The sequence below is a fragment of the Triturus cristatus genome, chromosome 10, assembly GCF_964204655.1.
Source record: "Triturus cristatus chromosome 10, aTriCri1.1, whole genome shotgun sequence".
In the NCBI taxonomy this organism is placed as follows: Eukaryota; Metazoa; Chordata; class Amphibia; order Caudata; family Salamandridae; genus Triturus; species Triturus cristatus.
The window spans coordinates 90,754,356-90,826,444 of record NC_140593.1 but is presented as its reverse complement, the minus strand read 5'-3'; positions in this window follow the sequence as shown (position 1 = coordinate 90,826,444).

The following is a 72,089-nucleotide window of genomic DNA, read 5'->3' as shown; positions in this document are numbered from 1 at the left end:
AAGGAGCTCGCTAGAAGAATGGCTACCCCCGCCGTCTTGTTCGCTGCCGAGGAGAAGAACTGGGTAGGGAACTTAGCAGAGCGCAGCCTATGGCAATCCCGGGACAATAAGTGGGTCTCCTGCAAGAGGCAAATGTCCGCCTGCGTCCCCTCCAGCAAAGATAAGATCGCTCTGCACTTCACAGGGTTATTCAGACCCTGAACATTAAGGGTCACTACCTTTAGGGCCGACATTCCTCTCGGGGATCAGGAACGCCGTGCAATGAGCAGGGGATCAGCGGGTGGAGCGCGCGGGGCAGATGCGCGGGACAAGCCAAAACAGACCAAGCGTGGGCATGGACGACATAGGACGGAACCTCCCCAACCCCAGAACAACCCCTACACCCACCCAAAACCCAACCCTGGCAACTAGCCAAACGCAAACTCAAACACCCCATTGTCCCAGCCAAGCCCCAAAACGGGCAAGTCCGTAGAAAAAACGAAGTGGACGTCCAGCCACTCACCTCCATCCGCTCCCCCCCGACCCCCCCGCCCCATACCCAGCATTTAAAGAAGCTAGAGGCATCTCCCCCCGGAGTGAGTGTTAGGCCGTCAAGGCCACGCCGGTGGAGCCGGCCGAGTCCCTGGCCGCCGCCCTCAGAGCGGCGGCCATGTCCGCCCTGATGGTAGGGGAATCAGGACGCCCTGCGCTGGCCGCCGATCGTCGCCTCGTCGACCTCCGCCGGCTCCGTCTCTCCGAGGGCCTCCACGACGGTGTAGCCCCTTCCTCCTCCGCCGCCGTAAGCCCCAGGACCCCACAGATGTCCTGCAAGGAGCGTAGCTGATGTAGCACCCCATTCCACCGGCAGATCAGGCGGAAGTTATGTCCCCAAGAGTACGGCGTCTCGTGTTCGCGCAAAAAGTCAGTGGCTATCCTGAAGGACCTGCGTTTCTGCAGCGTGATGGCGGAGAGGTCCTGATAAAGCGCCACCGGCCGCTCCCGGAAAGTCAGGGGCTGTTTCCTGCGGGCCTCAGTCATGATGCGTTCCTTCAGCGGGAAGTCGAGCAGGAAAGCCAAAATATCCGGTGGAGGTGCCGATGACTGGCGCTGCCGGCCAACCCTATGTGCCCTATCAATGCGAATAGGGAAGTCCGCAGCTTCCCCCAGGATCTCTCGGAACAGGTCCCGCAGGGAGCCCCCCAGATCGGACCCCTCGTCTGCAGACGGCACACCACGCACTCGAATGTTGTTCCTCCGTGACCTGTTCTCAAGGTCCTCAGAGTGGGCCTGGAGCTCAACACACTGCTCCCGGAGGCGGAGAACGTCCTGTTGAAGATGGACTATCTCCTCATCCCGGCGTTTGGCCTCCGTCTCCACCGTTTCAACGCGCTCGCCAAGGCCCTCCACTTCCCTGCGCACTTCCCGGACCTCGCTGGCCTCTTCCCGCTTCAGTGTCTGGAAGTCCTCTTTGAGGGAGCTAAACAGTTCTTCCATAAAGGACCTCGTGACCGGTGGCTCCCCCCCAGTCACATCCGCCGAGGCCCGGGAGGACCCCGGCGAGGGCTGTGTTCTGTCCCGCAGTTGCTGGGCCCTGCCAAGCATGTCCGGCAGGGTGCGGTCCCCCTTCTTCGAGCTGCCTCTCCCAGTCATCGCAAACACTGCGGTCGACGGGTGGGCACAGGTCCAGCCGCCCCAGGGATGCCCAGCCGCTGGCAAGCGCTCGACGTGGGGGTCCCCCCGCAAGCAGAATCGCTGCGTCACAGGCGACAAGATGGCGGTCCAGTCCGGTCACCGCCAGCCGCGGGTGCCCATCCAAGACAGCAATGGAAGCTACAGTGGGGGGCTCCTCATCAGCACGTCCCTCAGGGAGTCAGCCCGGCAGCAGCGACGGTCACATACCTCCACCAGCAAGGGCTCCGGTGAAGGCCAACACCACTGATCCCTCGGGGACAAAATGGCGGCAGGGCGGGGCAGGGCAGAACGACCAGGCCCGGCGACACCACCGGGGCCCCCTAGACGCACAGCAATCAGATAGGTTCCACCGCCGGTTTCAGTCTGTCACACGCCAGGGCCCAGATGGTCCGACCCCAACAGAGAGTCCGCCGTACTTCGGCCAAGGGACAGGGGCCCACACAGTGCGAAGTGTCGCCGACACAAGTCTGAGTGCCAAAGCACCCGTCCTAAGTCTTCCGCACCGCCGGTTCCCAGCCCGCAGAGCTCCTTCACCCTCCGTCGAGCGACGGGTCAGACTTCCTCCAGATCGCAGCTTTCAGCACCAGGCCCAGCCGAGGCGCCCGGACAGCACTCCGATGCGCTCCGCCTCCCAGGCCCTCCGTCGCTCCTCGAACTCGATCGGACTTTTGGGGGACTTCCCTCGAGGCGATCCGAACCAAAGCGACAACAACGTGCGCGCCAGGTGCTCCGCCGCACTCCTCTCACACGCTGAGCCTCAGCGGGGGGAGAAAAGCGTAAGAAAAGGGCTCAAGCTTGGCCGGGCCGGAGGAGCTACGGGAGGAAGTGTCTGCTCACCCCGCCATCTTGGCCACGCCCCCTCTTCAGCTCTTTTTAAATCTTTTTTTGGGTGGGTGGGAGTAGTTGGAGCATTGTTGTTTTTTTTTTTATTTATGGACAATTTCGTTTTTGAATGCTGAGTCTTGTACACTACTTGGACATTGGTAGGGGTTAGGGAGAGGGGTGGCCCAGTTGTAGGGTTGGAAGTTTATATTTGTTCAGGGAATACAGTTTTCATACTTTTACATTACGAATGATCAAAAAAAGTTTTTGTGGGGTTATTGTTTTACTTCGCACTGCTATAATGCACAAAATCCCTCTTGACCTATATTTCTTTATATCCAAAATGATGTGGGCTCACATATACCAAAAAAAGAACACCCCTATATCAACATGATCGTTGTGTCAGTTTATAGATTTATTAATTTTTTCATTTTAGCATGTAAGTGCAATTTTTTTCAATTTTTCCAAATGTAAAAGAGAAAACATCCCAAAATTATTCTATTTATACATAATCCACATTTTACACCACTATGATAATTGTTACATATATATACACATTTAGAGAACCAAAACTGTGGTCAGGATCATTCTACATAAATGAACATACAGAATCAAAAAAGACAATAATCAAAAATTCCAATGAGTTATCTAAAAAATTATTTTTCAACAAACTCCCCATACCAAATATACCTCTCCACTCTTCACATTTGTTTCACTGACATCCATCACATACATCCTACACACCCCAGAACTGGGCCGCATGCACGGATACAGGCTGGCAGGGGTGAGAAACTCAACCCTCTGATGTAGTGCTGAGCGCTGGGGTGTGTCATACACACTGGTCGACGCGCGTTTCGATGGCTTATTCCTCTTTTGATACCATCTTCTTCAAGACCTGTTACTTGATAATTCGGTAATGGGCAAGTCGGTGGGGGATAATATTTCTATAAAGATAAAAAATGTTTGTTAAGTCGGGTGTATGGTCATGCCACATTCATGCTAGAGTACCTCAGAGCTGGAGTTATCCCATCAGGCCTACGAGTACGAAATGTTCCCACATTATTTGTGGAACTACGTAAATTTCTAGAAAGATGGTCTCATATAAGCAACAGATGCTCAAGAGACTGGATGATCTTGATCATCGAGACAGCAAGAGAATTAGTAGCAGCCTTAAATATAGAGATCCAGGAGCTAGAGGAAAAACTAAAAACTAGCACAGCCCTAGACGAGGCCAAACTTAAACTAGACAGCTTGAATGTGGAACTACATGATTTTGAAGAATATATAATTAAGAAAAAGACAGAGAAACTAAAGAAGGACATTAAATGGTTCACTCAGGAAAAAGCTTATCCATACCTGAGAAGCAACTACTACCAGGAATGGCAAAGTGAAAACGAGACACAAACATATGGGTATAACAACAAGAGAAAAGTAGTAACTTTCTCGGATACCAATTCATCAGAATCAGAGGGGGATGCCCCCAACATGTACGAGGATACATTCCAGGGACAACGACCCTATAGAGGTAGAGGGAGAGGCTATCAATCTCATTACCAAACATCACCATCTCCTTTTTTAGGGAGAGGCCGGGGTCAGAACAGAACCCGCTACACCAAGCTAGACAGGAGAGGGTACCAACAGATGGACCCTCCACCTCCCTAAATGTATATGAGGACCAGGAACCAACAGTACTGGAAGAACTGACAAAGAGGCCCAGAACAGATACCATGCCCATTTTTAACATCTCCACACATAGGCTAAGTACAGAAGAAACAGCTGTTCTGAGCAAAGGGTTATCCTTTGTACCCAACACATATTGCAATAAGTTTAAGCAATGCAAGACATTTTTTCCTTTTTTAGGAAAATTCGCCTCAAAAAATTCTTTACAGGATGTGAGGAAGGAGACACAGAGGAAAACCTCTCAGGATGCAAACCAAAATCAACCTTTACCCCTACTCTAGAAATGGTAGGCCCAGAGGTGTCCATTTTTGAGAAATCTGTCTTAAACGACATTAACAAGCTGACCAGATATAATTACAATAGCAAGCCAAATCTGTCAATTGCAGAAAAAAATGCCCTTCAAAAACTACAAAACACTGCCACTTTGACCATAAAACCTTGTGACAAAGGTGGGGGTATAGTCCTTATGGACACTGAAAAATATGAGGAAAAAATATACAGAATGCTGGCCTGGACTGAACACTACAAACCTATCTCTTCGGGGGCGACAACCAATTTAAAAGAACTAATTGGCCACGTTACCACCAAAGCATATGAAGAAAATACTATTTGTGAAAAAGAATATGGGTTCCTTAATAAAAACAATACAGTAATACCAGCATTATACGGTGTGCCTAAAACACACAAAGATACTGGAGACCCACCCCTACGCCCAATAGTATCTTCTATCAACTCCCCCACTGAACCCCTGTCCAAATATGTGGATGCGTTCCTATGTCCACTGACTACCAAGTACAAATCTTACATCAAAGATACTGGAGATATCATCAATAAATTAGAACATGCACCATTTGACCCAAACTGTGAAATCCTAGTCACACTAGATATCGAAGCTTTGTACACCAACATACCACAACAACAAGCAATAGAAGCAGTTAGGAGCCTCCTAGCAAGAACACCAGGAGAGAGGCCTGACGCCTTCATAGTGGAATGTTTGGAAATAGTACTAAAAAACAACTACTTCGAGTTCAGAGGGAACCTATACCATCAGGTCAAAGGGACCAGCATGGGGGCATCGTGTGCCCCTAGTGTTGCCAACATCTACATGGGGGAATACGAATTAAAACATATTTTCAACGAAATGGCGCCGTTCTATGAAAATGTCCACCGATGGCATAGATTTATTGATGATATTTTTTTCATCTGGCGTGGTGATGAAGCAACACTGACAACGTTCATAGACTGGCTCAATGCTAGTGATGACAATTTGAAATTCACCTGCCACAAAAGCACTACATCGGTGGAATTTTTAGACATCATTATTCAAGCAGATGAGGGTGAGATCTCTGTCAAATTTTTCAGAAAGCCTACATCTAAAAACACCATCCTATCCCATTCCAGTTACCATCCTAAGTGCCAAAAGGATTCTATCCCCTTTGGCAAATTTTTGCGAATTAGACGCAACTGCTCCAACATCAGAGATTATGATACCAATGGGGAAGAACTCAAACAGAGACTATTAGCACGTGGATACCCAAAACGTCTAATTAGATCTGCTTATAAGAGAGCACGCTATTACAATCGCGATGCCCTATTAGCAGGGAGTACACGCCCCAGTGATGACAGAATGGTATGTGTTATAAATCACTCCACTCTGAATTTTAAGATCAGGAAGATCTTGGACAAAAACTGGCATATCTTGAAAACGAACGAAGAACAGGAGGCCATTCAGAAACCCATCCTAGCCTTCCGCAGAAACAGGAACCTCAAAGACAGTTTGGTACACACCAGACCAAACCCTAAAATATCTGCCAGACAAACCACCTTGGTAGGACCCCCTATCATGGGGAATCACAAATGTGGCACATGCATAGCATGCGACAGTGCCATTGTAACTGAAACCTGGAACTATCTTGGTAAAAAAGTGACACTACGTGACTTCACCAACTGTAGAAGCCAGAATCTTGTCTACCTAATCCTATGCCCATGTACCTTGGGATATGTGGGAGAGACAGGCCGTGAGTTTAGAGTTCGCTACAGCGAACACAGGTCGGCAATTCGGACACGAAAAACATCATGTCCAATGGTACAACACTGTATTGACTCAGGACACAATGAAAACGAACTGAGGTGGCTTATTCTGGAGAAAGTAAGATATATTCCGGGCAAAGATATAAAGGATGTTCGAAAAATACGGGAAACTTATTGGACCTATACCTTGGACACAGTTAAAAATGGTCTAAATGAAGAGATAGTGTGGCATACGAGATGATACATCTTTTATTTCAAACTAAAGTAGGAAAACCAGCTAACGGCATGGCACACACTCACACCCCCACTGTACATATGTCATACTTGGTTGCAGATGTCCCATTTTTGTACATAGTGCACTCAAGTGGGAGTGACAACCTGAGCTCATGATGATTACAATTGTAATGCGAAGAATCATTCCCAAAATCCCCATCTAGGAGTCATGACTCACTTACTCATTGTACGTTTGGCAGATGGGGTTGCTAAAGGCATGTCTGCTATGAATTGCCAAATAGGTAGTTTTGTCCATCTTCTGGCTAGCCCAATCACTTTCCTCAATTGAGTCTCCTTTTGTCCATCTTATGATGGCGCTGGAAATACATCGGCGTAATAATGTATACACTCTGGGGATTATGAGTACTAAATACGAGGCGAAGATGTCGACAAACAACATTTAGGATGGTGTTGTTCTTTCCCCTTAAACTGACAAAGTAAATACTAACTTGAAAATGGATTTTTAGCCATAACTTGGCTTACCCCATACACATTCCAAGATGGCGCTTATAATAACAGAGCCAACTAGGTCCGTCCCGGCAGGGACGACGTGGATACGTTGACGTCACTACGTCAGACAGGTGTTGGGAATTAGAGAAACTCTCCGACCCTGGGTGAGATATATAAGCACGGCCAAACAAAGTACACTCTTGGATCCGCTATCATGAGAGAGATGCCGCCTGTATGAGACCCCTCATTTCCAAGAAGGTAAGACAACTGTGTTCGTTACGCAGTAAAGTGGTGCTGCTGGCCCGCTAATATACAACGCCTTTTGATAATCGACATTTCCTGTTATCTAACATACCACTCGTGCCCCCTGTTAAATTTAAGGCGGTCTAAACATTTCGGACCATCCTCGAACTATTTACAAGCCGTTACAATGTTTATTGGGTGTCCTTATTCTAAATGGGAATTAGTAGTCGTGGCGCATATATAAAGGTGTTTAACACACCGGCTGGATAAAAGGACAGCCATGCTTACATTCCAACAACATAAATTTCTTTTTTAAAAACCTTTACTATTATGTCTCCATCGCAGTCCGTTTTTATTATAATTTTCCCATGCACCATTAACAGAACTGCCCCAGATGAGAGAACCACAAACCCGGGGAAACTGAGCAAAAACGCTGGGACGAATAAAGAATAACATCACGGAGGACTAATTTTAAAAAAAGGAAGCCATTCAGAGGTACAAAAACTTGACAGTAGGGTATTTGATACATATTGAACTCCAGTTTATTACCTAAGTGCAAGATAATTAAAATAAACTTCTGGCTGGAATCATTACCAGTCTTTTATGGAGAGAATAATACAAAGCCATGTTAAGGTTTTTTGTAAATGTCATTTATTGTCCTTGCAGGCAATGATCAGACAAATTAAATCAACGATGGCACAATAGCGGAATCCGCATGAGCAAGCAGTGATATTTTCAACGCATAGGAGGTCAAACTTATCTCCTTGGGTAAGACCTAGTAGCATAATAGGTAAAATATTGCACTAATGTGGAATTTGTAAATGTCGAGCGGAAGTATCACAATGATCTTTTACTGTAGATTAGTTAGAAATATACTGCCCTTGGGAATATCTCTGACCTTTTTGTAAAATCGCACGCGCTATACTTACTTGTTGATCAAATATTGTTTACTGTGCACAGATACACTTTGGAGCACCGAGAAAAGCGTACGAAATTAAAAAGGAAAAACAAGTGCTGCCTACACAACAATATCAATACAGGTGTGAACCAGTACTATGTAATCTTGCCCTTTCATCACTATTTACATCGGTGTGTGTTAGGCAAATACAGGAAGAAACGAAGTAAGATCAAAATAGCAAAATCTCCCAGGCATAACATTGGGCTATCTTGTGGATTTATGATTTCTAACTATCTGGTCTTTTAGCAATCACAAATTACTTTTCTTTTTCCTGTCTTTTTTGATGCTTTCTCACGGATGTGGGTCTATCCCCTTTGGACGTAGAACACTGCCAAGTGGCACACCTGCTACTTGCATGGTTGGAATATAAATCTTAGTTCGCTCTTTCTGGAGAAGAAGTAATATGTCTCCCGTGGGTCTCGAAGGAATACCCTACCATACACCCGACCTAACAAACATTTTTTATCTTTATAGAAATATTATCCCCCACCGACTTGCCCGTTACCGAATTATCAAGTAACAGGTCTTGAAGAAGATGGTATCAAAAGAGGAATAAGCCATCGAAACGCGCGTCGACCAGTGTGTATGACACACCCCAGTGCTCAGCACTACATCAGAGGGTTGAGTTTCTCACCCCTGCCAGCCTGTATCTGTGCATGCGGCCCAGTTCTGGGGTGTGTAGGATGTATGTGATGGATGTCAGTGAAACGAATGTGAAGAGTGGAGAGGTATATTTGGTATGGGGAGTTTGTTGCAAAAGAATTTTTTAGATAACTCATTGGAATTTTTGATTATTGTCTTTTTTGATTCTGTATGTTCATTTATGTAGAATGATCCTGACCACAGTTTTGGTTCTCTAAATGTGTATATATATGTTACAATTATCATAGTGGTGTAAAATGTGGATTATGTATAAATAGAATAATTTTGGGATGTTTTCTCTTTTACATTTGGAAAAATTGAAAAAAATTGCACTTACATGCTAAAATGAAAAAATTAATAAATCTATAAACTGACACAACGATCATGTTGATATAGGGGTGTTCTTTTTTTGGTATATGTGAGCCCACATCATTTTGGATATAAAGAAATATAGGTCAAGAGGGATTTTGTGCATTATAGTTTTCTGTCCTTTCCCCCTGTTCCCTGACCTTTGAATTAATTGTGTAGGGGGTTGCCTTTCTTACATTTACTTCGCACTGCTGCCTTTGCCGCCGCCAGTTTTAAAAATCTGCTGATAGTGTAAACAACAAAATAGTTATGCGGTACCCTCCCTTGTCCTACTGCTCTCTCCTCCTAGTCTCTGGAGTCTACTCTGCTACAATTTATTATTATTAACCTCCTAAGGACTCGGAGGGGTGGGGGTGAATTTCCATTGTACAGAATGATTGCTGTTCAACAATGAATCAATCAACCACAGTTCCCTTCTCTTACCTGATTAGATGAAGTGACGGCTGCATGGTTTCCCAAGGTGCCATGGTGGTGGTAGTAGTAGCAGCATGCATTGCTAGTGTTTTAACATTGAAGGCAAAGTCATCAGAACTGGAGTGAGGTCCCACTCCCTCCGAGTCCTAGGCGAACTCGAACTGTAGGATAATAAGACTATTCATCGCAGGGAAGGTAACAAATTGAAATGTAAAAAAACTAGTTAATGCTGTTATTATATGTAAGTTTGGGAAAAAAATGACAGCCACAAGAGAATAGACTACTAAAATAGACACAGACACAAGAAGAGAGACAATAGAAATATGATACGCAATGAAAAATTGAATTAATCAGAACAATGTTAAGCTAGTAAAAGTTACAAAATGAAGTCGACTCAAGCTACCATGAACTGTATGAAGTGGACAAGCTTAACCTTAGACACAGTTAAGGTTTTTTGTAAATGTCATTTATTGTCCTTGCAGGCAATGATCAGACAAATTAAATCAACGATGGCACAATAGCGGAATCCGCATGAGCAAGCAGTGATATTTTCAACGCATAGGAGGTCAAACTTATCTCCTTGGGTAAGACCTAGTAGCATAATAGGTAAAATATTGCACTAATGTGGAATTTGTAAATGTCGAGCGGAAGTATCACAATGATCTTTTACTGTAGATTAGTTAGAAATATACTGCCCTTGGGAATATCTCTGACCTTTTTGTAAAATCGCACGCGCTATACTTACTTGTTGATCAAATATTGTTTACTGTGCACAGATACACTTTGGAGCACCGAGAAAAGCGTACGAAATTAAAAAGGAAAAACAAGTGCTGCCTACACAACAATATCAATACAGGTGTGAACCAGTACTATGTAATCTTGCCCTTTCATCACTATTTACATCGGTGTGTGTTAGGCAAATACAGGAAGAAACGAAGTAAGATCAAAATAGCAAAATCTCCCAGGCATAACATTGGGCTATCTTGTGGATTTATGATTTCTAACTATCTGGTCTTTTAGCAATCACAAATTACTTTTCTTTTTCCTGTCTTCTTTGATGCTTTCTCACGGATGTGGGTCTATCCCCTTTGGACGTAGAACACTGCCAAGTGGCACACCTGCTACTTGCATGGTTGGAATATAAATCTTAGTTCGCTCTTTCTGGAGAAGAAGTAATATGTCTCCCGTGGGTCTCGAAGGAATACCCTACCATACACCCGACTTAACAAACATTTTTTATCTTTATAGAAATATTATCCCCCACCGACTTGCCCGTTACCGAATTATCAAGTAACAGGTCTTGAAGAAGATGGTATCAAAAGAGGAATAAGCCATCGAAACGCGCGTCGACCAGTGTGTATGACACACCCCAGTGCTCAGCACTACATCAGAGGGTTGAGTTTCTCACCCCTGCCAGCCTGTATCTGTGCATGCGGCCCAGTTCTGGGGTGTGTAGGATGTATGTGATGGATGTCAGTGAAACGAATGTGAAGAGTGGAGAGGTATATTTGGTATGGGGAGTTTGTTGAAAAAGAATTTTTTAGATAACTCATTGGAATTTTTGATTATTGTCTTTTTTGATTCTGTATGTTCATTTATGTAGAATGATCCTGACCACAGTTTTGGTTCTCTAAATGTGTATATATATGTAACAATTATCATAGTGGTGTAAAATGTGGATTATGTATACATAGAATAATTTTGGGATGTTTTCTCTTTTACATTTGGAAAAATTGAAAAAAATTGCACTTACATGCTAAAGTGAAAAAATTAATAAATCTATAAACTGACACAACGATCATGTTGATATAGGGGTGTTCTTTTTTTGGTATATGTGAGCCCACATCATTTTGGATATAAATAAAGATAGGTCAAGAGGGATTTTGTGCATTATAGTTTTCTGTCCTTTCCCCCTGTTCCCTGACCTTTGAATTAATTGTGTAGGGGGTTGCCTCTCTTACATTTACTACGCACTGCTGCCTTTGCCGCCTGTGGTAAATAATTTAATTACCGGGACTTAATTTGATACAGAAACATAATAAAAATAGCTCAGTAAATAAGAGGCAGAATCCGTGGTATTAGAGGTTCGGAATGGGCTTTATTCCAATGGTCGATTCGAATCGGTTGCTCCAAGTTCCATCACCACGAAGGTTCAGGAAGTGAAGTACATACATTATTGATAATTAATCACTTTTATACAATAGGCATTACAGTGAAGCAAATGCGAGAGGCGTAACAATTGATAGTGTGGATAATACATTCATGCGTAGCAAAAATAGGCGTAACTGGGTGTGATTAAAGAACGTCATCAGATGTGATGTCATAATAGGGTGGTTCCATGAAAGAATTTCGCAATGTCAGCAGAAATACTTGGCAGAAATGCGCACGCAGCCGCATGACGTGTGATTGACGTGCAACTAGGGGGTGAAGGGGACTTGACATTTAGCTCTACATGTGGAGACAGAAGTCTGGAGGGTCAAGTCAACCTAATCCCAAATCATATCTAACATCCTATGTTTAAAGAACTATGTTATCCAAAAAAGAGGTCTTCTTAGAGTAGAATCTTATTCTATACTGACTATACTGACTGTTAGTGCGTGTACAAGCGTCTAAGTGTCTACACTAGATGCGAGGGTAGAAATCTTCCATAATAATAGGGCTATGAATTACTTGCAGAAAGACAGAGAAGCCGGGCCTTTGCTCGGTAGCTGGAAGAATGTTTACTTAAACTACTAGACAGGAATGCATTGGGCAGGGAGCGAAGCAGATAAATTCGAAGGTGAAATACAGTTTTTGGCAGGCAACAGGCTGATGTCAGGCTTCGTGAGCCGCGCAGGGAATGAGACAAAGTTCATGGTCACAGATGCAGGCTCAGACTGGAGCTTTCAGAGGCAGAAGGCAAGAAAAGTTTGATGACAGAATCAGGGCCTACTTGCCTGGACTGTAAAATGGCATAAGTGAACCATATAAAGCCGGTGGCCTTTCATACTTAGGAATGGAATATCCGGCCTATTCATGGCGGGTCTGAAAGAGGACATGTTGACGGTGGACGCACATGTGTTTGCGTCTTCATAACTGGAACTGGAGGGAACATACATGTACTTGTGATTCATACATGGAACCGTTGGGGTCCAAGATAGGGGACATAACTGATCAGAAAAATCCATATTTCCACATTCCCTCCTTGTCCCCTACTTGCCCGTTAAGAGATATCAATCTTCATCAATCCATTGATCTGTTCATATAGCATCATTTGTTCTTCTTTCTTCTTCCGTGATGAATGAAATCTTGGTGGTGGAATACACGATGTGGCACACAGACCACAGATCGCTGGTCCACATTGTAGACATAGACAGCAACTGAATAGTATGAGAAGGCCAATACCTAGGAAGGATAGGACCTTCCATCCAAAGGTAGATAATACACTCCAAAACCAACCGGACCAAGTCCAGGTGCCTGGATTCTGGTGTATCTGGCTTACAATCTTATGAAGGCGAGTTATGGCTTTATATACAGATGGCGAATTTTCTGGTATGAAAATGCAACAGCTTGATCCGATGACCCTACAGGCTCCGCCCCTATCGGCCAGGATGACGTCAAGGACAAGACGATTTTGAAGTACAACAATCCGCATAGCAGACTGCTCTTCTGTTAAATTGCCTAAGGCGGAAATAGTTTCGTTCACTACTGCTTCAAGGGTTCTAGTTAATCTACGTATCAGCTTACTATTAGTAACGGTACCTATATAGGGAAAGAGACCTTTATTGAAATCTGTGTATTTTTCCCATGCTGTTTCAGTGTAATCGACTATTGGGAGATCTCTCCTTTCTCTATTGTGTACTAAATGAGTATTTCTGTGATAATCAGGAGGAGCTAGGAAAACAGGTGGCAAAAGGAATCCAATGTAGCAGGTACCATCCCAGTCTAGAGGCAAACGTACATATGCCGTCTGACCACATATGAAATAGGAATGGCGGGAAGCTCTAAATGTAGACTTGCCTTGATCACTAAATTCTACTACAGTGGTGCATCTACTATGGCCCACATGTATGGAACCATTCTTTCTTACACATAATTCCCCTTTTACTGGAAATATTGACATAGCGGGCAAATTTGGAGTAGCTTCGGATTCGACATTTAGGATCATAAGATTAAGCGTAAAATTACCTAATCCATACACTTCATTTTCTAAATCAGTTCCTGTTCTCTTGGGAAGTCCCTCCTTGTTAGGGTAGCAGACTTTAAGTAAAACTAAATTCAAATTTCCCCATACCCAGTTGTCTTGATAAACTGCAGAATTCGAATCTAGGGAATTAATTAAACTAAACCATGCTCCACAGGAGCCGTTGTGTGTGAACGGGTATGGAAAGAGAGGTAGAATTCCTTTATAATTCTGATAGGGAGGGAGTCGGCCACATATCCAGCAATTTGTAGCATTGCTAACCTGATGGGAATGATGTAACATACTAATAAACGTGTTATTGCGCAGCGCAAATCTATAAGACAATTCATGTGGAGGTAATTCACTAAAAGAATGTTCAGTGGTAACATTATAAACATGTCTAGAAATAGGATAATATATGTGCAACAATATACTTGCAGTAATTATTAAAACACTTAAGAAAAACAAAATTAATAACGTCACTGTGCAATGACTACGCAGTGATTTACAGTACGCATGTCGTTTCAACATTTTTCGCGTGTGTTCTCTATTCAGGTCTAAGGGATACATGTCAGAGACAATTCAACCGCTTCACCTTGGAGAGGACTTAAACAATCAAATTGCTTGACTGATTAGACCTGAGTTTTAGTTTATAATGTTCGTGATTACTTGTTTCAACCAAAGGAAGTTTTGAGTCAATGGGTGAAGACACACGAGGTGTGGTATTTACATCCGATGGTAGTCCATGAAATTTCTTGATATGGCTTGAATGAACCCAGCCTTTCCTGCCTTCGATCTTCACGGCTGTCCTTGTGGTGAGCAAGACAAGTTGCGGTGACTTCCACCTAGGATCCAGCTGAGTCTTTCGATCAAAGTTCCTCACTAGGACCAGGTCGCCTGGAATTACGTCATGGGGTTTCACCTCAGTGTTGTCGGGAAAAGCTGCAGCTACCTGTGAACGACAAGATTGTAGTGCAGACATCAAGGAAGCCAAGTAATCTGTCAGCATATTACAGTCAATATCAGTTATTTTGCGTGGTATGGGCGTCCCCCACATATTTGGTGGTCTGCCAAAGATCACCTCATACGGCGATAGCCCTGTTCGAGAGTGTGCTACCATTCTCATGTAGAAGAGTGCAACTGGTAATGCTACTACCCAGTCGACACCTTTCTCTCTGCATATTTTGGACAATCTGATTTTCAGGATCTGATTATGTCTTTCTACGAGACCTGCTGCCTCGGGGTGTCGGACACAGTGGAATTTCCACTGATAACCTAACAAAAGTGAAACGTGTTTCATTAATTCGGATGAAAACGGCTGGCCGTTATCTGAGTAGACAACACGTGGTAAACCGTATCGTGGGAAGAATTCTCGAACCAACTGTTTGGCAGTAGTCGGGGCAGTGTAATCTGAAACCGGGTATGCCTCTGTCCAACGGGAAAGAGCACAAACAACTACGAGAACATATTTGAATCCTCGACATCGTTCCATCTGGATATAATCCATCTGGAGGACTTCAAAAGGGTGATCAGGAGGCTGAAATCCACCCTGTTCTACGGGAACGCTTTTTCCTGGGTTGAACTGACAACAGATCATACAGGTACGAACTTTTTGTTTGGCTGCTGCTCGTAAATGTTTATTGAACCAAATGTGTTGGATGCTGTCTAGCATAGCTTTTTCTCCTAGATGCGCTGGACTATGTATAGTGTTAATAATGACTTGGACCATTGAATCAGGAAGGAACCACACAGATTTTTCCTTCGTCATCCATCCTTGATCCGTTTGAATCCCTCCTAATTCAGTCCATTTCTTTATTTCGTCTGGTGTAGCATGTGTCTGTATGTCAATTACGTCAAGAGTAGGATCTTTAACCGTCATACAATGTGTTGGCGTCGGGACTATTGTCTTTGTCATGTCGAATGTTTGAGTTTGAGCAGTCTGTTTAGCTGTTCTGTCAGCTAGATCATTGCCTTGGGAAATGATATCAGTAACTTTCGTATGAGCTTTACATTTCATAATTGATATTGCAGTGGGTAGATGTATTGCATCTAATAAGGCATGAATGAGGGGTCCGTGCTGAATGTGGGCACCGTGAGAAGTTAAATAACCTCTCTCTCGCCACAGCACGCCGAAGTCATGTACAACTCCGAATGCATAACGTGAATCAGTGTATATGTTGACTTTTTTATTCGTGGCTTGAATACAGGCTTGTGTCAGAGCGATGAGCTCTGCGGCTTGAGCTGACAAGGTATTTATGCAATTTGTTTTGATGATTTCAGTGTCTGTTGTGACTGCGTAAGCGGCCACTAACTCTCCTGTACTTGTTCTCATACATGAACCATCTACATACAACGTCAGGTCTGGGTCTGACAATGGGACATCTGTCAAGTCTTGTCTGGGTTTCGTCGTGATTGTAATAACTTCAATACAATCATGAGCTAGTGGGTCTGTTCCGATTACAGGTAAAAGTGTGGCAGGATTCAATGTGTTACAACGTCTGATTTCTATATGTGGTTGAAACAATGTTAATTCATACCCTGTAAGTCGCGCTATAGTCAAGTGTTGTGTTTGCGTTCTATTTACAAGAACCTCTACTGCATGTGGTACTTGAACTGTCAATGGATGTCCTAACACTATGGCATCGCTTTGTCTGATTGCTAAAGCTGTCGCTGCCACTGATTTTAGGCATGCAGGCAAAGCCTGAGCTACGGGATCTAATGTACTAGAAAAATAAGCACATGGTTTGTGTGATCCTGCTTGTTCCTGTGTGAGTACTGACAAGGCAGTACCTTCGCGTTCAGTAACAAAGAGTGTAAACTGTTTGTTGTAACATGGTGTTGCTAAAACAGGTGCTTGACATAAAGCTTTCTTTAAGCTTTCAAAAGCTTGTGTATGTTCCTGAGTCCAAGGGAGAACAGTCGATGTGGCTGCCTCCTGTGTTGTCAATTGAATGAGTGGTTTTGCTAGAAATGCATACTGAGGGATCCACTGCCTACAATATGAAGTGAGGCCTATGAAAGCCCGCACCTCCTTTTGTGTCTTGGGTATTGGCATGTTAGCTATTAACTGAATACGGCCGGGTGTAAGCTGCCTTCCCTCCTTGGACAGCGAGTGTCCAAGATAAACAACTCGCTGGACACAGAATTGCAGCTTAGAAGGGGACACCTTGTGCCCCTTTTCGGCTAGAAATTGTAAAACTGTCAGTGATGCTTTCTCACATTCTGGTTCGCTTCTCGCGGTGATCAGCAGATCATCGACATATTGAAGCAGGGCAGTGTTTACTGGCATGTGGATACTGTCGAGTTCTCGTTTCAGTGCTTGGCTATAGATGCTGGGGCTTTCTGTAAATCCTTGAGGTGCGCGTGTGAATTTAAAGCTACGTCCATTTAAACTAAATCCGAACAAGTATTGGCTTTCCGGATCTATTGGGACGCTGAAAAAGGCATTCTTGAGATCAATTACAGTAAAGAATGTTGCTTCGGAATCAATAGCTGTCAGTAATGATGAGATATCTGGGACCACAGGGAATTGTGGCACAATGCATTTGTTCAATTCGCGCAGATCAATAACCAATCGATATACTGGCGGGGCCTTAGGATCTGTTCGTTTAAGAATCGGAATTATCGGGGAATTACATACATTGGAGTCTGTTTCCACAACCACTCCTTGGGTAATGAGCTCGTCAATGATTTGCAGTAACGCCACTACAGCATCTGGTGGTAACTTGTATTGTCGCATTCGTGGTAGTACCACTCCTGCCTTTAGTGTAACTCGATATGGCGTAATATTCATGCAACCAACATCTGTAGGGCCTTGTGCCCATAGATGTGTAGGTAAAGTCTGTAATCGGGGATCCATGTCTCTAGACACATAGTGACCTTTGAAATCACGTAAAAACAATCTTACTCCTTCCGGAGAACAACATATTATAGCTCCTAGAGCTTTCAGTGTTTTTATACCTAACAAGTTTTCTGGACATGATTTAGTAAGCAATAAATCTGTAGTTCGGGTCAGAGGTCCTATCGTAAGTGGAAGAGGCTGTGATACTTCATTAACAATAGGTTTTCCTGAAAAACCAAGGGAAATATTCTGTGAGCCTGAGAGGGGTGCCCCTGGAACTTCACTACGTTTCATGGTTGTTCGACTTGCCCCTGTATCGAGTAAAAATTTTCTATCTTGGCCTAATAATTCACTATGTACATAAGGTCCTTCTTGGTCTACAGGGACCTCGATAAGGGGTAAGTCAACTTCCCTCTCTAGGCTGGTTCATGCGTATCGTTGATAATCAGGATAGTCGTACTGTGCTGTCTGGTACAGTTGTCGTGTCGTGGTTTGTGTGGCAGCAACAGGCAGCGCTGGTACAGCTGGCACAAACTGTATAGACTGTTGCGGAGCTGGCATGGACTGTGCATGCTGCGGGGCTCCTTGTTCATTCTGATCCTGTCTAAGTGGCCGTGGTCTTTCTTTTGTAATACCTGTGGCGATATTACGCTTCAGGACTGGGCAATCGTGTATGTAATGTCCTGGCTGTTTACAATAGTTGCATGTCCCTTTTACAGGTCCTGCTGAATCACCGGAATGTGTCGTACCCTTTTTATGTCCTTCAGCTGGAACTGTCTGGGAGACTAGCATTTTCATTTTTGTGTCTTTCATGCGTCTTTGTTCATGTTCTTGTTCCTCTCTAATTCTATTGTGATGATACTGTAACATTTGTAACATTTGTGATGGGGTGTTACCTTGCCAGGTACTCTCGAATTTTAATACTCTATTCTTCACTTGAGGCAAGGAATTTTCAACTAATTTTGTCACAAACAGATGTGGGTATGATTCGCTACTTGCTTTTATGCCACTATTTATACCAAAACATTTTTCAAATCGGGCATAGAAATCACTAGTGTCTTCATCTTGCTTTTGTTTACAGGCTGAAATTGTACCCCAGTCTTCCTTTTTCGTAGTTAATAAACGTGGCAGTACCTGTACTAGTAAACCTGGTAGTGCTTTAGTTTTATCCCCAAGCCCTGCTCCTGCAGTTCGGGCCTTTTCTTCTGCTTCTAATGCTGACCAGTCTATCTTTTGGTCTCCCACCTCCCACTCTTTTTCCTTGAGTTTTTCATAAATGCCAGCAGGCATTAATACCTTTAATATTGTCATAATGTCGGGATAGGTATACTCTCCCATGAGTAACATGTCTTTAATTTCTCGGTGGAAACCCGCTGGGTCTTTGTCATGACTGGGTACCACTTTCTTCATTTGTAACAATTCTATTTTCGATATAGGCGTATATACAAATACACGTTTAAACTCATTGTCCTCGCCTTTTATTGGGTGTACTTCCCGTAAGGGATTCTGTCTGTCCATGTAATACGTGGTTCTTTCCTTGATGGGCAATGAGACATGTTCTGGGCATACAAAAAGAATGTACTGCTTTTCTTGATTCTAGTATTTCTTTAATTAACTTAGTACCTGAACCTCTCCATCTATTCGTGAGTAATTCAGTCAATATATCAGATAAGGGACCAGGATCCGAATGCTGACTCTTATATAGTATAAGGAGTTGTTGAATCATATAAATCCCAGCTAAACGCTGTTCATCTGGGGTGAGATTCAAAAATGTGTGTGCTACTGTATCATCACCATACATTCCGGGACTGTCAACCCAATGAACGGCTGACCGGGCTAATTCTTGTTCATCCATAGAATCGAGAAAATGATAACCCCTTCGTTCTCGGAGTAATTTATCAGCGGCTTGGAACGAATGCTCGGGGGACCTTATATTTATTATAGGTGTTTGGAAATTCCTGTTATTATCTGGACATATCGGACGTATCGGGTCAATAAAACATCTAGTACTATTACAAGATCTTCCTCTACCTACATATGCTATGGTTTCTGACTGTCCTGTGGGCAGTCCTGATCCTTCCTCCTCGCTTTGTTCGAACTGATCTACCGCTAATCTCTCTTCGTGTAGGCGTTCTATTTCTTTACGGATCTTTCGACACATGGCATTTATACAATTTTGCTTATCATGTCTCCCTTCTGATATATTCTGGCTCCATCTGGTAAGAATTTGCATTGCTTCCGGGTCTACCCCCGGTCGGTCTTGATTTCTGATCACACAATTTATGAGGAAACGTAACAGTTCCCCCTGTATCTCCACTTTCTGGTATTCCATAGCTCTGTTAATACATTCAGAATCTCGCCCTGTTTGGACAAAATGGTATATATTATCTAGATGTTTAGTCATTCCTGGTAGCTTCCCTAAATACACCGCGGCTCGTCTGATACGTAATGATGCCATGATCATTTCGTCCTCTTTGCCGGGCACAGGGTCATATCTACAATCTATAAGAAGTTCCTTAAGCGTGCAGGCATTTATGAGTTTGGGGGTACGTGAATGTGCTGATTCTTGAAAGGTAAGTTTATTTACTCTGGGTGGCGTAGAAAAAATATTGGTAGCACCTCCGGTAGCCCCGTCTGGGGTATCGGGCGTGAAAGGATTCGTTGAACGCGATACAGCAACTATAGGTGTGGACACAGCTATAGAAGTAGCTGTAGGAACAGATGCTGAAACAGATATGCTTGCCGGAACTTGTGTCAGGATTTGTTGCTGTAGAGATACAGATACTGGATCTTGGCGTTGAACCTCCCTGGCAGGCGGTCTATGTGGGGCGGGGTTAGCATACTCGGGAGCTGCGTCATCTAAGTATGAGGAAAGAAAAACATCTTCTGCTGTTCTAGGATGCCCCTTAGGATGCATTTTTATTGGAAACAATGGGGGTGGCAAGTCTTTTGGTATTTCCGGAGTAGCCTTAGGTAATCCCTCGGCCAGGAGGGGATACATACCATTCATAAGGGCATTTCTTTGTCTGTCTATTTGTTCTGATTTCACTCGTGTACCTTCTTCAATTAATAGATTTTCTCGGATTTTGTTTGAATTCTCTTTATTTTTCTCTTCCTGTCGGAGTGCTTTTTCTGTACGTCTATGAGATTCTTTACGCCATAACTCAACGGCGTCTTTCTGTGACTGTCTGACTTTCCTTTTCCATAACTCTTCCTCTACTTTCATGATGCACTCTGCATCCCAGGTCCCAGCTGCGGGCCACCTCTGACTTTCTGGTAATTCCTTGGTGTAGTCTACCCATAAATCAAGAAATAATATAGCGTCTAAGCCATGTTTATGATACATGAAGTACCCTGGAGTGTCCCTAGGAGGAATAGGAACAGCTTCTTCGAGTACCCCTTTTCTTGTTGTGATCTGTCTTAATTTCGAAAAGAGCGGCATATTGAGAACTGATCTGATACTTGATCTTGAACAAAACTTAATACAAATAAACACAATAATGAACAGTCATTCACACCACAATATGCAGAACGTATTTAAAACATTTAACATTTAACATTTAACTGAGCAACGCTGATGATGACGATCTAAGGAAACTGAATCACTAAACATAATACTCGACTTTATCTGAATTATTCTGAATTTATATACTTGATATACTAGATATACTGCTAAACAGTACAGATACACTGCTGAAACAGTGCAGACCGGATTTGTGTACCCAAACCCGTCTTGACCGGCACAACCTATGTGCACGTCAGAACGCCTCCCCAGTAATGGTACTCACCGGGTAGCTCGGAACGGAACTGAACTGGACCGGACCGGACTGGACTCGACTCGAAAACTTCGGACACTCTGGCCGGACTGGACTCGACTCGAAAACTTCGGACACTCTGGACACCTGGCGGGCCTCTGTATACCTCGGATCTTGCTCTCTCAGCTAGGCTCTGGTCGGGATACTTCGCACTTCTCACCGCCTCGTCTGGGTGTTGATCGCAGCCTCAGTCGCCCCCGCTTGACCGGAGGGAGATACAGGAAATCCTGCTGGTACGCGTTATTGTCCGTCCAGCTGTGGCAGGAGACCGGGCCTGCAACGCACCACCGGCGCGTGAGATGAGAAAGTGTCCCTGTTCGGGCGCCATTCATGTGGTAAATAATTTAATTACCGGGACTTAATTTGATACAGAAACATAATAAAAATAGCTCAGTAAATAAGAGGCAGAATCCGTGGTATTAGAGGTTCGGAATGGGCTTTATTCCAATGGTCGATTCGAATCGGTTGCTCCAAGTTCCATCACCACGAAGGTTCAGGAAGTGAAGTACATACATTATTGATAATTAATCACTTTTATACAATAGGCATTACAGTGAAGCAAATGCGAGAGGCGTAACAATTGATAGTGTGGATAATACATTCATGCGTAGCAAAAATAGGCGTAACTGGGTGTGATTAAAGAACGTCATCAGATGTGATGTCATAATAGGGTGGTTCCATGAAAGAATTTCGCAATGTCAGCAGAAATACTTGGCAGAAATGCGCGCGCAGCCGCATGACGTGTGATTGACGTGCAACTAGGGGGTGAAGGGGACTTGACATTTAGCTCTACATGTGGAGACAGAAGTCTGGAGGGTCAAGTCAACCTAATCCCAAATCATATCTAACATCCTATGTTTAAAGAACTATGTTATCCAAAAAAGAGGTCTTCTTAGAGTAGAATCTTATTCTATACTGACTATACTGACTGTTAGTGCGTGTACAAGCGTCTAAGTGTCTACACTAGATGCGAGGGTAGAAATCTTCCATAATAATAGGGCTATGAATTACTTGCAGAAAGACAGAGAAGCCGGGCCTTTGCTCGGTAGCTGGAAGAATGTTTACTTAAACTACTAGACAGGAATGCATTGGGCAGGGAGCGAAGCAGATAAATTCGAAGGTGAAATACAGTTTTTGGCAGGCAACAGGCTGATGTCAGGCTTCGTGAGCCGCGCAGGGAATGAGACAAAGTTCATGGTCACAGATGCAGGCTCAGACTGGAGCTTTCAGAGGCAGAAGGCAAGAAAAGTTTGATGACAGAATCAGGGCCTACTTGCCTGGACTGTAAAATGGCATAAGTGAACCATATAAAGCCGGTGGCCTTTCATACTTAGGAATGGAATATCCGGCCTATTCATGGCGGGTCTGAAAGAGGACATGTTGACGGTGGACGCACATGTGTTTGCGTCTTCATAACTGGAACTGGAGGGAACATACATGTACTTGTGATTCATACATGGAACCGTTGGGGTCCAAGATAGGGGACATAACTGATCAGAAAAATCCATATTTCCACACGCCGCCAGTTTTAAAAATCTGCTGATAGTGTAAACAACAAAATAGTTATGCGGTACCCTCCCTTGTCCTACTGCTCTCTCCTCCTAGTCTCTGGAGTCTACTCTGCTACAATTTATTATTATTAACCTCCTAAGGACTCGGAGGGGTGGGGGTGAATTTCCATTGTACAGAATGATTGCTGTTCAACAATGAATCAATCAACCACAGTTCCCTTCTCTTACCTGATTAGATGAAGTGACGGCTGCATGGTTTCCCAAGGTGCCATGGTGGTGGTAGTAGTAGCAGCATGCATTGCTAGTGTTTTAACATTGAAGGCAAAGTCATCAGAACTGGAGTGAGGTCCCACTCCCTCCGAGTCCTAGGCGAACTCGAACTGTAGGATAATAAGACTATTCATCGCACGGAAGGTAACAAATTGAAATGTAAAAAAACTAGTTAATGCTGTTATTATATGTAAGTTTGGGAAAAAAATGACAGCCACAAGAGAATAGACTACTAAAATAGACTCAGACACAAGAAGAGAGACAATAGAAATATGATACGCAATGAAAAATTGAATTAATCAGAACAATGTTAAGCTAGTAAAAGTTACAAAATGAAGTCGACTCAAGCTACCATGAACTGTATGAAGTGGACAAGCTTAACCTTAGACACAAATTAATAGAGTGCCTGAATGATGATGCTGGCAATGAGACGTTCCTCTAAAAAAAAATATCATACAGTGTGCGGGGGTGGCTAATATAATATATTGCCAGTGTGGGCTATATGAGCTGAAGAATAAGATCCACCTCACCCTGCACTGAGTTGGTGTTGCTTTCACCACATCTGCCCCACTAAGTGTGTGATCAATTAATGGTGTCAATTGTTAGGTCACACCTCAATAAATCACAAGCCAGGGGGAAGAAGGTTAGGGTTTTGATGAATGGATGGGAAAGGGAATTTGAGGAAAGGTTAGACAAAGGCAAACACTACACAAGGACAACATTCACCTTGGCAATAATGAGCAGCCGACCATCATAAATCTGTAATTGACGGAAAAGGGAAACAACCTTTACAACGCAACTATTACATCGCACTACACTTACAACGCAGGCATTACAACGGAACATCCTTTACAACGCATGACACTACAACGCATACCATTACAACGCATACCATTACAACGCAGACACTACATCGCATGTCACTACAACGCAGGCATTACAACGCATACCATTACAATGCATACCATTGGAGTTAGAATATTAATTTTTAACCCCTACACTATCCAACACTTACCCTACTGTTGCACCCCCTGGAGTTAAAATAGTAATTTTTACCCCTATACTATCCAACACTTACCCTACTGTTGCACCCCCTGGAGTTAGAATAGTAATTTTTACCCCTATACTATCCAACACTTACCCTACTGTTGCACCCCCTGGAGTTAGAATAGTAATTTTTACCCCTATACTATCCAACACTTACCCTACTGTTGCGCCCCCTGGAGTTAGAATAGTAATTTTTACCCCTATACTATCCAACACTTACCCTACTGTTGCACACCCTGGAGTTAAAATAGTAATTTTTACCCCTATACTATCCAACACTTACCCTACTGTTGCCCCCCCTGGAGTTAGAATAGTAATATTTACCCCTATACTATCCAACACTTACCCTACTGTTGCACCCCCTGGAGTTAGAATAGTAATTTTTACCCCTATACTATCCAACACTTACCCTACTGTTGCACCTCCTGGAGTTAGCATAGTAATTTTTACCCCTATACTATCCAACACTTACCCTACTGTTGCACCCCCTGGAGTTAGAATAGTAATTTTTACCCCTATACTATCCAACACTTACCCTACTGTTGCACCCCCTGGAGTAAGAATAGTAATTTTTACCCCTATACTATCCAATACTTACCTTAAATGCAATGTAACATTATGCGTTGTAATGGTATGCGTTGTAAAGGTAGTATGCGATGTAATGGAATGCGTTGTAAAGGTAGTTTTTTAAAATGCGTTGTAGTGTCATGCGATGTAATGGAATGCGTTGTAGTGGATGTAGCGTTGTAAAAATTGCGTTGTAAGTGCATGCGTTGTAAAAGTATGCGTTGTAACGTCATACATCCGACGGAAAAGGAAACAAAGGAATAAATAAGTACAGGTAGACCAAACCAAATTGTCTTTCTTCCCCCAGAGAGACTAAGTTAAATTATTATGATCTGTCTTACCGAGCTTTGAAAGATGTCGAATATATTACAAATGAAACTTTCTGTAGAATTTAAGTAAACAACACAATCACAAGCAGTTTAAATGATTACTAAATGAAAAAAATTATAATGTTTTGCCAAATTGAGACTGGGAGTTGCATCTGCATTGATTCCTCTTGCATGGTCTGTCAATCTTAGGTTTTCTGGCAGATGTGGTCCGGTAAGTTTTCCAGTTTCGCACAGGATAAGAGGGCCTGTAGATTAGAAAACAAAAATGATATTGAAAAATCAAGATCTAGGAGAAAGAAAGAAGTTTAACCAAGGATGAGAAGTGCACCGTGAAGACTCAGAGGAAGCACAAGAAGAGAAAATAATGTCCTTTAGTTTTTGCATTAATTCATTTTATGCCTGGTGTGTGAACAAATTGGTGTGGCCAATTTTACAACAATCAGCAAAAATCCAACTAAAAATGGCTGCATATAATGTAACTATCCGTATCGGGCTGATTAAACTCTCTTGATCATCATCAATCTCAAAACTGAATTATCACTGACACATTAACTGTAACAAACAAACACCTAGTCTCACACTGCTGGCCAACACATGAATCATCTCTTATCAATCTCAACAGAAATGAAGATGACACATCACAACAATCACTCAGCGTGAAATGCACACCGGCATTTACCTGTTCTTCATGTGTGCTCCCCGTGATTGATTGGTGGTACATTGCAGTATGCAGATCCTCTATTTGTTTGCAAAGCAGAGAATTGCCAGTGTAAACCGAATTATAATAATGTCACATGCGGGGCAGACTCTCTAGGGTAGGAAAGGAATGGATAGATAGTCACGGCAGTGGCCGAGGCTTGGAGGCAGACACACATTTGTTTACTCTCTGCCAAATGTCTTGCTTGAGGGAGGTGGCTTTGGAGGGTGAGTCGGGACTTCTTCACTGCACACAGTTGCGAGTCTGACTCCAATCCGGCAATAAAATGAGTCTAAGAGTAAGGCGGGGGGATAAAGTGGTCAACCAGACACATGCAAATAATAAGTAAACAATGCTCCATAGCTATATATATTTTTTGGGGTGGGGCGTCAAAGAAAGATAGCCTATTAGTCAGGGAAGTTGAGCCTGTCCTCAAACTCTGGTTTTTCGCCCAGAAGTAGGTCATCTAACACACTACTTCCACAATCTGAGTCTCCGTCATCTTCCTCCTGTGGTACTTCAGGTATCTGGTGGTAGAAAGTGTTGATTCATTTCATTTTTTAAGGCTGCCCCACAGGACTTGTGCCCTGGATCAGTGGGCCTCTAATACCCTGATGTTCTTTTTCTAGCTCACTGCCTTGCTCAGCTATCCATGTTTTGTATTTTCTAACATCCCCGTCTGAAAAAGGAATGACAGTGGACAGTAATGGTTTATACCGTGGATCAAGAATTGTGGCACAGATGTAATGTTTGGAGGACACAATGTCTTTTTGCACCCTTTTATTAGCAGACAAGCAAAGGATCAAGCTCTCCACCAAGTCATACGCATCTTTTTCCCCCCACACCTGCGTACATTGCAGACACCTTCTTAGCTGTTCCTGTAACATGTGCAACAATGGGATAGCTTGGCCCATGGTACTGTCCTCTTAGCGGACTTCCCGTGTGAACACCTAAAAAGGAAGCAGCATCTCTGTCAGGCATTTGACTAGGCCCCATTGGTCTATCTCAATGATCATGACTTTTACAGTTGCATCTCCTCTTTGCATGATATATTCATTTATAGGTCTGTACCGCTCAAACAGGTGTTCAAGCATGTAATAAGTGGAGTTTCAGCCTGTTGGCGTTCATTAACAGGCATCGTATTATCACGCTGAATGATCCTCAGCTGGTTCCGGGCTTAAAATGAATGGCTGAAATGAGAGCAGATTCTTCTGCAGGTGGACAGTAAGTTGCTCCCTTGGTCTTCTTTTTGAGAAAGTCCTTATAATGATGTTGATGCAGTGCGCCAACAAAAGGACCCTGAAATAACCACCATCAGCATGGTCTTAACTATATTACTGCCATTGTCAGTGGCAGCAAATGCAATCTTAAGCCCTCTTGGTCACAGCCATTCAAAGACCTTTTTGTTAAAGTCTTCCAAAATGTTTGCAGGTGTATGGGATTTCTCCATTGCGAACATCGCTACTGTCAGATGCTTCCGAGCCGCATTAAAAATCTCAGCAGTATCAACACCTATAGATATCTTTTCTCTAGGCCCCACAAAAGAGATCCAGTGTGCAGTGTGTCGCTTGGCAACTGGTCCACATGTCTGCTGTCAGGTGGATAGTGTGAACAGCACTCTGCTGCAAAGCTTGTCCAAAAATTCAAGCACATCGTGATGTAGCGCTGGAACAGCAACTCCGGTGAATTAGGACCATCTGGGAACCTTCCATTTTGGGCAGATGGCTGCCACAAAAGAGATCCAGTGTGCAGTGATGCACATGTAATAAGTCGCTTGGCAACTGGTCCACATGTCTGTTGTCAGGTGGATAGTGTGAACAGCACTCTGCTGCAAAGCTTTTCCAATCAATTCAAGCACATCGTGATGTAGCGCTGGACCAGCAACGCTGGTGAAATAGGACCATCTGGGAACCTTCCATTTTGGGCAGATGGCTGCCACAAATTCAAAAAAATGTACCCATCAACAAAAGAAAAAGGAAGGCAGTCCATTGCTAACATTTTAGCCAGCTTCGCGTTGTATAAACGTGCCATTGAGTGCTTGCGTTCATACTGCCCCTCTGACCTAAACTTGGCAGGAATAGCAGCCTGGATTTTTTTCTTTCCTAATGCCACTGATGCAGGTGACTTCTTGAGAGCAGGTGGTGGTAGGCTCAATGTGATTTTCAGCGGGGCAGTCACTGTCCTCTGTTTCCTTGGTGTCTCAACCTGAGTCTTGTGCCATTGCAATATTGCTGATGAGGGCGATACTACTGCACTGCTGGGGAGAGGGCTGCTTTGCGTAATGAAGATGTCTTCTTCTTCTTCACCTTCCACCGCGATCAGATCGGATTTGTATTCCCTGCTCAGCCGGCTTTTACCCCTTCACCAACAACACTTGCAGTTTTTTGGCCGCTAAGGTGTGCCTCCCAACGGATCGTATGGTGCTTTTCTCAAATGGGTTGTTTGGCCCCCGATACCATAGTTTGTGCCAAGCTTACCCTGAGTAACACTTGCTCCGCAAAGGGAGCATATGGCAATGTTTGCCTCCTTCTGGCTTACCAAAAAGAAATCCCAAACTGGGGAGCTCAGCTTTCTGACGCTGGTGCCACTGCCAATGTCAGATGAACTGGCGGTAGGTGGGCGTTTTGGCATTTGACTCTCTGCAGTACCTACCTCTACTGAGGTGGCTGTGGATTTAGGTCGCTGCCGGGACTTTGCAAATATGGCAGCTGGCAGTGGTGGTGGTTGGATCTGTGGAGCGACTGCCACACGGGAAGTTGGGATGGGGTAACGTTGGTCTCCACTGGGGCTGGGCTAACATCCATGATGACTGGCTCGTCGTCATCCTCCTCTTCTACATCTGCCTCCATAAATCTAAGGCTTTCTGGAACTTCCCTTTTCCCTAACCTCATCTTAGTCATCTCGTGGTGTGTCTCACACTCAGACTGAGGCGGCATCCAAGTGGTGTCTAGATCATCAGAAGGGGGGCTTGAAGAAGAAGATGATGCACCACTACCCCTCCTTTTTCTAGCTAGAGGTCGGGAAGACAATGGATCTTCTGGAGCAGATTGCTATACTTTCTCTTATATGGCTACAATGGTTCTGTCGGGGAAATACAATTGCTTTGGGATGTTCACAATATAAATACATTACATGTAACATATATCCATGATTCAGGAAGAGAAAAGAACAACACCCAAGCGAAAGTTTCAATCAATATTTTAAGAAGTAACCAATAAATTGGGCTACAATGGTACAATTGAAAGAATTGTGAAAGAGGGGTGACATGTAGAAGTAAATACAGACAATACACTTAGTACACTTAGTATAACAAATAAAGGAATAGTTGGGAAAGTGCGATTTTTGGTAAAGTCCATATGATTGATCGCATACGCCTCCTGTTCATATGTGAATAGGCTTTTGAACTGAGACGTTGCGTTTACTCTTAGTATGCGTCGACGTTTCGACCCTATGTAAGGCGCAAAAAATTTTAATAAGCGTCACGGCGGGTCTTCTTCGGGACGGAGGAGTGTATGTAGCCTGCGGAGTAAAAGAACTTCTTTAAGGGTGTGTGCTAATGCGAACAAGTAATTAAATCAGTGTTCAGAAAGGTAATGATGCTTACCCTGCGCAAGAGTCATTAATCACGGCGCGTGTATTATGCTTCTATTTCCAAAAAACGGGGTCGATTTATGTTTGACCTGTGGGGTAATAATATCAAATATCAATGAAGTGATAGCTATTTACAAGGACCGGACAAACTATGGGCTTTAACCAAGCTCAGACAAATAAATCAGGCTTTGTGCAAGTGCATATGTGGCTCAGTGTACAAATAAAGAAGCGCCCAAGTTGCTCCGAACATGAGGATAACATAGAGGTACTAGCACGTCTCTAAGCAATTAATTCCTTCATGCCAGTGAGGTGATTTAGCTGAAGCAAAAAAGAGAGGGATTTGAAGCCGAGCCTGTTTTGAAAGAAGGTCAAAAGCCAGGTGGTTGTCTATTTCAAAGCGAAAGTGAGGGATTTAAAGAGGAGCCTGTTTAAAAGGAAGTCAAAGGACAGCTTAATAATTGCTGTTTGTCTATTCATGCCAGTGGGGTGATTTTAAAAGTGAGGCATTTAGTAAAGAGTCCGGTGATTTACTGCAAAGAAAGTGAGGCATTTAAAAGACGAGTCTATTTTAGATTTACAGAAAGTCAGGGGCCAGGGGGTTAAGACACTTACCACGATCTGCTGAAAATGACATCTCGCCAGCGATGCGATACTGAGGCGGGAGATTGGAGCCTGTTTATGTATGCAGATGAGCGTGGCTTTGACGTGCACGTTCACACATGACAGAGGGAGCAGGGATTTCACTAGTAACACCTGTGTAGAAGCAAGGGATGTGATGTAAAGAGGGCAACTAGCTCGCTAACTCTGTTGTGGCCATGAGTCAAGGGGAGGTGTCAAAATTGACATTAGACACAGACTAAACAAGCATTTACAATGCAACGGTCTCGGCATTGTTAAAGTTAGAGCTATTGGCATTGCTCATGACAATGCCGTTTCTTTAAATGTATTAAAAACATAAACAAAAATAATGTCATGAGCAATGCCAATAGCTCTAACTTTACCAATGCCGAGACCACTGCATTGTAAATGCTTGTTCAGAATATTTCGACTGATAGGAGTGAAATGGTGTAAGGTTGATGATACACAAGTGTCTGGGGTTCGGGCGAAATAATACGTCAAGCGCTTATAAATGTCCAAATGTGTCTTTTACGTGATGGACAACGTAGGGGGGCCCTGCCGCCCATCTCTTTCCTGAACAGAAACAAATGTTCGGGGCCATAATCCCAGCCCGTAGCGCGTGGGCACTCCATGGCGCGCGGCCAAGCCTCTCTGACCTGACCTTAGGGTTAAGGGAGACTTGTGGCGTCACATCCCGTGGAATGGTGGCTGTGCAAGCCCTGCTCCGAGTCACAAATTAGACAGCCTAAGAGAGGGGGAAGGACCGGGACAGCCAGTGACCCCTGAAGGCGGATTAACCTCCAGTGGACCCTCATTAGAAGGCACTTGCTTGGATGCGGACAGACGTCAGGTGTGACCCTCGGCTCACAAAATCTCTTTATTAAAAGACGCATGAAGCACGCTCCCCTCCACCCGAGGCTTTGAAGTCAGATCAGTGCCCGAGTAAGAGGGATTTGAGGGGACAATGGACAGTCCTCCCCACCCCCCACCTCTTACTCTGGGGCTGCAAGCCCCTCCCGCGCCCACTGCCACCTCATTAATTAAGATTTACACATGAAAGTTACAGAACACTGACATTTTCACCAGCCGGGACCGGGATTAAAAACGCGTGAATCTCACCCTTTTGGGAGCTGCCAATATTTTATAATGTCACTCAAATAAGAAAATTATCATTAAATCCGGATTTTAGCGGGCAAACAAACGCCAAAGGGCTGACAAGTAATCACAAGCGTTTTTTATATCCCATATACACGAGCAGAGCCTTTAATGTAACCCTGATATTAAAAGTTCTGATTAGTGTAGTGGGTGCTAGCGACCCTCCCCCCCTCCACCTCATCACCCTCCACACACACACCCTCATTTCCCCCGCCCTAAATACAAAAGTCAAACAATTAATGACTGGTTCATTCAATGCGCTTTGAGCTGAAGCGCTTCTCCCTAGCGCCTGGTTCATTCAATGCGCTTTGTGCTGAAGCGCTTCTCCCTAGCGCCTGGTTCATTCAATACGCTTTGAGCTGAAGCGCTTCTCCCTAGCGCCTGGTTCATTCAATGCGCTTTGAGCTGAAGCGCTTCTCCCTAGCGCCTGGTTCATTCAGAGGTGGCGTCGGTGAGTGATGCTCGTTTTAGATTAAACATTGGGGAGGGTTTCCTCAGCGGCCGCCACGACAGGGAACGCTCAAAGTGGGGTATGCATATAGGGTTTATGGGGATGTATATAGGGTTAATCTAGATGCAAGGCAGGGCCGTATAGAGTCCGGGAGCTGCTGGTACCCGGGGGCTGGAGGCAGAGAGTGCGTGATAAAGGGGCAGAGGCTGGAAACAGGGCAATGGGTACATGTTCTGTGAAAGGCAAAAGGGATGGGGCAGAGTCAGTCGAAGACCAGGCTTCCGCTGACATGGTGCTTAGGGTTCACATAACCGCAATGACGTTTTAACCTTCACAAAAAGCCAATAAAAAAGTCAAACTTTAGGAAGGTGGTGAAGTTTAACGCCTTGCCCCGCCCACAAGAATGTAACCCCCGGTTTCTTATCTAACTCTACCAGCCTGGGTCTCAGCACGAGCCATACCGCACAGACAACAGTTGTTGCTTTTTGTAATGTAAAAGGCATTTCTTAAAGCGCTCTCTTACTCCAAGGAGCGTCCAGGCGCTCTGCGCCTCCAATGGGATGTAGCTGAGAAGTAACATCACACTCTTGCTTAAAACCCCATGTTTTCAGTTTCCTCGGGATCTAAGGGGAGGGGGAGGTAGACGAAATGTACCTTCACTCCAAAGGGAGTTTGTTCCAGAGTGAAGGTCCCACACATGAAAGACACCACCGCCTTTCTCCGAGGCAGAGCAGAAATGCCTCGGAGAAACGCAGTGTCCTTTTCGGATTCGGGGGCGTGTTTTGCTGTTGTCTCCTCCTTGAGACTTCTTGCAAAAAACACGCCCCCGATCCGAAAAGGACGGGGCCTAATCTGAATGACTGACCTCTTCTCCAATGGCTGGCCAGCATTCAAGAGGCCAGCCAATGGAGAACAGGGGAGAAGAGGGGCTGGTTCAAGCCCCTCTTCTCCAAGTCATTTAATCTCCGACTTCCGGTTCTGCCTTTCGGCAGACCGGACGTCCTCGACCTAAAAATGAATTACCACATTTTGAAGGTGTTCCAACAGTCCGATAACTAATTCAAATAGCGTTTAAGCACTGGGGTGCACATGCATCAACCAAACAAAAAGCGATTCCTTAATAGCGAGAAATAAGGAATCGTTATTAAGGAATCGCTTTTGGGCATGCATCAACAGATTCGGTAAATTTTAGCGATTCCCAAAAAATCGCTATTTTTACCGAATAATCAACAGTGGGGCATGCAATCTGCGATTAGCTAATAGCGAGTTCGGTAATACCGATTTAGCTAATAGCGATTTCGGTAATACCAAATTAGCTATTAGCGAATTCGGTATTAGCGAAATCGCAAATGACCACGTCGCTCCGGGAACGTGCAGATGACATCACCAACCAGGAAATACTGCAGCCCCACCCTCATTGCCTTGACAGAGGAGCAAACAGGAGCTGTGAGTGAAGACTGCCTGTGCAGAGTGAAGCCACACTGACTGAGCTATCCGCCAAACCAAAGGACCATGGAGAACGAAGCACCATCCAGCGCTGAGGCTGCATGCAAGCGCAAGCGCAAGTTCTCCGACAGGGAGCTGGAGCACCTGATAGAGGGAGTCAGCAGCAAGCACGATCGCCTTTTTGGTAAGCTGTCCCTCAAGGTGCCTGAGGGTGAGAAACGGCGCATATGGATGCGCATCCGGGAGAGGGTAAATGCTGTTGGTGTGACGCCCCGCAGCATTGACGACCTCAAGAAAAGATGGTACGACCTGCGGAAGCGTGCTAAGCAGAGGATTGCGGAGAGGCTCCGGGAGGCTACCAGAACCGGAGGCGGCCCTTCGACGGTCCAAGCCAACACTGCCCTGGAGGAGCTGGTGGAAGGGACAATCGAGCGTGAAGCCGTCGTGGGAGTGACCCAGATGGACACCTCCGGCACAGCCACAAGTGCCCAAGGTAAGATGCATGCCTGTGCCCATACCCAGCATAGCGTAAATCCATCCCCATGCCCCCAGCAGGATCTGAGTGTGCATGCAGCTTTGGCCCACACAGCTTTACTGTTAACACTAGTGCATCATGGGAGTTGTAGTCTAGTCAGCCCAGTGTGCATGTACAGGCGTAAATACAATTACGAATCACCACATAAGTTGAACATGGATAGAGACTGTTTATTTAGTGGATCACAGAGGGACATGTATGTGTACGACACTACGTAGGTGTAACAATCCCACTAACCATGCACTGTTTCACACACAGATGCATCTCCTGGGGATTCGGACGACAGCGGGCAGCTGATCATATCCGAAACACCTGTGGATTCCGACATGGAGACAGCGCAGGAAGCGCATACAACACCTCCACCTGCCACCCCACCAGCACCACCACCACCAGCCCCACCAGCACCAGCACCAGCCACACCAGCTGCAGCTACAACAGCCACTACAGCGCCGAAGCGCAGGTCCAAAGTTGCGCACTTGCAGGTGATGGGAACACCCTCCACACAATTGGGACAAAGTCTGTGCACCATCACACCGCCTGCTGCACCACCTGGACGCGGCAGACTGGCACAGCGGCGCAGGGCTCGGCAAAGTTCAGTCTCCTCAGGCGACCTTGATCTCCCACAAACTTCTGCCATCGAGGAGAGGATGCTGCATGTACAGCGCCTGAAGGGACGACACATGGCAACAATAAGCTCTAATATCGTGCGCCTTGCAAGGGAAATGCGTGCCATGACTGCGGTGGTTAGGGACATGTCCACTGTGGTGGCAGAGGGCAATGGGCACCTCAGGGAGGACATCCAGGAGCTCACCCGTGCCATGAGGGAGGGCCATGAGTGCGAGAGGAGGAGGCACCATCAGCAATTGGTGCGGTCCGCGGCCTCTACAAGGCCATCACACGTCTCAGCAACAGCACCGCAGTGTTGGCACGCCGCTCGGTGTCCTTGCAGGTGGACCTTGGCCACTTTTGCGGGGATGTTGCCAAGGCACTAGGGCAGATGACCGCTGCTGTCGAACACCTACAGAGCGGCACATTCAGTGCTGGTGCATTGGGAGGGGAAGACGGCAGTGAGGCTGCCTCGAGTGTCAGCAGTGTGTCAGTGGCAGAGGCCAGCACCAGGCGCCACAGTTCGCGGGCCTCCACGGGGACAGGCTGTGGTGAGGCATCAGAGACACCTGAGCGGAGGCTTGGTGTACGGGGCAAGCGCCACTAGATAGAATTACAGCCATACCTGACCGTGGTGGGGCAACCATGGTCCTCCCCTTCCTGAGGCTGCACAGCCGTGACTTTAACGCACATTTGTAATGACTTTTGTCATGTGGAGCATTATTTACATCGCTTGTTTGGTTGCACGTACCGCAGTGCTACTGTGCATTAAACAGTTGCACCCCCAACAAAATAGTACTGTATCATTCTCACCTGATTCAGAAATGATGTTGCATGATGTATGTCCGCCTCCTATGGCCCTCTGCTGTGTTAGGGACGTGTGCCTTTCGGTGTTGGGCGGGTGGTTGGTCATCCCGGTGGTCGTCATTCCTGTCCACCTCTATGGGTATCCCCCTTCTGGTCGCAATGTTGTGCAGCATTGCACATACAGCAATAATCCAGCAGCAGGTTTCAGGTTTGTATAGCAAGGCGCCGCCAGTCTTATGTAGGATTCTAAAGCGACTCTTCAGAATCCCAAATGTCCTCTCTATGACATTCCTAGTGCTTATGTGTGCTGCGTTGTAGCGTTGTTCGTGTGGGGTTGCTGGATTGATGTATGGGGTGAGTATATATTCACGCAGGGCGTAAGCACTGTCACCTAGAAGATAGAAGCAAAGACTTAGCAATGGTGATGTTCATACATGTGTGGTGTTCATGTGGGGAAGCGAAATTTGTACGTACCAAGCAGGAGTCCCTCTCCAAATTCTCCGTTGAGTAGACGCCTGTGGATTCCACTGTGGCGGAATATGTAGGAGTCGTGTGTGCTCCCCGGATATTGTGCCACTAGGTCCGTTATGATGTGCTTGGCATCGCACACAACCTGCACGTTGATTGAGTGGTATGACTTGCGGTTACGGAATATGTACTCATTTGCTGCGGGTGGACATATGGGGATATGCGTACAGTCGATGCATCCAATTACATGGGGGAATTGTGCCACATGGTAGAATGCCTGTTTGTTGCGGTCCAACTGCTGTGGGGTTGTGGGGAAGCTGATGTGGGTGCGTAGCATTGTCAGTATGGCATCTATGAATTTCTTGAAGAAGCGTGAGAGTGCGCTTTGCGATACGCCTCCGGCTACCGCAATTACCCCCTGGAAACTTCCTGAGGCCAGTAGGTGCAGGCTGCATAGGACCTGGACGTGCGCAGGGATTGCATTGGTCCGGTGTGTGTGGTGCTGCAGTAATGGTTCCAGGTCTGCAATGAGGCACATGATCATGGCACGATTCAGTCGATACTTCTCGTACACCTCGTCCTCATTCTGCCCGAGCAAGGTGATGCGCAGTCTGAAAACTCTCTCCTGGACCCTTCTCCTGCGCTGTCCTGCCGCCTTGATACGCATCCTCCTTGCAAGCACGTAGAGGGCTGCCATTTTGTGGTAGCCAACAGGGTCTCCTTGGCCACATTTAAGGGTTTGGTGATTGACACAATCAGTTGCACATGTTTAATTTTTTTTTTTTTGTTCACATGACTTTTTTTTTAACTTTACCTCCAGGTTCTGATTCCCCTTATTTAGCTCATGCTAAATAGCGATTTTTGGGATTTTCGGTATTTGCAACTGTTGTTGCATTGGGTTGCGATTCGTTATTTGCCATTGGCACTTGCCGGGAGCTTTTAGTGATTTCGGTGATTGCTAATTCGGTATTTAGGGATTCGGTATTTTTGCATGTTGGTTATTTGCGATTCGGTATTTTACCGGATTTCATTTAGCGATTCGTTATTTGCTCACATTTTGGGTTGATGCATTGGGATTCGGTTTATTTTACTCGCAAACGGGTACTTTTAGCGATTCGGTATTTTACCGACTGGATTTTGGATTGATGCATGTGCCAGTGGGTAAATAATGAGAGAGGTGACATTTAGCTCGATGCCCATATTGTAACATGTTTAAATATTAACACAAATGGAATACAGTTTATTTAAACAGTAGGTTGGTCAGCAGAATAATGCAAATTAGTTAGTCATTTGTAGTCACAAGGAAGCATATTCAGGGTATGCATAAACAAAAATCGTCACTGACTTTTTCCATAAAATTTTTTTCATTCATGAATTAAAGTACCGTAGTACAAGTTAAATATGGTCACAGAAGGGTTTTCTGGGCATGCTCATACAAAATCATATGTAATTGAAAGATTCTAAAGTCTTGTCATTTGCTTATATGCCTCCTCCTGTTCGTTTAACCCATTTTTAACTGAGTCTAGCAGGTGAATCCATCTGCATTCTTTAAAGTTGAGTGTTTGGAGTATGCTCCCGCCCCTGGGATGGAGTGTCGCCTTTTCAATTACCCACTATTGTAGGTCATCAGCTGTGTGGTTGTTTGTGATGAAGTGGTCAACCAGGGGGGCTCCCTGCACATTGCAACGGATTCTACTTTGATGTTGTAGAATCCTAGTTTTTACTTTCTGGGTTGTCTGTCCTACGTAGATTTTTTCTCAGGGGCATTTGATGGCATAGATCACATTGTGACTGTTGCAGTTACTGTGATGTCGTAGGTGATATGTTCTTCCAAGGTGTTGAAAAGTCGTACCAGTTAGTGTAGATTCACAAGCCTTACATGTGCTACACTTGAAATGTCCCATTAATGGTGGTAAGTTAAGTTGTTGTCTCAGGTCCTGTGGTTTCTCCGTTCCAAGGAAGGAACTTACTACATAGTCTTTGATGTTTTTGGCTCGTTTAAAAGCAAACATGGGTTTCTCCTGTATTCCAATTTTAGTGCTTATTAGATTCTAATATCTAAGTACGACTTTCTTTATTTCATGACTGCGTGTGTTGAAGGTGGACACACACACCAGTTTCTGAATGTCTTCCGTGTGTGGTTGGATTTCCAGCAGAGTTTCTCTGGGTCGGTACCAAGCTCTTTTACGTGAGCGATTTAGCAGGCCCTTCGGGTAGCCACGATCCCTGAGTTCTTTTATGAGAATGTCTGTTTCTTTGTAAAAGTCACTTCTTTTGGAGCAGTTCCACCGTAATCTTAAGAATTGGCCATAAGGCAAATTATCCCTGAGGCATCTTGGATGATGGGAATCATATTTCAAGGTGGTGTTTTGTGCCGTTGGTTTGGTGTAGAGTGTGGTGAAAAGTCTTCCCTCCTCATTTTGTATTGTTATATCCAAGAAGTCAATGGTCTGATTATTATAGGACATGGTGAATTGTATGTCAGTGGTACGTCCATTACGTTGCACCCTGTTCAATTGTCATAATATGTCAGACAGGGATACGCTTACATACAGTGAAGATTATATAGCGAATATATATACAATGCAAAGGCATAGCCATGGGAGCTGGATTCGCTCCTAGCTTGGCCAATCTGTATAGGGATGACTATGAGGATACTTACCTATATGACCTAACCAACCCTTACCTAAATAACATCTCAATCTGGAAGCGTTATATCGATGACGTGCTTATGGTATGGACAGGCAGTGAACAAAGCCTAATGGAGTTCAAGACATGGCTTAATGGACGTACCACTGACATACAATTCACCATGTCCTATAATAATCAGACCATTGACTTCTTGGATATAACAATACGAAATGAGGAGGGAAGACTTTTCAGCACACTCTACACCAAACCAACTGCACGAAACACCACCTTGAAATATGATTCCCATCATCCAAGATGCCCTAGGGATAATTTGCCTTATGGCCAATTCTTAAGATTACGGCGGAACTGCTCCAAAAGAAGTGACTTTTACAAAGAAACAGACATTCTCATAAAAAAACTCAGGGATCGTGGCTACCCGAAGGGCCTGCTAAATCGCTCACGTAAAAGAGCTTGGTACCGACCCAGAGAAACTCTGCTGGAAATCCAACCACACACGGAAGACATTCAGAAACTGGTGTGTGTGTCCACCTTCAACACACGCAGTCATGAAATAAAGAAAGTCGTACTTAGATATTGGAATCTAATAAGCACTGAAATTGGAATACAGGAGAAACCCATGTTTGCTTTTAAACGAGCCAAAAACATCAAAGACTATGTAGTAAGTTCCTTCCTTGGAACGGAGAAACCACAGGACCTGAGACAACAACTTAACTTACCACCATTAATGGGAAATTTTTATGGAAAAAGTCAGTGACGATTTTTGTTTATACATACCCTGAATATGCTTCCTTGTGACTACATATGACTAACTAATTTGCATTATTCTGCTGACCAACCTACTGTTTAAATAAACTGTATTCCATTTGTGTTAATATTTAAACATGTTACAATATGGGCATCGAGCTAAATGTCACCTCTCTCATTATTTACCCACTGGCACATGCATCAAGCCAAAATCCAGTCCTCTTTGACTCGTGTCTCTTGTGAGGTACGTTCTAATTAACTGTGTATCATGTTCATGCTGGAAATTAATACAGCAAATATTTACCTCCGAACTAGCTCTTTGTTAAATGCCTCACTTTTAAAATCACCGAACTGGCATGAATAGACAAACAGCAATTATTATGCTGTCCTTTGACTTCCTTTTAAACAGGCTCCTCTTTAAATCCCTCACTTTCGCTTTGAAATAGACAACCACCTGGCTGTTGACCTTCTTTCCAAACAGGCTCGGCTTCAAATCCCTCTCTTTTTTGCTTCAGCTAAATCACCTCACTGGCATGAAGGAATTAATTGCTTAGAGACGTGCTAGTACCTCTATGTTATCCTTATGTTCGGAGCAACTTTTTCTGGGGCGCTTCTTTATTTGTACACTGAGCCACATATGCACTTGCACAAAGCCTGATTTATTTGTCTGAGCTTGGTTAAAGCCCATAGTTTGTCCGGTCCTTGTAAATAGCTATCACTTCATTGATATTTGATATTATTACCCCACAGGTCAAACATAAATCGACCCCGTTTTTTGGAAATAGAAGCATAATACACGCGCCGTGATTAATGACTCTTGCGCAGGGTAAGCATCATTACCTTTCTGAACACTGATTTAATTACTTGTTCGCATTAGCACACACCCTTAAAGAAGTTCTTTTACTCCGCAGGCTACATACACTCCTCCGTCCCAAAGAAGACCCGCCGTGACGCTTATTAAAAATTTTTGCGCGTCACATAGGGTCGAAACGTCGACGCATACTAAGAGTCTACGCAACGTCTCAGTTCAAAAGCCTATTCACATATGAACAGGAGGCGTATGCGATCAATCATATGGACTTTACCAAAAATCGCACTTTCCCAACTATTCCTTTATTTGTTATACTAAGTGTACTACGTGTATTGTCTGTATTTACTTCTACATGTCACCCCTCTTTCACAATTCTTTCAATTGTACCATTGTAGCCCAATTTATTTGTTACTTCTTAAAATATTGATTGAAACTTTCGCTTGGGTGTTGTTCTTTTCTCTTCCTGAATCATGGATACATGTTACATGTAATGTATTTATATTATGAACATCCCAAAGCAATTGTATTTCCCCGACAGAACCATTGTAGCCATATAATACAAATACCCAGGTTCTGAGGGACACAGGGTCACCCCATTATTTTTCATAATTTGCTATACTTTCTCAGCATGAAGCTCAATCTCTTGAACTGCTCCTACCTCGGGAGGAACTACTATTAGAAGTTGTGGCTGTTGTTCTTGTTGTTGTCCACTTCTCTGAGTTTCCTGCAATGATTGGATACTACTTTGCGCTAGAGATAAGTCAATGTCAACATCACGACTCGTAGGCGTTGCAGGGATTAGACAGGTTGCCTCTGTGACAGACATGGGCTTGGGCTGAGATTGGGCTGGGTCCACTGATTTGGGGGTGCTGCTCCCAGTTTGCTCCCCAGAGGCTGGCGCGGCAGGCAGTTTTTGGTTTTCTAAAAAACATCTGGGGCGACATACCAGTGGTGATGATGGTGGTGAGCTCCTTTTTCTTCTCATTGGCTACTTTCTTGGTAGAAGTTTTAGCATCTTTCTTTGGGACCATCTTGAAGCTGTCAGTTAGCAGTGGCACTTAGCTGCACAAGTTGAAGAGATGTCTGATGTGAGTGTCACTCATGCGTCACGCTCACACTGTGCACAGACCTTCTTTCTGGCAGTACTGTGGGTGATGTGTTGTTGTCTTGTCTCTTGTTGTCTTCTTGTCGTGCACCTAAAAGAAAAGAAGCATGAAGGACATCAGTGAAACGTGGCATTGTTGCTGTTCAATTAGTAGCGCAAACAAAAGAATATCATTTAGTGTGGTCACTGCTGTTACTCTCTTAATTAACAATACAGTGTAATCAATAAATATATCTACTCATTCATGAAACGGAAAACCACACCAACATATACTTTCATGGTGACTGACCACTCAGAAAAAATAAGAGAGACCAAAAACAACATCAACAACAACATACAGATGAAACTTTGCTTTATGTGCAGAATGTGACGTCACGTCACTCACGACGTGTGATGAGGCACAGCACTGAGGGAAGTGCACCTGACAAATGACAATAGAAGGAATCATTCCTAGATAATGAATGCTGTTGTGCACTTATAGCAGACATGGGGCTGATTTGATTGATGGAAGATGTAGTGGGAAATGGTATAAACAAAAAAAAAAGTTTTTTTAATTATGCAATTTTTTCTTTTTTTAAATTGAAAAAATAATTTACCAATTAGTAATTAAACACTGAACAGGAAGGCATTCATTGGGGACAAGGAGAAGACATACAGGTCTATAGGGAAAGCACACTGGCTAAAGCCACAAAATAGCTGCCACCAACATGGTAACAACAAGAAGCTGGAGGCCTAGAACAAAGAACACATGCACGCCCATTGCAAAGCCTACTCGCTGCCTACACAAAATGGCCACCAGCCACAACAAGAAGCTAGAGGACTAGAACAAATAACGCATGCAGGCCTATGGCAAAAGCACCCTGGTTGACTACAAAAAATGCCCACCAGACACACAGTCACAAAAAGAAGCAGGAGGCCTAGAACAAAGAACGCATGCAGGTTAATGACTTCTTAGTGCCTACACAAAATGGCCACCAGCCACATGGTCACAACAAGAAGCTGGAGGCCAAGAAAAAAGAAAGCATGCAGGCCTATGGCAAAAGCACACAGGTTGCCTAAACGAAATGGCCACCAGCCACATAGTCACAACAAGAAGCAGGAGACCTAGAAGAAAGAATGTATGCAGGCCTATGGCAAAAGCACACTGGCTGCCTGGTGCCTACACAAAATGGCCACCAGACATGGTCACAACAAGAATCTGGAGGCCTAGAACAATGAACGCATGCAAGCCTATGGCAAAAGCACACTGGTTGCATACATACAGTGGCCGCCAGTCACATGGCCACTCAAAAGCCACAACAACAAGAGGCAGGAGGCCTGTAAAATAAACAGCACATGCAGGCCTAGGGACAGTCCACTGACTATACAAAATGTCCCCTGGCCAGTGGCCACATGGCATCTGGAACAAAGGTAAGTTTTGGCCCATGGCAAACACACAAACACACATACTGGCCAGCCAAAGGAGGCATGATAAAACAGAGAAAACATAATTAATTCAGCAATGTCCAAAACAAGAATTATTGGGCTAAAATAATGTTTGAAACAACAAAACACTTATCCTTCAAAGGCATCACCCCACCTATTCCTATACACTGTTTGCATGAAAGAAATGAAATACCACAAACAAGCACATTTTGTATTTCAATCCAAATCCATCCATGGCCTAAATGCTGTAAACACCACAGAAACTGTTGTTTAATGCACCCATGACTAGCACTGGGCCTACTGGCTGGAAGGCCAATTGGCAGACTAGGACACATAGTGAATTAAATAAATATTTCAAATCTATTAAAAACATGTAGAAAATGTAGTAAACTGTCAAACATTTTTCCTTTACAAAAGAAGAAAAATGAAATGCAAAGAAATCACTAGACCTCTACTGAAACAACAGGCCACCCACCACAATAAATTTAAAAAATCCATTAACAGTACAAGTATATCCAGGTGCATGGCACCAATTAAACAAACAACACCGGTTTTTCAACTTACTTGTGAAATATGAAAATCAAATACCTTAAAGCCAATGGGATATGCCGCAGACACAAAGAGTGATCCTTCCAGTTCCAAATCCAAATGAAAAGTGACTGATCTGTATCTGACTGATATACAAATCAAGCGCATCACACATTGTTGATTTGCATGAAGGTGCAAAACCTCCTGCATAATGAATATTAAGTAGCCAGTATACATTTGACAACCTGCTGCAAAATCCTGAAATCCTGACAACACACTTATGGATTCTTGTGAACAATAGACCTCACAGTGAATTGACCAATGTGTGGTGAGAAAAATAGCATGTGAAAGAACAATCAGATTTGATATAACAGATATATATACAAACATACATACATATACATTATGCAGTAGCGATTGCCACGCTGCAGTCATAGTGAGGTCAGAGTTTCCATAAAAAGAGAATTTTTTGTTTTGTTCGTAACTTTAGCACAATTTGAAGACTCTTCACAAAATGTGTAAAAACAAATCTTGACCCACCTCAGTTCATTCCCGGAAAGCTTTTTGAAGATTGTCAAGCGGGTGCTAAGAAAAAAGGGATGATCCAAAACATTGATTTCCTATGTTAATTCTCATAGGAAACGTCTGTCGTAGCTATAGAAAACAGCTGTATGGAATTACACCAAATTTGGAAAAGGTTAACACTTTACTCAGAAAAAGTGAGTGAGTATTGTGGCTCCAAAGCCGTTCAGCTGTTTTTGAAAGTTTAGCCTTTTCATAAGGGGCTTGGTTGGGCATGAAGGGCTAAAAGGTTAGGTATATCTGGACTGTTGGAGTCCACTTTAAGAGGAACTAATGCATCCTGATTATCTGGTCACAACCTGAACAATATGTTGTGGCAGCCATTACTGGACATGGGACATGGCCCATACGTTCTGTCTGTCAGACAAAATCCTTTATTTCGAAGAAATAATTTCTTGTAGAAATAATACATAGGCTACATTTAACATACAAAATTGCATACATCATAAGAATCATACAAAATTTAATTTAATCAATCCATCAACACTTGACAAAAGTGTAAAGATCCACTTTCCACGCAATTAGTGAAGACAGGGTATCTTTATTGAAGAGTAACAACAGGTACCTCCAGCTCAGCTTCACAGCTCATAAGAAAATCCTGTAACTAACAAAGAATAACATTCTAACCTAGCAACATGCTGAGAGTTCCATGAGATGCAGAGAACTCCACACATCTCCCCCCTCACATATCATATTAATATAATAAACATGATACATTTAAAAACATTTAATTGTCATGAAAAGGTAAAGGAGCACAACATTTGCAAACATTACCAGTGCTCAGTGCTTAATTTGTGCCGGTGCTTAGCACCGGCACCTAATTATCAGGGCCGGGTCTACACACTCAGGCGCACGTAATTGATTTATACAAGTAATTTACTTGCTTCGCTAATGCTACGGGACTTGGCAGTGGCAAAACTCAAGTGTTTTATTTCCTGAGGCTGTCTGACTCCGGCGGACACACTGTCTGCAGACTGTATGACTTGCCTTCACTTCACACTCAATGATCATCAGATTCTTCCACATACTGCTCGCTCGCGTTTTGCAAATTGCGGCTCGATTGTTGATGCACTGTCAGTGGGCGCCGGGCGGGCGGGCAGGGCTCAATTTTGGTTATCGGGGCCGGGTTGGGGGCGGGGGCTGTACGCGGCAGCGTGCGCAGTGCGCAGATTTTTTCAAATTCGGGTTTGATTGCGCACGCCACGAATTCAGTGCCACGCCCCAACATAGCCGCACCTAGTCTTGTGGTTCTTCGTTTAAACGGCCGTGGCTCAGCGCTCACTGACACTCACTACAGTGACCCGGTCGGACGACGTTGTGACTGAGCCAGGACCTTGAGGTCTGGCAACAGCTGCTGCACCAGGTGAGAGTGAGACAGGGCCTCCTAGCAGGCCTACGCCCTAATCAATCGGAGAAAGAGACAGTTAATGAAGCTGCGCAGCAGCCGGCAGCGGTGCATAGAGAGAGTCGTACTGTCCCTCTCCGGCCGCCTAATGTGATCACTACAACTTCCGTTCTCGAAATGTGTGAGTTTCACAGTGTTGCCGCCATTTCTATGGCAACTCAGAAGTAGGAACTATAGTATCAACATCACACCAAAAGTAAGCGATGCCCACACTCTCTCTCAGCCATTTTGGTATTATGGTCATGACAATGAGGAGGTCTCATTTAGGTTGTGTGTGCCACTTTCAGGCCATGTGCATTCCCTTGTTTCACACACCTTTAGGCAGCTGCCTTATCTCACCCTATCCACCCCTCTTCCAGAATGCAGCCCATCCCCCACGCCGGCCATTTTTAGGACCCAAACTACTCATCAAGACTGCTTTTTTGTGGGTAGGTCGGTGGGTCAAATACCTAAGTGAGAATAAACCGAGGGTGAGTGCTTGGTTGGATAGTGGCGATGGATGGATCATCTGCATTCGATGGCACCATGGCTGGCCATCTGTAATTGGATTGAACGTAATGGCATTGGTTGAAATGTGCTAACATAAATGTGTTCAATCGAGTAGCGTCTCTTCTAGAAACCGGCGGATTGGGCACACGCCAGACAGGTATAATTGTGTTCATATGAGCAAGTTTAATAAGGAAATACCTCTTTTCACACAAAACCGAAATATTAGGTTGACAGCCTTATTTCTGTACTGTTTATCACAAGTTCGTTCTATTGATTTGTTCGTCGTTCGGGTGGCCTTATATTGTATGCCAGAAGACCGCAATAAAATGTTGTATATAAAAAAAAAGACAGTTTCATAAATATGGTTTCAAATGCACATTTTTTTTTTAACAAGTATTGCATTTCTAATTTTGGAGTCATAAGGAATGCCTAGATAAGATCCGTGTTAATAGTGTCAGAGATTCCTAGTTTATCTTATTACAAAGGAACTGTGTTGTCCTGTCCCACAAGTGGTATTTGGTTGGCAAAGCGAGGTTGTACAGTTTTTTCAGTTTCCAACTATAGTATGCACAAGATATTTCATTTCATATACAGTACATGACAATCACCACAGGATTTCATTCATTTTTTGTAGAAAAATCGTCAAGGTTTGTAAATATGCATTGGGTCGGACAGTCCTAATTTATCCAGAAGATGATATTTCCAGTATTGGATGCAGTAGCGGAGTTCTGCAGTACTGGCACACGAGGCAGTAGTGAGTTTCAATGCTTGGCTTTTGCGAATGGTGTTCCTGAAGTTAGAAATGTTGAAAGCAATTGATTGGTACAATATGTGTGAGTGAACATTGAAATGCCTGCTCTTTGTCTGAGCTTTGATAGTATCCTCTGTTGTGCAGGGCGTGGAGGAATAAAAGGGAGGAGACTCTTGACTGACAGCAGTCGGAGGATGATGATCACAGGGCGTGCATAGGGCCCTGATAGTGTGAAGGGATATGCTGAGAAGGAAGAATGGTGGGTAAGAATGACATTTTGTGAGGTTGGTTTTGTGTAGCTAAAAGTTGGTGAGGGCATTAGAGGGCAAAAGTCCTGGTAGGGTACTGAGAGGATTTCACTGATGGCCTGGAACATAGTCACGTCAGTATTGCAGAAGGTGAGCTTCAAGGGATGCCATTGAGTCATCTGGGATAATGTTTGGGCTGGTATAGGGTCATTTAGGGGAATGAAAAGTGAGGAGGTGTGAGCCTAAATGTGATGGTGGTTTGCATCTTTCTCTTTGGAGAAAGAAACAGACATTCTCATAAAAAAACTCAGGGATCGTGGCTACCCGAAGGGCCTGCTAAATCGCTCACGTAAAAGAGCTTGGTACCGACCCAGAGAAACTCTGCTGGAAATCCAACCACACACGGAAGACATTCAGAAACTGGTGTGTGTGTCCACCTTCAACACACGCAGTCATGAAATAAAGAAAGTCGTACTTAGATATTGGAATCTAATAAGCACTGAAATTGGAATACAGGAGAAACCCATGTTTGCTTTTAAACGAGCCAAAAACATCAAAGACTATGTAGTAAGTTCCTTCCTTGGAATGGAGAAACCACAAGACCTGAGACAACAACTTAACTTACCACCATTAATGGGAAATTTTTATGGAAAAAGTCAGTGACGATTTTTGTTTATACATACCCTGAATATGCTTCCTTGTGACTACATATGACTAACTAATTTGCATTATTCTGCTGACCAACCTACTGTTTAAATAAACTGTATTCCATTTGTGTTAATATTTAAACATGTTACAATATGGGCATCGAGCTAAATGTCACCTCTCTCATTATTTACCCACTGGCACATGCATCAAGCCAAAATCCAGTCCTCTTTGACTCGTGTCTCTTGTGAGGTACGTTCTAATTAACTGTGTATCATGTTCATGCTGGAAATTAATACGGCAAATATTTACCTCCGAACTAGCTCTTTGTTAAATGCCTCACTTTTAAAATCACCGAACTGGCATGAATAGACAAACAGCAATTATTATGCTGTCCTTTGACTTCCTTTTAAACAGGCTCCTCTTTAAATCCCTCACTTTCGCTTTGAAATAGACAACCACCTGGCTGTTGACCTTCTTTCCAAACAGGCTCGGCTTCAAATCCCTCTCTTTTTTGCTTCAGCTAAATCACCTCACTGGCATGAAGGAATTAATTGCTTAGAGACGTGCTAGTACCTCTATGTTATCCTTATGTTCGGAGCAACTTTTTCTGGGGCGCTTCTTTATTTGTACACTGAGCCACATATGCACTTGCACAAAGCCTGATTTATTTGTCTGAGCTTGGTTAAAGCCCATAGTTTGTCCGGTCCTTGTAAATAGCTATCACTTCATTGATATTTGATATTATTACCCCACAGGTCAAACATAAATCGACCCCGTTTTTTGGAAATAGAAGCATAATACACGCGCCGTGATTAATGACTCTTGCGCAGGGTAAGCATCATTACCTTTCTGAACACTGATTTAATTACTTGTTCGCATTAGCACACACCCTTAAAGAAGTTCTTTTACTCCGCAGGCTACATACACTCCTCCGTCCCAAAGAAGACCCGCCGTGACGCTTATAAAAAAATTTTGCGCGTCACATAGGGTCGAAACGTCGACGCATACTAAGAGTCTACGCAACGTCTCAGTTCAAAAGCCTATTCACATATGAACAGGAGGCGTATGCGATCAATCATATGGACTTTACCAAAAATCGCACTTTCCCAACTATTCCTTTATTTGTTATACTAAGTGTACTACGTGTATTGTCTGTATTTACTTCTACATGTCACCCCTCTTTCACAATTCTTTCAATTGTACCATTGTAGCCCAATTTATTTGTTACTTCTTAAAATATTGATTGAAACTTTCGCTTGGGTGTTGTTCTTTTCTCTTCCTGAATCATGGATACATGTTACATGTAATGTATTTATATTATGAACATCCCAAAGCAATTGTATTTCCCCGACAGAACCATTGTAGCCATATAATACAAATACCCAGGTTCTGAGGGACACAGGGTCACCCCATTATTTTTCATAATTTGCTATACTTTCTCAGCATGAAGCTCAATCTCTTGAACTGCTCCTACCTCGGGAGGAACTACTATTAGAAGTTGTGGCTGTTGTTCTTGTTGTTGTCCACTTCTCTGAGTTTCCTGCAATGATTGGATACTACTTTGCGCTAGAGATAAGTCAATGTCAACATCACGACTCGTCGGCGTTGCAGGGATTAGACAGGTTGCCTCTGTGACAGACATGGGCTTGGGCTGAGATTGGGCTGGGTCCACTGATTTGGGGGTGCTGCTCCCAGTTTGCTCCCCAGAGGCTGGCGCGGCAGGCAGTTTTTGGTTTTCTAAAAAAACATCTGGGGCGACATACCAGTGGTGATGATGGTGGTGAGCTCCTTTTTCTTCTCATTGGCTACTTTATTGGTAGAAGTTTTAGCATCTTTCTTTGGGACCATCTTGAAGCTGTCAGTTAGCAGTGGATCTTAGCTGCACAAGTTGAAGAGATGTCTGATGTGAGTGTCACTCATGCGTCACGCTCACACTGTGCACAGACCTTCTTTCTGGCAGTACTGTGGGTGATGTGTTGTTGTCTTGTCTCTTGTTGTCTTCTTGTCGTGCACCTAAAAGAAAAGAAGCATGAAGGACATCAGTGAAACGTGGCATTGTTGCTGTTCAATTAGTAGCGCAAACAAAAGAATATCATTTAGTGTGGTCACTGCTGTTACTCTCTTAATTAACAATACAGTGTAATCAATAAATATATCTACTCATTCATGAAACGGAAAACCACACCAACATATACTTTCATGGTGACTGACCACTCAGAAAAAATAAGAGAGACCAAAAACAACATCAACAACAACAACATACAGATGAAACTTTGCTTTATGTGCAGAATGTGACGTCACGTCACTCACGACGTGTGATGAGGCACAGCACTGAGGGAAGTGCACCTGACAAATGACAATAGAAGGAATCATTCCTAGATAATGAATGCTGTTGTGCACTTATAGCAGACATGGGGCTGATTTGATTGATGGAAGATGTAGTGGGAAATGGTATAAACAAAAAAAGTAGTTTTTTTAATTATGCAATTTTTTCTTTTTTTAAATTGAAAAAATAATTTACCAATTAGTAATTAAACACTGGGGGGGCGTGGTTTCGGCGCCTTAGAAGATGGCCGCCGCTACGATGAGCTCCGCAGCGATGTGAGACGCCGCAGCTGTTCCAGGACACTTTCTCCTGTTGTCGGAACGTGGAAACTGCTTCCGACTTCATTGGAAGTACTGCTCCAGTCGTTAAGCTCCAATTCCTGGCATATGGTGAGCGAGAAGACACTTTTTCGACTTCATGACGGTTACGATTTACCCGCGGCCGCCATTTGGTTTTTCATGAAGTAATCTCCTCACATTTGCCGCACTGCTCCGCAAACAATGCAGACTCCCAATGGAAAATCTCAGTAATGAAGATTCTGGGACAACTTATTGGAACACTTATGGGAATGCATTTTCTGCCTTTTCACTGCCATGACTAGCTTTTTGTTCTCTCAGGCATGTTGCTGGAAGGGGTGGGAGCTCCTCAGGAAAATAGTATGAACTGGTCAGTCATATGAATCCTCCGCTCTCAGCTGTTGTCTGCTTCTTTTGAATATTACTCCTTTCTGAACAACAACTTGTCATTACTTTTGACGTTTTCTATGCCTAAGACCATATACGTGCATAGGGTGTTCTGCTTTCAGTGACTTCCTACCATTACACCTCTCTCACAAAAATTTTTGCTGTGGGGTGCTTTTTCTCAACTCAGTCATGGCAACTTCCCGGACTACCCGCAAGGATACTCCGCAAACCAGCGATACCGCTCTGGAAGATTTTAACCCTTTTAACATCCTGCAAGAAGGAACAGACGATAATTCTGGTGATCCTGTTACTACGAAGAACTCTTCCTCCTCTATGACTCGGTTAGGTACCAAACAGGGTTCAAAAATACCGTCATCGGCTTCCTTCACGCCTAGGAAAAGAGGGAAAGCGAATCCGCCCTCTCCCACCAATTCTTCTTCACCTCTCTCATTGGAGCTTATCCTTGAGGAGATTCGTGCCCTCAAACCATACATGGAGGAAACTAACACCCGTCTATTGAGTTTGGAAGATAACTGGTCCCACACTGTGCAAAGGGTCGACGTTCTGGAGAAGCGTGTTGATACTGTTCAAGACCTCGCTGCTCAAGTTCCTCATATTCACAAAGAAGTCGACCACCTCAAACAACAGGTCGAGCAGTTAGAAAATCGCAATAGACGCAACAATTTGCGCATTTATGGCCTGGCTGAGGGACTTGAAGGTTCTGATCCGATATCTTATTTTAAGACTTTCCTCCCTACACTTCTTGGTTTTTCAGCATCTCCTCCATTAAATATTCAACGGGCACACCGTTTGGGTCAGAGTCCTCATGCTTCATCTCCCTCAGCAAAACCTAGAGGAGTTATTTTGTACTTCTTAGAATATACTGATCTTCTTAAGGTTTGCACGCTGCCAAACAGAAGGGAAAGATCACTTGGAACGGATCTAATCTCTTTTTTGCCCAAGATTATGCCAAGGTTACGGCTGATCGACGCAAGAAATTTTTGGATATGAGGCCAGTACTTCGCAGCATGAATGCCCGTTATGGCTTATTCCATCCCTGTCTGTTCAAAGTAACTTACAATAACAAAACAACCAACTATGAGGACCCTGAGGTGCTTCAAAAATTTCTGAACTCATGTAGTGGAGTCTCTATGGACATCTCTAAGCCATGATCTGATTTGAATGCTTTAGTTCCAATTGCTCATAATTTGTTTCTTATTTGCCCTCAATTCTGATTTTTCTTTATGTTTCCCATATGTGTATACGTTGGAGTTATGTTGCTTCCCATGTTAACTAGTGCTAATTATTGTTCTTATATTCCCCTTTAACAGGTTGCGGTTTCTGTGTTCCCTTACCTTCTTCGTTTTTCGTTCATCCTGGATGATGTCTTGCGTGTGCCCCTCGTCCTGCGATCCCTCATCCGGCGTCTGGCCTCCTTCGTGTGGCTCCACCTACCCCAACATGATTGTTCGTTTGTGGTATGTTTTTTCTATTTTTTGTATGTCATCTCTATTGTTATTGTTCTTATTCTTGTTCTGTCTCTTTCCTTCCCACTATCTTCGCTCTCTCCCTCTTTTTCTCTTTTCTCCTCTATTTCATTTATATTTTCGGCTTATTTTTTATGCTTCTTATGTAATTCATTTCTTTCTTTGCTGTCTTATGATCGTCTATATGTCTTATTGCTATCTCGCTACAATAATACCTTTTTTCTGTATTTTACTGCATTCTTCACAGGTTTTTTGCTTGCATGCATGGCAACCTCTTTAACGAATTGTTTTTGCTAAAGTTTATAAAGATTTAAATGTCGTTAAACATTATATCTTGGAATGTTAAGGGTTTGGGTTCTCCTATCAAACGTCAACGAGTTTTGTCACATGTTGCAAATTTAAAAGGAGACATTGCTCTTCTGCAGGAAATCCATATACAAGATACTGAGATAACTAAGTTACGGCGAAATTGGGTGGGCCACGTTTTTGCATCTCCGGGCTCAGGAAAACGCAACGGGGTTGCCATTCTTTGCCATAAGCGCTTGGATGTCCATCTCATAAAGCAAGATAATGATTCTGATGGTAGATGGGTTATGACCTCTTTGCTGATTAATAAGGTTCCTCTCACTATTTTTAACGTTTATGCTCCTACCACACACGATAAATTGTTCTGGCCCCATATTCTTTCTCTTTTAATGCAATGCACTGACGAATATTTGGTTTTTGGTGGGGATTGTAATATGGTTGTAGACCCCTTTATTGACAGGCATCTTAAATCCAGATTTGTCCCCTCCGCTGCACATTCCCAATTCACTTCCACTATTTCTCAAAGAGCTCTTGTAGACTCTTGGAGACTCTGCCACCCTACACTCCAAGAATATACTTACTACTCACCTGCCCATTCCTCACAATCCCGAATAGACTACCTTTTTATTTCCAAGGCTCTACTTCAACACACTTCCCGGGCGGACATAGGATCTATATTGATTTCTGATCATGCTCCCGTCTCCTTGAGTTTGGATCTACTCCCTCCCACTAAAGGGTCCAGACGCTGGAGGTTTAATAATTCCCTTTTACTGGATCCTAAATTCACGCCAGCCTTTCTCGAGTTTGCCTCCTTATTTTTTGAAGAGAATGAATCTCCTCAACTGTCTCCTCAACTTATATGGGATTCCTTCAAGGCTGCCTCTAGGGACTTCATCATATCCTTTGTTGCACAAAAACGTCGTGCAGCCTTTCTTTCATCTCAATCACTCAACTTACAAATTAAAAAGTTAGAACATCTTTATTACATGTCAAATAGCCAATCCATTCTAAAAGAACTCATTAACGCTAAGCTTTCTTTTAACAAAGTGTCTACTGACTCTGCAAATCTGTATTTGCTTAAATCGAGTGCTAAATATTACACTGCACAAAACAAATCCGGTAATCTCCTGGCTAAGTACCTCAAGGTTAAAAAAGAACGTACCAAAATTGAATCTATCACATCGTCATCTAATACTGTGCTCCATAGGGACGAAGACATTCTCTTGGAATTTTCCAATTTCTACAAAACATTATACACCCCAGAATCTTCACCCCTTCTATCTGATATCGATCAGTATTTAGCCTCCATTTCTCCTCCTCCTTCTTCTTTGAGCGTGGATTTTTCCTCCCTAGAGTCTGATATCCAAGATAAAGACATTCTTAAGGCTATTCAGTCACTCAAAAAGGGGAAAGCTCCGGGTCCGGACGGCTTTACAATAGAATTCTACACACATTTCTCTAATTTACTTATTCCCAAATTACTTAAATTATTCTTATTCTTTATTGCTTCCCGGAGTTCTGACGGTTCATTTCAAGAGGCTCTAATTTGTCTTCTCCCTAAAGAAGGTAAAGACCACTCCCTATGTAAAAATTACAGACCTATCTCTTTAATTAATTTGGACTATAAAATTTTCGCGAAAATTCTTGCGCTTCGTCTGGATAATATTTTACCCCACTTAATAGGCAAGGAACAATGTGGTTTCATTAAAGGTCGCCACCTTTCGGATAATACTCGTCTCTTTTTCAATGTTCTCAGTAAGTCTCATTCCCACCCTTCCTCACTAGCAGCCGTGGCTTTGGACGCTGAGAAAGCTTTTGATAGAGTTAACTGGCAGTTTATCTTTTCAACCCTTACCTGGTTTGGTTTCAGCCCTAAATTTCTATCTTATGTTTCATTGCTTTATTCTTTCCCAAAATCATTTATTCTGGCTAATGGATTAGTTTCTTCGTCTTTCCCATTACTCAGAGGAGTCAGACAGGGTTGTCCTCTTTCTCCGCTTTTATTTATCCTGACCCTAGAACCCTTCTTGTCTAAAACCCGGATGAACAAGAACATCACTGGTTTTCCTTATGGTGATCAGCAATTAAAAATCTCGGCTTATGCCGATGATATTCTTTTATTTATTTCTAACCCCCAGTCTTCTTTACCGGCCTTCCTCTCAGAAGTCTCTACTTTCTCCTCGGTCTCAGGGTACAAGCTGAATGTAGACAAGTGCGAAATTCTTCCATTAAATAAGTATTGTTTCCATGCTGACTTTGTATCTTCCTCCTTTCACTGGAGTCCTGCGAAAATTAAATATTTAGGCCTATGGTTCACTCCATCTATTAAAGATACTGTAGCGCTCAATCTTAAAAATCTTCTGTCAACTTTATCCGACTCTACAGCGCGATGGCACCCCTTGTTTTTATCCTGGTGGGGTAGATTGGATTCTATAAAAATGATGTTGGTTCCTATAATTTTATTTTTCTTGTCCAATCTTCCTGTTAACATTCCCAAATCCTGGTACAAAAAAATATATACTATTCTCTCACAATTTCTGTGGCAAAAGAAAAAGTCTAGAATGTCTTTTTCCAAGCTCAAACAACCTAGGCATTTGGGTGGTGTTAATTTTCCCGACTTTGCATCTTATCATACCTCCTTCTTCCTGAAGAATTCCTCTGCAGTACTATCACAGAACGCAACAGATTTGCTGTCCTTGCCTTTGTGGGTAGAAATTGAATCTCATTTCATTACCCCCTTCTCTTTTGATGAATTTCTGTCCTTATCTAACACTCTCCAAAAATGTTCCCTTCCCATTCTTATGCATATGCGTAAAATATTTCATCCTATTATGTTAGATGGTTTAGATGTCCGAAATAGGTTCTTACGTTCTCCGATTTGGTATAACAATCGTATTAAGATTAAAAACCGGACTATTTTCTGGAAGGATTGGTTCAATCTTGGCCTTAAGTGGACACATCAGCTTTTTCTAGGTGATACCTGTATACCCTTCTCTACATTACAATCGTGTTATTCCCTCCCTCTTTCATATCACCCTAAATATACATTACTGACTCTAGCTGCTCAAAGTTCTTACGATAAACTTATGACTTCTTCTGAGCAGATCATTCCCTCTCCAGTTCCAATCTCATTTTTAACAGGGAACACTTCAGCTTCTCAAATTTATAACAAATTAAGATCCACTGGTCAGTCCCGTAATAAATCTGCTGTTGAGTTTAGCTGGGAATCTGATTTATCTACATCCTTCTCCACTTCAACCTGGGATAAAATTTGGATTAAACTTCGGAAATCTTCTAGAGCAGCAAATACCACACAAACACTGTTCTTTTTATATAACAGACTTTTACTCACTCCTGCTAAACTTCATCAAATTAATCATCTATCTCCCTCTACCTGTTGGTCATGTCCGGCCCCAGTTGCAGACCTTATGCACATGCTATTTACTTGCCCAGTTATTCATCAATTTTGGTCTAGGGTTTGGCAACAAATTAATAAAATATTTCATACGCAAATCCCATTTTCCTTTGTCCATATTTTTCTAGGTAGTGTTGCTGAGGTTTGGTCCTCTTCCACCTCCCTTAATACCCTCATTATTGATTTACTTATTGCTGTTGCCTTTCAACAAATTACCAAATCATGGAAAAATGCCTCAAATGTTTCTTTTCAGGCCTGGTGGTATGGAGTCTGTTATAACCATCGACTAGATAGAGCCTATGTTCACCCGATTACATTAGCCATTAAACGTGACCTACTGTGGCTGCCTGTGACTAACTTCCTAAATGTGTCTGCTCAATCGTTGCCATCGCATACTCCAGTTATAGAAGAAGTCTCCAAACCTCCATAGATTATAATCAGTTTAATATGGTTGTATTTTGTGCTTTATTCTCAATATATAATTAAGTTTGTAGTAGTGAGATCAATATGATATTTGTGTTGTATATTAGACCAATGTTTTCAGTGGTATAAGCATATGATATTTCTATCTGTTTACTTTTCCTCCTCTCTCTATTTCTTTCTCCTTCCTATCTCCTTTTTCTTCTCTCCTTTTCTTACTTTTTCTTTCCTTATTGTACGCAATATTTTTTCTACTTTGTATCATTGACTTATACTGTATTGTATTATTGCTCTATCTTATGTTTATTTCCAATAAACTTTTCTTTAAACTAAAAAAAAAAAAGTAATTAAACACTGAACAGGAAGGCATTCATTGGGGACAAGGAGAAGACATACAGGTCTATAGGGAAAGCACACTGGCTAAAGCCACAAAATAGCTGCCACCAACATGGTAACAACAAGAAGCTGGAGGCCTAGAACAAAGAACACATGCACGCCCATTGCAAAGCCTACTCGCTGCCTACACAAAATGGCCACCAGCCACAACAAGAAGCTAGAGGACTAGAACAAATAACGCATGCAGGCCTATGGCAAAAGCACCCTGGTTGACTACAAAAAATGCCCACCAAACACACAGTCACAAAAAGAAGCAGGAGGCCTAGAACAAAGAACGCATGCAGGTTAATGACTTCTTAGTGCCTACACAAAATGGCCACCAGCCACGTGGTCACAACAAGAAGCTGGAGGCCAAGAAAAAAGAAAGCATGCAGGCCTATGGCAAAAGCACACAGGTTGCCTAAACGAAATGGCCACCAGCCACATAGTCACAACAAGAAGCAGGAGACCTAGAAGAAAGAATGTATGCAGGCCTATGGCAAAAGCACATTGGCTGCCTGGTGCCTACACAAAATGGCCACCAGACATGGTCACAACAAGAATCTGGAGGCCTAGAACAATGAACGCATGCAAGCCTATGGCAAAAGCACACTGGTTGCATACATACAGTGGCCGCCAGTCACATGGCCACTCAAAAGCCACAACAACAAGAGGCAGGAGGCCTGTAAAATAAACAGCACATGCAGGCCTAGGGACAGTCCACTGACTATACAAAATGTCCCCTGGCCAGTGGCCACATGGCATCTGGAACAAAGGTAAGTTTTGGCCCATGGCAAACACACAAACACACATACTGGCCAGCCAAAGGAGGCATGATAAAACAGAGAAAACATAATTAATTCAGCAATGTCCAAAACAAGAATTATTGGGCTAAAATAATGTTTGAAACAACAAAACACTTATCCTTCAAAGGCATCACCCCACCTATTCCTATACACTGTTTGCATGAAAGAAATGAAATACCACAAACAAGCCCATTTTGTATTTCAATCCAAATCCATCCATGGCCTAAATGCTGTAAACACCACAGAAACTGTTGTTTAATGCACCCATGACTAGCACTGGGCCTACTGGCTGGAAGGCCAATTGGCAGACTAGGACACATAGTGAATTAAATAAATATTTCAAATCTATTAAAAACATGTAGAAAATGTAGTAAACTGTCAAACATTTTTCCTTTACAAAAGAAGAAAAATGAAATGCAAAGAAATCACTAGACCTCTACTGAAACAACAGGCCACCCACCACAATAAATTTAAAAAATCCATTAACAGTACAAGTATATCCAGGTGCATGGCACCAATTAAACAAACAACACCGGTTTTTCAACTTACTTGTGAAATATGAAAATCAAATACCTTAAAGCCAATGGGATATGCCGCAGACACAAAGAGTGATCCTTCCAGTTCCAAATCCAAATGAAAAGTGACTGATCTGTATCTGACTGATATACAAATCAAGCGCATCACAAATTGTTGATTTGCATGAAGGTGCAAAACCTCCTGCATAATGAATATTAAGTAGCCAGTATACATTTGACAACCTGCTGCAAAATCCTGAAATCCTGACAACACACTTATGGATTCTTGTGAACAATAGACCTCACAGTGAATTGACCAATGTGTGGTGAGAAAAATAGCATGTGAAAGAACAATCAGATTTGATATACAGATATATATACAAACATACATACATATACATTATGCAGTAGCGATTGCCACGCTGCAGACATAGTGAGGTTGTCACTGTGCAGTCATAGTGAGGTCAGAGTTTCCATAAAAAGAGAATTTTTTGTTTTGTTCGTAACTTTAGCACAATTTGAAGACTCTTCACAAAATGTGTAAAAACAAAACTTGACCCACCTCAGTTCATTCCCGGAAAGCTTTTTGAAGATTGTGAAGCGGGTGCTAAGAAAAAAGGGATGATCCAAAACATTGATTTCCTATGTTAATTCTCATAGGAAACGTCTGTCGTAGCTATAGAAAACAGCTGTATGGAATTACACCAAATTTGGAAAAGGTTAACACTTTACTCAGAAAAAGTGAGTGAGTATTGTGGCTCCAAAGCCGTTCAGCTGTTTTTGAAAGTTTAGCCTTTTCATAAGGGGCTTGGTTGGGCATGAAGGGCTAAAAGGTTAGGTATATCTGGACTGTTGGAGTCCACTTTAAGAGGAACTAATGCATCCTGATTATCTGGTCACAACCTGAACAATATGTTGTGGCAGCCATTACTGGACATGGGACATGGCCCATACGTTCTGTCTGTCAGACAAAATCCTTTATTTCGAAGAAATAAATTCTTGTAGAAATAATACATAGGCTACATTTAACATACAAAATTGCATACATCATAAGAATCATACAACCTTTAATTTAATCAATCCATCAACACTTGACAAAAGTGTAAAGATCCACTTTCCACGCAATTAGTGAAGACAGGGTATCTTTATTGAAGAGTAACAACAGGTACCTCCAGCTCAGCTTCACAGCTCATAAGAAAATCCTGTAACTAACAAAGAATAAGATTCTAACCTAGCAACATGCTGAGAGTTCCATGAGATGCAGAGAACTCCACACATCTCCCCCCTCACATATCATATTAATATAATAAACATGATACATTTAAAAACATTTAATTGTCATGAAAAGGTAAAGGAGCACAACATTTGCAAACATTACCAGTGCTCAGTGCTTAATTTGTGCCGACACTCAGGCGCACGTAATTGATTTATACAAGTAATTTACTTGCTTCGCTAATGCTACGGGACTTGGCAGTGGCAAAACTCAAGTGTTTTACTTCCTGAGGCTGTCTGACTCCGGCGGACACACTGTCTGCAGACTGTATGACTTGCCTTCACTTCACACTCAATGATCATCAGATTCTTCCACATACTGCTCGCTCGCGTTTTGCAAATTGCGGCTCGATTGTTGATGCACTGTCAGTGGGCGCCGGGCGGGCGGGCAGGGCTCAATTTTGGTTATCGGGGCCGGGTTGGGGGCGGGGGCTGTACGCGGCAGCGTGCGCAGTGCGCAGATTTTTTCAAATTCGGGTTTGATTGCGCACGCCACGAATTCAGTGCCACGCCCCAACATAGCCGCACCTAGTCTTGTGGTTCTTCGTTTAAACGGCCGTGGCTCAGCGCTCACTGACACTCACTACAGTGACCCGGTCGGACGACGTTGTGACTGAGCCAAGACCTTGAGGTCTGGCAACAGCTGCTGCACCAGGTGAGAGTGAGACAGGGCCTCCTAGCAGGCCTACGCCCTAATCAATCGGAGAAAGAGACAGTTAATGAAGCTGCGCAGCAGCCGGCAGCGGTGCATAGAGAGAGTCGTACTGTCCGTCTCCGGACGCCTGATGTGATCACTACAACTTCCGTTCTCGAAATGTGTGAGTTTCACAGTGTTGCCGCCATTTCTATGGCAACTCAGAAGTAGGAACTATAGTATCAATGATATAACATCACACCAAAAGTAAGCGATGCCCACACTCTCTCTCAGCCATTTTGGTATTATGGTCATGACAATGAGGAGGTCTCATTTAGGTTGTGTGTGCCACTTTCAGGCCATGTGCATTCCCTTGTTTCACACACCTTTAGGCAGCTGCCTTATCTCACCCTATCCACCCCTCTTCCAGAATGCAGCCCATCCCCCACGCCGGCCATTTTTAGTACCCAAACTACTCATCGAGACTGGTTTTTTGTGGGTAGGTCGGTGGGTCAAATACCTAAGTGAGAATAAACCGAGGGTGAGTGCTTGGTTGGATAGTGGCGATGGATGGATCATCTGCATTCGATGGCACCATGGCTGGCCATCTGTAATTGGATTGAACGTAATGGCATTGGTTGAAATGTGCTAACATAAATGTGTTCAATCGAGTAGCGTCTCTTCTAGAAACCGGCGGATTGGGCACACGCCAGACAGGTATAATTGTGTTCATATGAGCAAGTTTAATAAGGGAATACCTCTTTTCACACAAAACCGAAATATTAGGTTGACAGCCTTATTTCTGTACTGTTTATCACAAGTTCGTTCTATTGATTTGTTCGTCGTTCGGGTGGCCTTATATTGTATGCCAGAAGACCGCAATAAAATGTTGTATATAAAAAAAAAGACAGTTTCATAAATATGGTTTCAAATGCACATTTTTTTTTTAACAAGTATTGCATTTCTAATTTTGGAGTCATAAGGAATGCCTAGATAAGATCCGTGTTAATAGTGTCAGAGATTCCTAGTTTATCTTATTACAAAGGAAATGTGTTGTCCTGTCCCACAAGTGGTATTTGGTTGGCAAAGCGAGGTTGTACAGTTTTTTCAGTTTCCAACTATAGTATGCACAAGATATTTCATTTCATATACAGTACATGACAATCACCACAGGATTTCATTCATTTTTTGTAGAAAAATCGTCAAGGTTTGTAAATACGCATTGGGTCGGACAGTCCTAATTTATCCAGAAGATGATATTTCCAGTATTGGATGCAGTAGCGGAGTTCTGCAGTAAGGGCACACGAGGCAGTAGTGAGTTTCAATGCTTGGCTTTTGCGAATGGTGTTCCTGAAGTTAGAAATGTTGAAAGCAATTGATTGGTACAATATGTGTGAGTGAACATTGAAATGCCTGCTCTTTGTCTGAGCTTTGATAGTATCCTCTGTTGTGCAGGGCGTGGAGGAATAAAAGGGAGGAGACTCTTGACTGACAGCAGTCGGAGGATGATGATCACAGGGCGTGCATAGGGCCCTGATAATGTGAAGGGAAATGCTGAGAAGGAAGAATGGTGGGTAAGAATGACATTTTGTGAGGTTGGTTTTGTGTAGCTAAAAGTTGGTGAGGGCATTAGAGGGCAAAAGTCCTGGTAGGGTACTGAGAGGATTTCACTGATGGCCTGGAACATAGTCACGTCAGTATTGCAGAAGGTGAGCTTCAAGGGATGCCATTGAGTCATCTGGGATAATGTTTGGGCTGGTATAGGGTCATTTAGGGGAATGAAAAGTGAGGAGGTGTGAGCCTAAATGTGATGGTGGTTTGCATCTTTGGAGCTGGGCGAGTGGGAAGTGTTAGGGGTCTTCTGCTTGCTCCAGCAAGGTGAGAAATAGTGTTGGAGGAGTGCCCCGCGGCTGTTGCATTAGGTTATTTGACGGCGTAAGTTGTAAAGAGAGTGCAGACCTCTAGATGTAAATGTAGTTTCAAGCTATCACACAGGTTTACAATCCCCAGATCCGTTTACTGAATCTTCATGATTGTTTATGTGAGTGTGAGTTCATCAGAAAAGATAAATCCGAAAATCCTTCTCCTGGTTACGGGCTTGTGAACCTCAACACAAGTGTGTTCCTGGTGAATGAATCTAGTGCATGTGAATGGGAATTTAAAGAAATCGCTCAATTGTTTCGTATGTCGTCCATCACCATTTCAAACTAGCGTATATCTTGAGAAATGACTCGAACAACAATCCTGGCGAGACACAAAAAATTCAATCTAGCTAACTCAATACCACAGCCAGCATTTGGTGGCCTAGACCAGTCCAGAGTGCCACGGCCACCCACGTCCCAGGTCCCACTCACAGTGTTCACTCAACTGATACCCGCCACTGTCTCCGGCGCCCGGCTGTCCCATTCTCAACATCCAGTCCACTCCCAGCCAGTTTGCGAAGTGTGTTGTGGCCTGGAAGCGCCTCTGACCTCAACCTGACCTGTGCGTGCCCTGCCTGAGCCGAGGAGAAAGAGATTCATGAATGATGAATGAATCTCCAGGCAGGCAGGCGGCAGGCCTAATACAGCAATGAGCAATCAATCTGTTAATAAAGCTGCGCAGTAGCCGGCAGAGTCCCGAGTCTCACAGCCACGTGACACGTCCCAGTGCCTGTCCCCGGCCCTTCCCAATTCCCATCCCATCCAGTCCACTCCCAGTGCGAAGTGTGTTGCAGGCGGTTGGGCGCTCCTCGCCTGTGAGCCTCAGCCTGACCTGGCTGAACCAAGGGGATTCATGAACATGAATCTCTTCAAATGAAATCTCAGTATATTCTTTCATTTGATTTTTCTGACTGATATGTTGATCATTGACTGGTGGTGTGACTGGACAGCTGTTAGTTCGGTGTCGGGTTGGGGGGTGGGTTGGGTTGGCCGGTTGGGGCTGTGTGTGCGCGCTGATTTCTTTTCAGATTGCGCATTCGCCGTATGATGAGGTTAAGGTTGGGCTGGCCCAGCTGGGGCATTATATGTTCCGGTCTGTTTAGATTTCTGGTCTCTACTGTACTGCAGCATTTTGGTTTTATACTTTCTTAGTACAGCGCTGACGGTTTCAAGTGTTTGGTTTAGGGCCCCTAGGGGTGTGTTATTTTAAAGGTTTCAATCTCTGGTGTTTTGGCCTCTGAAGTACACACGGACGGGTGTGTTGGGTCTTTATGGTCTCTGGGGGCAGTAAGAGTTTGGCATCACTGATGCAATGCAACAGTCAGCACCACCAGGTGACTTGAGGCAGGGCCGGCCGGTCACCATGTGGTAGTGTAGGAATGATGAGCAGTACTGATGATGAGATGCACTGACCGGCGGCTGACTCGTACTATCCGCTGCCGCCGCCAGCCATACACAGGCACACTGACTGTAGTACACACAGGTTTTTTTTTTACTGAAAACTTACTGGAAGTGAAACCCCAGCTTGCAATGCGTCGAGATAGACTGCTGCAGCCTGCTGCTGATGATAGCTCGCCAAGCTCGGGGTGCGGTGTATACAGCCTGCTGCTGCGAAGATTGGTACACGAGATGAGGGTCATGGTCATCTGCATCATATAGGTGGTGGTTGGTTCAGGTCCATGCTGAGAGGACCACAAGACTCCCAAAGTCCCATGTTATCTTTAGCACTACAGCAGTAGCGCGGACACTATAGACAGCGTATGGCACCCATGTGGATTGCTGTTGATTCCACAGGGCAGGCTGATATTACTGTTTATGCATTGGGCATGCCGCATGCCATCATCATTCACAATGCACTGCCATTGATGGAGCGGCTAGAGATTCTCCACTCAGTGCTGCTGTGCACCATGGTGCAGTACTGCCGTGGTAGTGCTAATGAAAACCTGTCAGTGTCACTAAGATGTCTCAAGTTTGGGACTTTTTAGATGCCCCAGCTGGCCCTGCTGAATTGTGGGTGCAGAGCAAATTGCAGCTCCCTCCAAATTATTAAAGTGCTCCGCTAAAGGAGGCACATCATCTCTCTTAATAATATTGAGATACTCTGCTAAACAAGGCCCATATCTTTGTTCACATTTTTACAATGCACTCTTTATCTGTATATGTTTGTCATAACTGTGTAGATAGGTAGGTCAGAATTTCCATAGCAAGAGCTTTGTTGTTAATTCTGGTGGTGCTCAACGAATCTGCATAATGTTAATACACTTATCACCACCAGGCACCAGCACAGTGGGCACTGCACAAATCGATACTGACTAATCTAATTCAAAATTGCCGGGCCGGGGTTCAGTTAATGTTAAACTGTCCTGTCCTCCATTCACAGATTCCTCCCTGGGCCCTGCTTCAGAGTGGCTAATAATGCTAAAGCTGACAAAAAAGGGCCCAAGCCAGCCTGCCCTCGTAATATCCTCCATTCCTCCCCCCCTGCAGAGTGTCTAAAATCAAATGTTAAATCTGTGCAGGCTTGCAAAAAACGGCCTCATCTGTGTCTCGCTATCGCTCCTCTCGCAGTCCTGGAGAATGCCCGCTATCGGGGATGGCGCAGACTGCAGACAGGAAATTAGAACCTCAACCTAAGCTCTAACTGTGGGTGCGATGGGTCTGACGGCCCATGGCTCCATTGCCTGCCATTTGAGCAGTAACAAGTTGCAAATTTTATTATTATAAATCCAAGATCAGTATAAAAAATATGATGAGCCATATATAAATAAATCCCATTAAAAGCAGGATGTTAAATAATCTGGTTGCCTTCTTTCCTGTACCAGGCAGTAAGTAAGTAGTTGCACACGCAGCACACCTAATAATGAGCACAGCATAGTCTTAAAGGCTCTTTAAGTGTGCAGCGTGCCTTGGTTTGTGCTTGTACATTTGTAATGTGTAATCGTGCCCAGTGTGCCTCAATATGTATTAAAAAAAGAGATGAAGTGCAAAAGGACTGACAGGAGTAGGTCAACGTCAGCCATTAGCCTCGCAGTGTCCTCCATTAATTTGATTTGAACTTCAAAGCAATCTATAACGTGCGCCGCCTGAGCATTTGATTAAACAGGCGGCCCGTGAACTTTTCGTGCCACTGACTTTCTTCAGTGAGTCGTGCGGATGTATTTTTCTCAAGAATTGTTTGCTTTTATTTATGGCGGAGACTGGCAGAGCTGCAGTTTGTGTCTATTAAGTAGACAAATACCTTGGCCTTCATGAAGTTTATTTATGCCTCTCTACTTTCTTAACTTCCTTGAGGTGAGGTGAAGAATAACTTAGAAGATGCCAGTAGGGAGGAAAGGGTAGGAAGCAGAGAGAGAGAGACAGAGGTAAAGAGGGGTGAGCTCTGAGCTCACATACCAAGAGAGAGATGACAGAGCAAGAGATGGGTGAAGAGAGAAGGAAAGATATATAGAAAGACAGGGTGTTGAGGGAGGGATAGGTAGACTAGAGAGAAACTAAAGTAAAGACAATAAGAGTAGGAGGTAGACCGGGGGGGCGTAGCGGTGAGATTTAGAGAGAAAAATAGAAGCAAGAGAGCGAATCCTGGGGACTTTGCTACATTATGCTCCTAAACAGGGCGTTACATATCTGTGATTGTTCAACAACTTTGAGCGATGTTTTTAATTTACAGGACAACAAGGTTATGGTGAAAATGTCTGTATTTTGCTCCAGAGAAAAAATATTTGTCTAGTGTGGCCTGCAACAAAACTGTATTCCAAATTATCTACTTTAGGACTTCGTTTCTTACTCTCGAATGTCATTACATTGAAGTTTATTTATCAAATGTGTAAGTTTGATGATGTCTTAAATAAGCCTGCACAGGTGCTCAAGCCCGAACATAGATGTAAAGTTATCCCTCATTGATACACCCTAATAGTAGCTACAACACACAGCTGTTGCAGGAATCTCAACAAAGAATCTCTGCCAGCACACAGAGTATCTCTGGGAGAGACTCGGGATAGCTTGCCGTTTCACATTAAACACAGGCCTACATGCTGCCTGCAAAGTGCCCTTTAGGCCTTGCTTAACCCAAGGCACGGGTCTGCATTTTGTCTCTGGGTAAGTCATTTTTTCCCCATTTCGAGGGATGACGGCTCACCTCGCTAGCCCATTCCTCAGATTGCCTTAAGTTAAAGTGCCAAGCCCTGGAGGTATCGAAGAAAACATACCGAATGTGACGGCAGGAGTAGGGTCCCTATACAACCTGTGTCTTCCTCACAAGACTCACTTTGCTTCAGAGACCTATGTTAAGCCATCTTGAATCATTACTGCTGTTTCGTAGAGCTATTCCTACATACATATCATTAACAAATAACAACTAGCAATGTCACTGGTAGCCACTCAACTGTCCAAAGCATCAGCCGATATGCAGGTATTCTACCACAGCACTGGATAGAGCAGGAAGTTGAGGCACTTGGGGTTGGTGAGTTTAGGATTGTGGAAAGATTTGGTTCATACAGTTGAGTTCACCAACACCACTCAACAAGCAGTGGGCTTCTAAATGCTCCACTGCAACATACCACACTCTCACCACCTCCGCCGGAATGGGCAAGGCTCATTTGCTATGTTTGTCCTTAGTGTGATGTTTGCATTTTTCTCAATCTTATGACTTCATTCAGTGATGCAACATTGAGGGCAGCACCAACACTCTGAAAATTGTTCCAGCCCCACTGGCTTGGGTACCTTTCTTTGACATTTTCATGCTTTCTGGCCTGGGCCGGCTCCTTTGTCTGCCGTTTCTATGCTTTCTGGCCTGGGTGCCTTTGTGTGACTTTTCCATGCTTTCTGGCCTGGCTCGGTGTCTTTGTGTGACATTTCTATGCTTTCTGGCCTGGGTGCGTTTGTGTGAAGTTTCCATGATTTCTGGCCTGGGTGCGTTTGTGTGACGTTTCCATGATTTCTGGCCTGGGTGCCTTTGTGTGACGTTTGTATGATTTCTGGCCTGGGTGCCTTTGTGTGACGTTTCCATGATTTCTTGCCTGGGTGCCTTTGTGTGATGTTTCCATGCTTTCTGGCCTGGCTGGGTGCCTTTGTGTGACATTTCTATGCTTTCTGGCCTGGCTGGGTGCCTTTGTGTGACATTTCCATGTTTCCTTGTCTGAGTAATTATGAGTGTGAGATTTCCATGCTTTCTGGCCTGGGTGCTTATGTCAGGTCATCATTTATGATTTACTATGCTTTGAAAGTTGATACAGCTAAATATGTAATGGAAAATGTGTTGTGCACCATTTTGGTTTTTCTTTTTGCAAAATGTTTGAGGGGAGAATTCCCCTTCATGCAAACACCTCTGACAGTCATTAAGCTTGCTGTGCTCGTGTGCTATGCACCGTATTGGGGCTGGTGGAACAAAACTTGCCAGGGCTGCTTTGGGTTCCCAGTTCGGCCCGAGTGTCAATTAATTAATTTTTGTGAATCACAGTGTGTAACTAACTCTGCACACTGCCACCTCACCCTGCTTTTGTTATACCGGAAGCCAAAGCTTAAAATTGAGGCAAACTTTATAGACTTTGTGTCTCTTTGGAGTGAGCGCTGCAGGGCAGGGAGGACTATGAGTTGGAAAAGGCCTGAATTTGGGCAAAGTAGGAGGAGGATCCATTTGGATTGTACTTGTAGTCAGTCATGGATGGTAATATATGTGCAGATGCAGAAATGTCTTTGATGCAAACTGCAAATAAATATTAATTGTGCATGTTACTTGACATCGCACTTCGCACGTCTAGCGTGTTATCTTTCACTTTGCTTCCCTAGAATTTCACACACTGGACGGAAGAAGATTTCAAGCTACTTCACAAAATTTAAGCCCAAAAATGATGAGGAGCCTGCAAGCAAACTTGCTAGAAAAAACCATGTCATCTGACTTTTCGCAGTGCCAGTTGAGGATGTGGGTGGAGCTAATAGAGGAAGTGGGTGGAGCCAGTGGAGGAAGTGGGTGGAGCCAAAGAAAAGTAGGTGTGGCCTCCTACAAAGATTTGAGCACCTGCAGTTCAAATTTTACAAATTAAGCACTGCCAGTGCTCCAAGCAAAAACATCAATATTATTAAATATGATACATTAAAACATTTAATTGTCAAGAACAGGTAATGGAGCATGACATTTACAGACATTACCAGTGCTCCAAGCAGACCCATCATCCAGGATGACAATGTTCTTCTTTACAGATTTCACTTACCTTGGCTTAGAGAATTTACTATCTCCCACCACGTTTCACAACCACCCAATCTCCAATTTCCACATCATGACTTTTCACTCCCTTCCTGACATTGTACTACTTTGCTGTGGGTAATTGGCATTGAGCTACCCCACATCCTACAGCATTACGATCAACCCACACACAATCCTTATCTTTCAACCACCCATGTACCTCTTTAACTGAGATTTTAAGAGAAATAAATGGCGAAACACCTGTCATAGAATGCGGTGTCACTGTGTATGACCACACAAGTTTCTTGAGCTCCTCATACCATGGTAAATCATTCGAAAGTGACAACTGTATATTTTCCATTATCAAACGGTGGATTCTCTCAACTAAACCGTTTGCTTGGGGCCTGAACATAGCAACTCTGTCATGACTAACTCCCAACTTGCATAAAAAACTTTGCATTTCTTTAGATACTAGTTGGACTCCGTTGTCGGACACCAAAACCTTTGGAATCCCTTCATTCAAGAAAACTCTTTCCATAAACGCAATTACCATCTGCGTGTTCACGCAGTCTGTGGTCTCAACTACAAACCACCAATATGCTTGTCGGACTCTCCTTTTGGTCATGTTCCTTCCTAAGTGCCCCTCATGGATGATGTTCACAATTTTCCCCCTCAATCCGACCGGTGGTACAAACTGACACCTTCTCATTAATTTTCCATCACATACACTCAACTCACTTTCTACATGATGGTAACTTCTAAAACGAATATCCTGTGTGACATTTTCACTCCATCCCATGGAGACACACCTAACTACACACTGCAAAATCTCATCGTTACACATGGCGTCCATCCATTCTTGCTTGGAGAAGGCAGTTCCCTCACCATTGCAGTTAGCGTTAAACACTTCCTCAACTACATCATCTACATCTGAGGCAACTCCATCCATTGGCATGCTTGATAAATAATCTCCCACTACATTTTTTAATCCTTTAACGTATTCAACAACAAAGTTGTATTCGAGTACTGACAACATCCACCTGGAGATTCTTAGAGTGACACTACCCTCAAGCCCTTTTCCCCCTTTGAATAAGTGAACTCAGGGTTTGTGATCTGTATGAAACTTAAATGGTAATCCCCACACAAAATATTTAAAGTGCTTTACGCCCCAGCAACACGCTATGGCCTCCTTCTCTATTACGGAATATGTCAGTTCAGCATCACGTAACCTCCTCGATGCAATCCCAATAACTTTCTCCACATCATCTCTCATCTGCGTTAAAACTGCACCGATCCCAATTGCACTTGCAAAAGTAGTAACAATAGTTTTAGCATTGATATTAAAATGTCCAAGAGTAGGAGCATTCATAATATTGTTTTTTATCATGTGAAATGCATGATCGCAATTAGCATTCCATTCAAATATGAGCCCTTTTTTCATTTGCACTCTTAAGGGTTCCACTATTTCAGTGAATCCTTTTACAAATTTCGAGCAGTACTCTGCCAGACCTAAAAATGATTTTAATTGGTATTTATTCTGTGGGGCGGGGGCATTCTTGATAGCTGAAACATTACTTTTCTTAGGTTTGATGCCATCTTTACATATCTCGTGTCCTAGATATGTTACATAACTTTTTTTTAGTTGACACTTTTCTTTTTTTATAGTGAGCCCATTAGTTTGCAATCTTTTGAGAACTTCATCCATTACCAAAACATGATGTTCATTGTCTTTCCCCACAATTAAGACATCATCTTCAAAACACAAGACGTTTTTCATGTCCCCAAATATTCGCTGCATCACCCTTTGAAACACCGCTGAGGCAGATGCCGAAAGGCATTCTGCAATAGCAAAATGCACCCAGCGGAGTGACAAACAAGGTGTGGTGTCTTGAAGCTACATCTAAATCAATCTGATGATATACTGCAGACATATCCATTACGCTAAAGGCAGTACCCCTGCCCATTGCTGTCAGCATCTCAGAGATGTTGGGCACGGGTTGCCTGTCCACCCAAATATTTTTATTTAAGTCGCGTAAGTCAACACACAAATGAATGTTCTTACCCCCATCCTTGGGTGCGACCACAATGAGGGCCAACCACTCTGAGGCCTCAATAGGATCTATGATGTTTTGTGCAAGCAATTTTTCAAGTTCATTTTGTAAGGGATCTCTCATCAAATATGGCAAAACTCCTCACCTTATGCACAACAGGTATTGCATTTTTCTTTAAAATAATCTTGTGAGAATTTATTTTAGTTTTCCTAATTCCTCAGAAATGACTTGTGGGTACTTTTCTATCAGACCTAACTGATACGTTGTCTCGACATCATGTATCACTGTGGAAATAACAGACTCTTTTGCATTAAGATTCAGAATTATATTAAGATCGTTTTGGTGTCGCCACCCTAGCAAGTTGGATCTTTGCTTAGTCAAATACACTCGTCCATACACTCTTTTCCCAGAAAACAAAATCACCATCCATTTCAATCCTAAAATATCAATCGTTTTTCCACCATATCCCACAGCTTTAATATCATGCTTGTCCCAAGATTTGACATCAGCCTCATATTCCCAGATCTTTGAATACATCTCCATAGACAACAGTGTGTATAGACTACCTGAATCTACTAACATAGTAACGTTATGCCCATCTAAATTTATGATACAATGAGGCTTACTTAACAATGATGTGCTTTCTTTAACTATATCACATTCTTAAATGGTATGATCATGATCTAATCCAAGATCTAATCCGTCGACACATAACATAAACTCCTGAACATTCTCACATATATCATCCACTTCTCGTATTTGATTTTTTGTCCTACACACTTTGGCAAGGTGTCCCCTCTTCCCACAAGCTCTACATGATGCATTCCTGCCAATACACCTAGGACTAGAAGCTATGTGCGCAGGAGCACCACAGCGATAACATTTAACATTTCTCAAACCAGTTCCTGAAACAGCAATCTTTGTATGAGCAGTATCACTAGACTTGCTAGGGAGTTTATTAAAAGCAGCAGTGTTTGCACGAGTAGTATTGCTACATTTATTAGGGACATTATTGGTATATTTTGTAGATGAATTTGTTACTTTTGTTTCATCTACACAGCTACACATCCTGCTTGAGTTTCCGCACCTTTGACAACTTGTTCTTTGGACATCGTGGCATTGCTACAACTTTCCATTTCCTTTATCCATAAATCAGTATGCTCCAGACCCTTAGCTATTTGTATTGCTTCATCTAAAGATGGATCTTTAACCCGTTTACCACGGCAGAAATTCTGCCGCGGTGCAGGCATTCTAAAGGGTGGGCGGGGCTGCGTCGGCCAACGGTCATGAGTAGCACCTGGAAGGTAGTGCACGCGTCGGCGAGCATGAAACGGGTTAATGAGCAATTTCTCTCGCACTGTTTATTATTAGTACACCCAACAATTTGGTCACGTATGAGGGAATCCACTAAACCCTCAAAGCGAAAAGTCAGTGAAAGACCACGTAACACAGCAACATAAGCTGCAATATCTTTATCAACCTTTTGTTTATGACAAAAAAAGTATGTCTTTCCAACACAACATTGACTTTAGTAGTGAATCGCAAATCCAACATCTGCATAGTTATTTCATACACATTGTTAGGTTGACCATCTCCCATCCCTAATGAAATTTCAGGAAGATCCTCATATAAGCGCTGCCCTTCAACCCCTAAAAGGTGAAGTAAGATCGCTTGCCTATGCACAGGACCATACTTATCTGCACCTGTGGCGAGAATGTATGTTCAAAATAACTTCTTCCAATCTTTCCAGAGAACAGCAGGCTCACCTGGAGTAGGAAGAAAAGTAGGTGGTGCAGATAACCCTTGATCTGCCATGTTAAATGTTAATACAATAAGTACAGTATAATTAATTGCCAATTAATTAGTTCCACCTGTAGAAAAGCAAACGTTAGATGAAATAATAAACTAAGATAACAAATTAAAACAAGAACTTAAAATAACAAATCAAGTTGAAGAGATGTCTGATCCAGTTCTTGTTAAAATTGTCATTAATTGATACGTTGCTTTATTAGTTGAATCCAGTGTTGTCCATCTGATGTGTTCTTTGGAAATAAAACGTAATGTTTTTTTAAATGTAACTTCCCGGCTCTGTTGAATGAAAAAAGAACAACGTGCTTCAATGTAAACGAAGGGAATTCTTCCCAATGTTTCAAAATGGCCGCCAAAATGTGAAATTTACGTTGGCTTTCTGCAGGAAATTGCTCATTGCCCAGAGAACGTGCACAGAGACGGGAACGCAGGCGAAGAACGTGAAAACCAGCACAAGTCAAGAATGGAAGAAAGTGCTTACTTTCAATTAGTTGGTTGACAAGCTCTGAACTGTCTCTGTTGCATTAATCAATCCGACAGTTGAAGCTTGTTTACTTTCAATTAGTTTGTTGAGAGGCTCTTGTCTGCAGCCCACAATCCTCAAAGCAATCAGGAAGGGACATGCAGGGCAATTCAACGCACCAAACGTCAACGCTGATAGAGTACAGCTGATGCAGGGAAACCTAGCTTCGAAACTCAACGCAGCACAGTGGTAGCACTGATAGGGTGCCACGTCCCAGACACAGTTGTAAAAAAAACAGAACTGCAGCACCGCTAAAGTTTTCAGGCAAATTCCGATGTGCAACCTACACACTGTAGTGCTTAAAGTAACACGGAGTACAACATCCCACTGCAATCACGATTCCAGTGAGACACAGCAAACATTATAAAACCAGTCAGTAGGGGTTATTCAGATTGCCATTCAATTAAAATCGCAGAGGTGACAACAATAGGCAGTAGAGGAAGGAAAAGTACTCACAATGAAGTAACTGAATTGTAGAAAATTGTAATGGGTCCTTAATAGTATATTCAT